The 72,089-nt window shown below is 38.9% G+C and overlaps 1 protein-coding gene and 1 non-coding gene across 2 annotated transcripts; one reads left to right on the forward strand and one right to left on the reverse strand.

Annotated features, from left to right (window-relative positions):
• The first annotated feature begins 13,061 nt into the window (after positions 1 to 13,061).
• LOC145990964 (ADP/ATP translocase 2-like) lies at positions 13,062 to 47,122 on the forward strand. The gene is made up of 5 exons (XM_083126549.1): positions 13,062 to 13,323; positions 37,722 to 37,983; positions 42,130 to 42,207; positions 42,583 to 42,739; positions 45,887 to 47,122. Exons 1-5 carry the CDS (start codon positions 13,158 to 13,160, stop codon positions 46,130 to 46,132), a joined length of 909 nt encoding a protein of 302 aa, XP_082982675.1. The 5' UTR covers positions 13,062 to 13,157; the 3' UTR covers positions 46,133 to 47,122.
• Positions 38,565 to 38,635, reverse strand: TRNAS-GGA (transfer RNA serine (anticodon GGA)). The gene has a single exon. It is a non-coding gene; the product is annotated as a tRNA-Ser (tRNA).
• Positions 47,123 to 72,089: the final 24,967 nt, after the last annotated feature.

A 72,089-nucleotide genomic window follows, 5' to 3' on the forward strand; every position in this document is an offset into this window, starting at 1 on the left:
GGCCATACACCGGTACCAGTGGACCCACGCGATGCCAGCTGAAACAACCCCAGAACATGATGCCGCCACCACCATATTTCACTGTGGGCACTACTCACTCAGGTAACAGACGTTTTCCGGGTAATCGCCATACCCACACTCTCCCATGTGATCGAAACAGTGTGAAGCATGATTAATCGCTCCATAGGACCTTCCGCCATTGCTCCACCGTCCAGTTTCTCCACTCTTTACACCAGCGTAGTCTCTGACGTTTATTGTTTTTTGTTATCAGGGGTTTGTGGGCAGCGGCTCGACCATGATAACCGAGCGCATGGGCCTCCTTGCGAAGTTTCTTGGTCGAAACAGTCAAATTGGTCGCAATTTGAAACTCTTTTGCAATCGAATGCATCGGACGGGTCCTGTTTTTACGAATCTCCCTCTTCAGCACTCTCCTGTCCGGGTCGTCCAATTTTGTGGGTCTTCCACTTCGTGGTGCATTGCTGCATTGCCCTTTTCCTTCCACTTCTTCATGACAAAGGTTACAGTTGATTTAGGGACCTGTCGGGCATCAGCTATGCTACGTATACTCATGCCTCCTATGGAGCAGCCTACTATGATCCCTATTTCAAACATGTTGAGCTCTTTCCTGTCCGTCATTTTATCAGCGAATGATCTGAGAAGCCTCCTGCTGCCGTATATATATCAGTCTGTACTCCCGTTTCCATGAGGAGTTCGTTTCAGGGTTGAAACCGGGGTGTCCAATGACTTTCTTCCATATAGTGTATCAGAGATTTATATAAAGGTGTAAATGAATTTAGAAAGGGGTGGCAACCTAAAGTAAACTTGATAAAAGATAAAGAATGTGATTTTCTAGCTGACCCAAGCGATATTCTAAATAGATGGAAGAACTACTTTAATCATCTTTTAAATGTTCATATGTTCATATAGGAGATAAATCAGAAGTAAATGAAGTGCACACAGCAGAACCTTTAGTTCAAGAACCTAACTTGACTGAAGTTAAAGATGCTATTAAAAGGCTAAAGAATAACAAAGCACCTGGCATTGATTTAATACCAGCTGAGTTAATTAAATATGGTGGAAATTCGTTAATATGTCAAATTCATAAATTAATTTGTTTAATATGGAATAAAGAAGAAATCCCTCAACAATGGAAAAAATCCATAATTGTTCCTGTGTTTAAAAAAGGTGATAAAATGAACTGCAATAATTACCGTGGGATTTCTCTTCTCTCAACAATAAAATATTATCTAACATTATTTTAACAAGACTAACCCCATATGCTAATGAAATTATAGGTGATTATCAATGTGAATTTAAACGTAACAGATCAACTACAGATCAAATTTTTCACATCAGACAGACACTTGAAAAAAAATGGGAATATAATCAAAATGTCCATCAGCTATTCATTGATTTCAAAAAAGCATATGATTCGGTCAAAAGAGATAAATTATATAATATTTTAGTCGAGTTTGGAATACCTAAGAAGCTTGTTAGTATGATAAAAGTATGCACCAGTGAAACAGAAAGTAAAATTCGTGTGGGTATTAATGTGTCTGACAAATTTACAATTCATGATGGGTTAAAAAAAAGGAGATGCATTATCTCCATTGCTCTTTAATTTTGCCTTAGAATATGCTGTTAGGAAGGTAAAATAAACTAACGAAGGACTAAAATTAAATGGTATGACTCAGTTGTTAGGATATGCAGGTGATGTAGACTTATTAGGGGATGATATAAATACAATTAAGAATAATGCTAAAATATTTTTCAAAACTGCTAAAGAGATAGGTTTGGAAGTTAACAAAGAGAAAACTAAATATATGCTTACAGGCCGAAACCAAGTGTTAGGTAATAATCAAAATCTAATTATTGATAACAACTCGTTTGAACCAGTTTCCAAATTCAAATACTTAGGAGTAATATTAACAAATGAAAATTATATTAAAGAGGAAATAAAAAGTAGGCTTAATTCAGGAAATGCATGTTACTTCTCTCTTCATAAACTTTTGTCTTCTTGTTTAATATCTAAGAAACTAAAAGTTAAAATATACAAAACAGTAATATTGCCTGTAGTATTATATGGGTGTGAAACTTGGTCCCTTACATTGAAAGAGGAACACAAATTGAAAGTATTTGAAAATAAGATCTTTAGGAAAATCTTTGGACCTAAAAGGGATGAGGAGACAGGTGAGTGGAGAAGGTTACATAATTTAGAACTACATAATTTGTATTCATGGAGATATTATTAGAATAATTAAATCAAGAAGACTTAGGTGGGCAGACCATGTGGTACGAATGGGAGAGGAAAGAGGAGTTTACAGGATTCTTGTTGGGAAACCTGATGGTAAGATACATATAGGAAGGCCAAGACGAAGATGGAGGGACAACGTTGAGATGGACCTAAAGGAAATCGGTAGGGATGGAAAAGAGTATATAGATCTTGCTCAAGATAGGGACAGATGGAAGGCCTGTGTTGCTGCAGCCATGAACCTTCGGGGTTAAGAAGGCTAGAGAGTTAGTTAGTTAGTTACTAAACAGGAAGCCTTTTAATATTTCTTCCCTAAATTCAATTCCTGCAACCCTATTTGAGCACTACTACTGGCAATAATACGCATAAACATAATGATGACGGACTTTACTACCCTTTTGACATTCAATACATAATTCATTTACATTTTTTTGGCATAAATTTGTTTGATAGGATACCTACTTTTATACAGCTAAATAATGAATACGAGCAGTTACGTATAACCTAGTATACATATGTCTCTATTCTGATATATTGATTGATTGATTTGATGTTTTAAGTACACTTTATGCACAATAAGGCTAATCGGGACTGGACATACAGTTTAAAGTGGAACCACTTGATGCTACGACGCTACCACTGCACCATCGGGGAGGCCTTTATTCTGATATAATATGTTTACCTGTTCATGCAATAATAATGAAAATTTTAGCGCTTTGGTATAAAATTCGTATGATGATCATTATAGGCTGTCATTTTCTGAATCATTTGGAAGTCGCATTGTATCAAGTGGATTTTACTCTGGATTACTCGTTAAGTAGGGTGGCGGTGGGTGTCATAGCCATTCGCCTTCGTTTTACATAGTGGTTCGGATCCCACTTTAAACTGTAGGTCCAGTCCTTTTTGAGGCTATCTGTGCGTGAAGTAAACTTAAAATTATTATTATTTTACCCACTTGCATTAACATATTAATTATTAACTTTATTATTATTATTGTCATGTAATATATATTATTCATATGGGACACTTGTTTCGGCCCCCTTGGGAAATATAGTTAGCTTACAAGCCTGTACGTAACACCAAATTGAACTTACGATTGAAAACAAAACATTAAAACGTGCTCGTACAGTCACAATCAGTTCTTGTAACGATCCAATTGAAAGTCAATGGGATTGTTACAAAGCAGAAGTGGCCATGACTGTACCATGGGTATCGACAGATTTTGTAGGAGGTTAGGCCGTTTTTCCCCAAGTCCTTACTGCTTTAATTTAAAGGACACATTAAGCAGCAAAATCATATTTTACCTGTAAATTTGTTCATAATAAGGTTAGTGTGCATTTAATCAAGGGGTGTCGGGTTCGATACCCGTTGATCTAATATATGAACAGTAGAAACATACAACTAAAGGATGTAAAGGGGTTACTTTCTACTGGAGTTTTAAGTTCACTTTACGCACAGATAGCCTGAAAAAAGGACTGAACCTACAGTTTAAAGTTGGTTCCGAACCTCTATGTGCCTCCAACCGGTATCGAACAGGGACACCTTGATTAAAAGGCGACGATGCCATCGGGAGAGGCCCTAGTGTGACCTTTTCTAAAGTTCAGACGCCAGAGTCTCGTTAGTCTGCAAAATGAAGTTCAGTGTGTACAACGTGGGAGATAGAGGTTTGTTTCCTTGAATGAAACCTCATTTTTCTCACTGTATATACATTATGTATATGGTCTAATGCAGCAACATAGAGGCACCATAATGAATAAATAAATTGTTTCTGAAATGTGCTGTGCGCTCCTTTTACTCCAAACAATAATTGTGTTCATGCATTTAAGACAAAACTACTGAAGTACTTGGTAGTTATAATTTCTCTCTCTCTGATAATTTACAATGCATTACAGAAAGTAATAAGAATTGCTAGCGAAGCGAGCAAGAAAATTTTTAGATCCAAATTTTTGCAAGCTGAAAACAATATTGATTTTTAATATGGTAAAAAAAAATTCATGGGCCACCATCTCATTCTTTTACAAGTTTTTCATTTCGGCGCCCAGGACCAACTCCCGCCGCCCCTAGCAACGGCTCTGAACTTGAGAAGACTGTAAGAAAAGCAGACATTGCGAGCAAAGCGAGCGAGAAAATTTTACGAAATGTATTTTTATTTGTACAAAATTTAATATCAAGGTGCAAGTGCTCTTGGCCGTCTGAAAGAAATAATGCAAGACAGGGGCGGCGCCAGAAATTTTCGACCGGGTGGGCAGATGCTGTAAATTGATAGATTAGGGTGGGCAGGTATAAATGTAAGGATATATATATATATATATATATATATATATATATATATATATATACATACATACATATATATATACACACACACACACACACATATTGTTGATTGATTGTTTTAAGTGCACTTTATGCACAGTAAGGCTAATTGGGACTGGACCTATAACTACGCGTATATATATATATATATATATATATATATATATATGTGTGTGTGTGTGTGTGTGTGTGTGTGTGTATATGCATAAATACATACATACATGCATGCATGTAAAACACACATATGTACGACATACATGCATATGTATCCCCTTCTCTCTTTTCTCTTACACTCCCGATTTTCCTTCACTTCTTTTCCCTTTCCTTTTCATCTTTTCTGTTTTACTCCCTAATCCCTTATAGCTTTCTTTCTCAGCTTGTTACCTCTTTCTCGCTTTCACTTTCTCTCGTTCCATTCTTCAAATGTTTCTCTTAACTGCCATGCACACACACATCACATGTGTGTGTATGTCTGTTTGGAGTATTTTCTCTTCCTTTTCTAATTCTCGCATCTTGTTCCACTTCTCTGTTTCCGATGGACACAATTATTTCAAGGTAAGTGTTTGTGTGTGCGCAGCCATACATTCTAATCACATTCTTTCCTTCATGTCAATGTAGTGAAATAAATGTGAATTGGTTGCATCACATTTTGTCCTTCAAGTGCAAAAATATAAGGCACATAACTCCACTTTATACATATATAAGGCGACAGTGATAGAAATTGTGATGGATAGACAATAGTGAAGAATTAAATTACTTTTCGTAATTTAAATGCATGTTCCTGATCATATTATTTTTATCATATGAGTTTTTGACTGAAACTTGGAGGTTAATGGTCACTTTTCTTGGCTTACAAGGTTATTACAACTGACAAATGGATCTGAATGTTTTCAATAACAGATATCGGGTGCCAAAACGTGGAGGCAAGGACATTTTACTTTTTTTGGTAGAAAAGTCATAGCATTAAAATACCATAGTGCGGGTGCAAGAAGTGGCAAAATGTGGCGGGGAGGGGGGGGCAGAACTCGCTCCTCCTAATCGCCGCCACTGGATATTTGGATTAAAATTAATGTCTTATTGGGAATGTAAATACACACACACGGAAAAACAAATTCGTTGTTCATTCTGCATAAAGTATCCCCAGGATTATGACAGGCTAATTTGACAAAATATCGCCCAAAAGTAATAATCAAGTAACATTGAGAAATTTGTTAGCTAAGTTGTTATTCGTTTTCTGAAGTAAGTCTTCGTTAATCATGCCGGAGAAGTAAGACACGTATGGTTAGATGAACACATGCACTGAGGTAACAAATAGTTTACATTTTGTAGGACACAAGGAATTCATCGAAATTTATCACTATACCTGGTAATTCATCTTTTTTTCACAGACGACTTGAGTTGAATGGCGTGACCATTTCGAAAGCGCCCAAATGTCAACCTCTATCCTGCGCAGTATACCCTGGAAACTTTAATCTTGCAGGCGACCGAGTCTCTGGCGCCTGGAACCACAGTCAAAATAATAATTTCTTGGGGTTGTATTTTCAATGTCTGCGTGTATTTGTTTTCCCCTTTCGTCATTTTCATATAATCACCATTGAACTTCATTGTCGCCATTAGCTAAAATTAGCAGAAAAGTGACTTCACATAGAAGAAATCAGTCGAATCAGCAACAAGTTACTCTTCCAAAAGTGGAGTTTCATTAGTTCATACCACTTCGAAAATTTAGTTGGTAGTTTCAATTTTACAGTGTTTCATTGTTGGATCAAGACAGCTAACTCCGTGAACAATAACGTTGTTTTCCGAAAGTCTCAAATATTTGTCTCTGGCAATATACCCTCTTAAATGAACGCATCTTTCATGGTGATAACATAACACGTTCCCTGTGAGTTCTGTATATATTTTTCTCCAATGGCATAACGTTGTCGCCTTATAGAGGCCCTGGTTTCTAGTGTTCCCTCCCCTGATGGAAACACAATGCACACTGGTTCGGATTCCACTTTAAACTGTAGGTTTAGTCCCGATTAGCCTATCTGAGCATAAAATTCGACTTAAAAACAAATAAACAAAATTTTCTTATGGATACTTCGTGACATACCTATTCTTCTTTAATTCATCTGCATCTACGGATTCTGTTGATCTTTTCGGCTAAACCTCTGATGCTTCTAAAGCATTCTCATCTGATTGATTAGTTCTCTGACGCCCTCAAAAAAAGCTTTCCTTCCAAACCCTTCATCTTTTACGAGTAATTCTACATAAGTTAATCACAAGAAAAATCGCATGATTACGTAACTGATAGGCAAAATTTATGTGTAGAATTAGGATTTCTAAATAGAATTAGCCACCCATTATCAATTCAATAATGCTGTTGCTTTCTCCAAACCCACATAACTGTTACATCAAAATTAATATACATCTGGATTGTAGTGGTTATTTTGATTGCTTATTATTAGTATTTATTAGTACAACGAATAAAAATTGTTATGTTGTATACTATGTAGATATTTGAAAATGACAGGTATGTAAAATATAAATATAAACATTGTAATTAAATAAAGAAAGAGACACTTCTGGTATTTCAATGTAGACCTAATTAAAAAGTCGAAATAATTTATTGTGTTGCTGAAGGAAGTAACGCTGAGGTTTTTATTTGTTTATTTAGAGATTATTTTCATCATACGCAGCCCGGGATTTATATATGTCAATACCCGGAGCTTTCAACACCAAGACCCTCCACACTGTCAGTTATAACTTTTCACCAAGCTACATGAGGTGGTTAGTTATACGTATTTCTACATTTTTTCATCACATCCGAAGTACCTAATTTTTTCTTTACGTGGTACTTTTCAAAGCAGAGTTTTTCAGCAGTGAAGGCCCGGAGCTGCAGCCCTCAAGCTCACCCTAAATCCTGATCTCATTTTGACCATACCATGCATAATTTTGCACCTCCTAAGCCCACTAGCTGCTTCTAATCATAGAAGTATTCAATTGGTCACATATTTATTGTTTCTAGATCTCTAGTAATTCCTTTTGCTAAGTTAAATCAGCTTTTTATGAGATGATGATATGTGAACATTTCTAGTATAGATAATATTCATTATTAGTAAAATGTACATGTAATGAACACCAGAATATACTTATTTATTCCAACATTCACATATCTCTAAGTATATGTACTTAGTGAATTTGATTGGGTGGGCAATCGGGTGGGCACAGGAATTTTTGGGTGGGCGCTTGCCCACCCGTGCCCACCCCTGTCGCCGTCCCTGAAGAAAGACGTAAAAACAAATTCCATCTTGAGTATATATTTGTCCTGCTACTTTTCTTTTATCTCAATGTTTGCCTCCTAGAACCGTCCAAGTTTGGGGAGGATCAATAATAGTATAATATCGTTTAATAACGGCGATAAGATTCCTCTACACTAAATTTCTAGGTGAAAGTATAATAGTGTAGGGACATAGACGTCTGGAAGGGGGATCAAGAATGGCCACACCTCCTCCTTACAAATCGAATGTCAACCTATAGTTATATATATTTCACACATATAATTTGATTTCAGTGATAGTAATTTACATTAATGCGATAATTTCAAATTCAAGTGGTGTTGATGATTAGGGGGCAATTGCCCCCCCCCTTGCCCTTCCCCCCCCCCCGTGCGAACGCCTATGCGCCACGGGTCCCGTATTTCAATCCCGACCTGGGTATAGGTGTTCTTTGGGAGTCTCCCTTCATCAATTTTATCCTGATCGTTGCGATTAGCCAAAAGTGGAAGAAAAGCGACGCTAAAAAAGAAAAATCAAATCAAAGATATGAATTACGATGATCTTGCCAATCCATTGTACAGGGTGTCCCAAAAGTCCCGCACCATAGACTGGATTACAATAATTGGTCAATGTGTTGGCCACCACTGTCAAAACACATGTAGGCGTCCACATAGCAGAATGACTTCAACTCTCTCTTCAGTACTCAACATGCTTCACCTGCAAGAAGATAACGCAAATATTTCACATTTTATCGTCATATGCCACCCTGTACATACCCCTGATATAGAAGCAGGTAAGAGATTTGGATGTCCTTTACGGATTTACTAGAAAATTGAAAAGGAAATAAACAAAAATTCAATAAAACTACAGCATATAATTGGTACGTACAGGTAGGTCAAATACATCTATGGTTCCATCAGGATAAACTACGAAAAGGTTCATAATGCGAATTCGAATATGTTCTTTTTGAATGCCGTTTGTTTGTCAAGGTTAGGAATAACAAGCTTGGATCACATATTCATTGCTTTTGTTTTAATACAACATTCTACCACAACACAGAAAGCGTTTACTGGTCTGTCGAGTTTACGCGCAAGTGAAAAAACAATGGGGAAGGAAGCAACTCGGTTGAGTTGCTGTTGTCCTTGGACCACTGTTGCCACAATCTGAGGGCACAATTTCCCTTTCCAAGGAGCAAAATTTCCTCATTTGGACTACTTTTTCCCTTCACCTAAACAAATATAATAATAATAATAATAATAATAATAATTATTATTATTATTATTATTATTATTAGCAGTGGTGGTAGTAGTAGTATCAGCAGCAGCAGCAGTAGTAAAATTTCCGTTGGTCCATGTTCGTATGAATAAAAAATGTTACACAAATTTTTCACATACAAGTCAGCGCTTTCTGCTCAGATGTCCCAGGTTTCAGTCATAGTGAGGAATCCATTAAATCGTTAATTCTCATCGTAATAATTATCCGAAGATACAGAAAAGCGACGTACAATAAACTTAAGAGAAATATAAATAGATATAGGCTTATATTCAAGGGAGCAGAAATAAGAAGGATCAGAAAAAAATTAAAAATGTGAATATGAAAGTAGAACTTAACATAAACTGTAATAATGTAAAGTCAGAAGTCTTAAAATTTCCCTGAAATTGTGACATTTTTCATCGAAATTCCCTTTTTCCCTTTGGGCTAAAATTTCGGTCCGAATTTCCCTGCAAAAGGGAAATTTCCCTTCATGTGGCAACACTGTCTTGGACATGCAGTCACTCGACTGTCCTGACTTACTGGAGCGAATACTGGCTACTTTCCCACGTTGTTTACACGAAGAGAGTAGCTAGCTCCCTTTACCCTACTCGCTCCAGCTACTCTCCCGTCTATCTCGACCAATGTAAACCAGGCTTTAGAGGCTAAGCGAGAAATAACGGATGGAGATTTCATAAACAAATCCATTTCCCAATATCTCTACCTTCAGTACTTTTTACAATCTGCATATTATATACACTAAAGCTCTGCCAAAAGATGTGAAATAAAAGTCATGAGATACATGGACATCTGCAGGATTATTTTTCAGGGAGAGCAAGCAAGGTATTTTTTTTAAAAAAAATTCCAGAGCGGACACACCAGACATATTTCCCCCCATAATAATATTGCCCCTAAAAACACTCTTTCGGTGTGAAGTTATGATGTTCCTGCAGCACCCTTGTAATAACTGACATAAATTACTGCGATGAAAATTATATGCATAAAATATATACTTTTAGGTTAACATTAATCTTGGCCACCCTTTTTTTTTCTTCCGAACGCCTACCATCCCAGAGGAAAATTGTGTTTCAAATTGTGTACGTTAAATTATTTAATTTTGCTGTAACAAGATAAACATTGATACAGTGTAAAGAAATATGCATTCTTGATATATAAAAAGGTATTGAATATAAACCTATAAATAAATAATAATAAATCCAACATCCATCCCTCCCGCACATCCCGAACCCGGGACCCTTTGATTACAAGGCGACGAGGTTGCCTTGGGGCCTCGCCATTGGGGAGGCCCTCAATTTTTCGAGCTGACTTAGTTTTTACTTAAGTTAATCTGTTAGTACTAACTGAACTTCATTTATGTTATTAACAATAAAAATAACAAGCTTTCTGATTATATTTTTTTGTAACTTGAAATGAACGATATCAATTTCCAGGGTGGTTGACGAATATGCCTCCTCTCCCTCCACCTCCCGACGTCTATGCAGAGGCGTCAATGGCCTCTGGGGGACATCTGAAAGTAACAATAATCGTCTTTTTCTTTAAGAGTTTGGAATTAACGAAATGCTATTTTCAAGTAACTGTAAGCAGTTAGTTTTTTAATATGAGTATATGATTTGGAAAATAAAATACAATTTTAATCTTAATATTTAGTTACTACAGAGCATTCCCTGACATTCGCTACGAGACTCGGCGGCAAGCGGCCCGGCATCAGCGCGTGTCTTTCCCGGTGAATGGGTCCCCTACAGTCGCTTATATTAAACCTCGTAAAAAAGTATAGAGTAACAGGGTCAGTTCTGAATAAACGTGGAAAGAAAAATGGAGAAATAAAGTATACAAAGACAATCCGCACACCATCCGTGAGTTAAATGAGAGTATTGTACGAAAAATCGGGAGAATTATAGTAGACGAACTTGCAAGTGTAAATGCCAATTTCCTTCGGAGGTGCCAGGAATGTGTTGCAGCAGAGGGACATCATTTTCAACACCTTCTGTAGTCAAGGATAGTACACAATATGAAAACTGTAATTTTAATATCCGACTCTAGCGACTGTCGCTGACCCGTTCACCGGGAAAGACAAGCGCTGATGCCGGGCAGCTTGCCGCCGAGTCTCGTAGCGAATGTCAGGGAATGCTCTGTAGTAAATGTGTTGCGTGGCGTAGTCTATTTTTTTCTTACCTCTACATTTTTCATATTTAATGTATATTTAAAAATATGCTGTTCATTATAATTTAATGAAAAATTAATGGAAGCTTTGGGACTTTGAGTGTTCCCAGGAAAGCGGAATGCCTGCAGTCAGCGAGCTGTTTCACGAATTTTTACAAGTAAATTCAATAAACTGAGGGCTTCTTAACAAGACTTGGACTGCAAAGGAGTAATGAAACTATCTTCTGATTTTGTTTTGTGAATTTACCAAAAATGAACATGAATATTTTATCTGCGTACAAGGAGTTGTAAATAATAGCAAGAACTTTATTGTATCAATAACATGACCAAGAATTTTAAAATAAGGTGTTAGGGTGGGTGGATATGCCTTATCATCATCATCTAAAGTGTTTCATCTTTTGACGAATCCGATTACTTTCGTTTTCTCACATGTATATGCAGTGCTTTCTTTCTGTGGGGAATGGTTTCGGTATTCTTCATCTTGCAGAAAGAGTCAAGGAGAAGTGGAATAAGTTGGAATAAGGAAACATTGTGTAACTTTCCCTTCCTCCCTTCCTTTTATTTGTGTCTCTTTTGTCTCTCTCTTTCCATGTATCTTTCTTCTAGCATTCGTTCCATTTCTTAGTTTTAGTATCTATTCGTTCTTGTTTACTTTCTCGCTTCTTGGCCATTTCTTTTTTATGTTTACCCTCCCATTTTCCCTCTGTCCATCTGCTATTTCTTCTTCCTTTCTTTCTGCTTGCTTCTAAACTTCTCTCTCTTTTCTTTCTATCTACCTTTTCTATTTTCTTTCTCATCTGTATTTCTTTTTATCTCGCTCGCTTCTTTATTTATTTATTTCTACTCTCTATCTTCTCTTTTTCTCTATCGCTGACTACTGGACTCTCTCTCTATCTCTCTCTCTCTCTCTGCGTGTGTGTATTGTCTCGCTTCCTTTTTTTACTCCTTCTTCTTGCCTCTCATTTCTCTCTGCTTTTCTCTTTCCCTCTCTCTGTCTGTATTCTCTTACTTTCTCTCATTCTCTACCGCTCCTTCATCCCACTTTTTTCCTACCTCCCTTAAAACACATCTTTCTTATTTGATGACATGTAAACATGAAAGGCAGGGACGGTGTTACAGGGGGCCTAGAGGGCTGAAGTCAATATTTTCACAGAACGACGTGACTTTTCTTTTCAAACCACTGCTCGAAGTGGACATTCCTATCTGAGGAGGATTTGGGGATAGCTGGGAGGATGCTTGTATGGATCAACATGGATACAGTGAAGCAGGGGGGGATGCTTATGCAAATTACCCTAACTGGGGGATGCTTTATGCAGATTATTTTAATTGTGGTGCGGGATATCCCTAGCGTCTCCCCACTTCGAGCACTGTTTCAAACCTTTTTTTAAAGGGGTCCCGGTTTAGATCCCCAGTGGAGGCACATGGTGTTTCGTATTTCACTTTAAACTGTAGGTTCAGTCCCGATTAGCCAATCTGTGCATAAAGTGGGCTTGCGAAAGTGAAACTCTTTCTCTTTCTGCTAAGCGCCCGTGGCGACCACCTGCGGCTCTGACTCATACACACATAATAGATCAATAGGTTTACGTAGTGTAGTTTCGGAGATCGAATATAGTGCCTCCAAGATGAACAGGTTAGGGCAAAGCGCCTGTTTAAATCGCTTTGTCCCCTGCCGAGCAGATACAGAGCGCCACGGTCGGTGGCTCCTTTCGCGCGAAACAGAAAGAGGAAGATCGGCAGCCGGAAACGGAAACCTTGCTGACGTAGCAAGACGACGATTGGCCAGAGCAGTTTGATATCCCACTCCTGCGACCTGAACCGGCCTCCAGTTCGGGCTGTGACGTGAAGTTAAACACTTGGTGTCTCTCTCTCTATAGCTCTTTCCCTATATCGCCATCAAGATGATGCCAGGATTAGCAGACCCCATGTCCTTTCTCAAGGATTTCGTCGCAGGTGGTGTGGCCGCCGCTATTTCCAAAACTGCCGTGGCCCCCATTGAACGAGTGAAATTGCTGCTGCAGGTCCAACATGTGTCCCAGCAGATTACCGAAGCACAACGCTACAAGGGTGAGTACAGAAAAAAAATTCTACCGGTAGATTGTGTAATGGCGACCGGTTTGATAGCGGAAAATTCCCAAGTATATGTGTCTCGATCAATGCAACACGTTAGTGGACGCTCAAATTCTTTATCAGCGTGGACGTTAAATCTTGTAAAAATAGTTAGAAAGTAGGAATTGGATAAATTTAAGAATACCAGAGTTCGATCGATTGGCCTAATTTTTTAAAGTGCTAAAATGTGCAAAATTTTCCCTAGATGTTTTAATGTGCAATTTGTAAACCGACGTAACCTAGCATTCGTTATATCATCGTTCACACCTTCATGTGTTACGTAACTAGTACTGGAGGTATTACTCATGCCAGGCTTTGACGTCAATAAGTGGCCTTGTATCGTAAATGCGAGACCGTGAGCATGTGAACGCCATATTGGATTGGCAGCATGTTCAATTTCTTTATAGCCGGGTTGAAACAAAAAATTCCCGTTAGTCTTGTTTTTTATTTTGTAAAAAAATGCTCAAATTAGTTAATCAGCGTTGAAGTTTGCATTACTCCCCTGCACCTTTTTTAGCTTTTACTCTGAATTCAAATTCTTGGAATCCCCCCACGTTGCAGTTTTCGCTGCTGTGCATTTAAGGGTTGCCAGTGCTGTAACGTCTTTTAGTACCAGATACTTGCGAGACCAATTAAATAAGATGTTAATCTGTTAAGGGGGTTGGATGTAGTATGCGTTCGCATGAATAAACCAGCGCATAGGAATAAAAACCTGTTGTACAGTCGCCGTAAAAAGTAATTGCAGTTCAGTAACGAGGTTTCAATCACACTTTGCACTAAATGAAACTACTTAATGTAGTGTAGTCAAATTTATACTGTATAAAAGGGCACAGAGATTGAGTCTTTTTTTTTTCCCAATAGAATGCACTGCTTTTATTCTTTAGATTGTACAAGAACATTGCCGATAATTATATTTTGCTTATAACTCTTTAAGATTCTCGTAAAATGGATTCAAGGTTATCACATTCCATTTTAATTGGGAAAATGGTCTTTAAATACTCTGTCTAACAGGCTAGTCTTTTCGCCACCGAAAGTTCTGGCTATAGTTCCGGTATGGGTGTTCCTCCCCCCTTTTTACTTTTGCCATCATTAATCATCGTTGCGATTAATCTATATGCTTAAAAACTAAGTGCAATGCGGTGGGAAAAGTGTCCCGGATACCACATTCTCTCCCCTGTGGAACAATGGTATCGTTGTGAATTATATTAGCCTATTTGTTTCATCCCCTCCCCTCTCGCCCACGTAACGGGACAAGCCAACCGAGACGAGAGAGGGCAGGCGTACGGCAGGGCATGGTCAAGTTGGGGAAAGTGTTGGCTTTATAAAAATGAGGATTTCGTAGTGCTATTAATAAGTCAAAACGTGTTAATGCGGGGTTCTCCTTAAGATTCTCTTTTTTTTTATAAGCCCAAGACTAGAGAAAAAAAAAACTTTAAATGCCCTACCTACTTGGCATATGATCAGGTGAACATATTGCATAAAAAAATATCCCAGCATACTTGATGGTCGGCACTTCCAATTATGATGAACGGTTGATTTCGAACCCCGCTGGAGAGGTGCGACAATGTTCGGTATCCACCTAGCTTCAGCTTCATATTGGAACCGCAATCTCGGTGGCAGAGTATGTTGAATGGTACCGAAACTATGATCACGCATCTTCAATGGCAGTATTAACCGGAAATGGAAAAAAAATCTACACAAATCAAGAAAGCAGCATAAAAATGACTATGGGAGTTTACGCTTAGATTGTATTGGCAGATTGTACAGTATTGGCATATAAGGAAAAACTCGCTACATGATAGTTCTGGCGTACGCGAGGGGAGTTTATGGGGCTACAGCCTTCGAAATTTTGAGAAAATAAACTTAAAAGCAGTAAAGAATTTGAAAAAAGAAATAGTAAAGCAAAATCTCATTAAAATGACCCCCGATTATAATTTGTCGTGGAGAAATGTTAATGCTCTCCCACCTTGAATGCGTCTGTGCAGAAAATAATTTAGTATGGTGCTTAAAATTCATGTAGAAATTAATAAAAAAAATCAATCACTGTCTGTAAAGGCGACGATGTAACTTGTTTAAATAAAGGTAAAGTGCTACCCTGTGCTTAGCACGACGCCATGAAGTCTTATAGGCAGTGCTTGAAAAATTTTCTTCAAAGCTAGGCGCCAGCTCTGAAAATCGGGCGCCAGGAAACCACTTACTAGCAATTGTGCATACTGCAGTATGTTTCAAAAGTCGCGCAATCCAAACTTTTGAAATGTATATTATGAAAATCGTAAGATATTTACACCGGGTTTTCTGCACTAAACTAATCATGTAAGCTATCACAGGGTTCGTAAATTTGTTAGCATTTATCTAAATAAAACAATTACATTATTTAAAAAAAAAAGTTCATTTGACATCTGAGAACTGATTTTGAACAATAAATACAAACTCTTAAAAACAGTTGCTTTGTGAGGAACAGCAGAAGCATGGAATTTCTGTTTTTACGATTTTTCACGTAAATATATAGCCAATACACACACATGTTGAGTGCGACTGTTAGCAATATTTCGACCTGCTTGTGTTGCCATATACGGAGATATGTTCCAAGAATGACACTTTTTACTCAACCCATAAAATCGCTAGTCAAAAATTCATCAAATATTGAACATGACCAATATTGGTGAGAAATGACGGACTGGCATGGCATCAGTCTAAGGACTGAAAAATATCTCAATGGATGAGGCTTTATAATGCAGAAAACCAGGTGTAAATATCTTACGGTTTTCATGATATACATTTCCAAGTTTGGGTTGTGCGACTTTTGAAAAACTCTTGTATAAGTTGCTGACCATCACTGTATTCAAAACGTCGATAAATTTGAGAAAGCACGAAAAGTGGGACAAAGGGTAAGAAATTGTTACTGACTATCTGGAATGTTCACAACGTTGATAAAAAAAAAATTGATAACTTACGCTGTACTGCAATTTGAACTTTGAATCATCAAAATTTCGTACATATTACAGCAAGAGACCTGGATTTTTCGAGCCCTGCATATAGGGGTGTGGGGGGTAACGCCCCACACTTTCTTGATTCGGTCGCGAATGGGGGAAATGTGATCAGCATCACACCCCTGACCGCCTTTACAGCCCAGGTACCAATGTCATTCGACGCTGGGTGGTCACCGGGGCCGCTTGCAACGTTAGAAAAGTTCCCGGATTTGAACCGGCCGGGGATCGAACTCTGTACCTTTAGCATGGTATTCAGACGCGTTACCGACTGAGCAAACTTGTTTAAATTTGAAAGCATATTACCTTTTTTTTTAACTTCGATAAGAGAACGATAAGAGAACTGCTGACCTGTTGCTTCCAGGTTCGAGTAGAGATCAGGGCATGGGTGTTGTTTTTTAATCAATAGTGAAAATCTCAAAACAAAATCTCAATTTTGTATGGACTGGCATCACGAGGGACTTGACTTATAATTTAAGAGTAACAGTGTAACCCTTCTCCTACTCCCCCCCGAACAACCATAGTGGACACTGTTAAAAGAAAAGTTGGTAGTCTTGGTTCCTTACTTATGGTTTCAGCCTTTAAAGCTGTTTGTAGTTTTTTGCATTTTCCGTCGCTACTCTTCTGTTAATTGCCAGGATGGAGATTCCACGAAATTGAAGGGCCTCACAAAGGGATACACTGCAGCCCAGCAGAGAGGGCTTGACCTCAGTTTGCTTCCCAGGCTGGGTGACCTTAAGTGGGAATGTTTGACAGTGTGTCTTAATCAATTGGGAAGGGGGGAGGGGGTGAAGGCGGCTGGAACGTGATGCTGATCATATCACCTCCACTCTAAACTTGACACCCCTAGTTTATGCCTTCATGGCATGATGCAATGCACAGGCACTATATTCACATAGTTTTTTTCACGCCAAAAAAAATTGCCTATACTCGAACCAGGAACCTTCAAGATTGAGATTAAATTCAAGACACTTTCTAAAGCTGTAGCCGATGTACGCGTACTTACCATATTGCTTCTGATAGCAATTTATCTTTTTGAAAGCCCAGCTGTACCATACAAGCATTCTTTCCACACAAATGAATTTGCACTTAGAGCACTGAAATAGCCTTTCTCTTTGAGAGAGGCCGGGTTCGTTACCCGGTGCAGGCACATGGTGGATCGGATCCCACTTTAATTAAACTGTAAACCAATGAGCCTTACTGTGCATAAAGTGGACTTAAAATAACACCTCAATCAATCTTTGAGATAGGGAAAGTTAAGTGGTGAGTGAGGGGTTATTACCCCCCCCCCTGGTTACCTTTTCACTACCGGGGTGGGGGGGCTTTGTATGTAAATTTCATAGGATTCTTTCAAATAACACACTGGATCACATCACCAGTGACAGCTTCACAGCATTCTTCCATTCGCCTTCCCAGGGTGGAATGAGAGGGAATCTCCCTATCTGGATCAGACATTTCCCCCATCTTAGTTGCATCCAGTTTCTGGGAATTTCCCCTTATTTTTTTATACCATTTTTTTTCAAAAATACCCCACTGAGCCTCCCTTCGTAGTCTCTACTCTGTAGAGACTGATTCAATTTCAGTATGAGAAAATTGAATGTACATGTCCACTTAGTTATATCGCAGATAACTTTTTTAATATCAGGGTAACGTGCGATAACTTGAAGCAGGCATATTTCATCAGCAAATATGAAAGGATATTCAGCTCTTGCGTAAAACTATCTGCACTCAATGTTATCAGTTAATATGCGAAGTTGACACATGAATGCAGATAACATGGGACACTCAAGTTCTGTGATGAGGTCCAACATTGAGGTTCCACATAAAAGTTGCTCGCCGGAGAAGTGGGGAGACAGAAAAGAGTTCGCCTACTTATCGTCCAATAGTCCCGGAACGGTCACATCGTGACAAGTACACATCGAATCGGAAAACTAAAAAATAAGTGTTTGAATAGCTTTCTTTCACTTATTAATGATATCACACTTGATTAATGATATCACACTTGATTCCCCACCCCCGCCCCCTGGGGATGCTGCGGGGGCAACTGAAATTTTAAATGGAAACCACCATTTTGTATTGTAGAAGCAGAAAGAGGACTTCATTCAGTCCAAAGAGCTATCAACCATCCTCCTTGCTCAATTAGGAACAAATATATGGCGATTTTAAATTTTCGGGGGGGGGGGGGCGTGGAAATTTCATAAAACCCAAAAAATTTCAAAGCGACTTATCTCTGCCCCTAATTGAGCTAGAGTGAAATTTATTGCAGATTCGGAATCTGCACGTCAAGACCTTTCAATAGAGTATATAGAAGGGTGGGGTCCCTTTTTAAAAATTTTCGGGTGTTATGAAATTTTCACCTTTTTTTTCTCAATACAAAATGGAGGTTTTCATTTAAAATTTCAGTTGGCCCCCGCCCCACCCCCAGGGGGCGGGGAATAAAGTGTGATATCATTGAAAAGCTTTTTTCACTTATTAAAACTTATTTTTTCGTTTTCCTATTCGATGTGAATTTCTCACGATATGTGACCGTTCCGGGCATTTTGACCCACCCGGTATGTAAAATGCGTATTTTTGTAACCCACCGCTACTCCCTCTGACATCGTGAATGCCAGTGAAATAAATTTCCAACTAATTGTTATCCTAGGAAACTGATATTAAATTACAACATGTAATGTTTTTGTGAAATTTCGTTTGAAGTGTGATTTCGCCGGTAATGCTTATTTTTTCTTTTTTGTGGAGGGATGTGGAGGAAGGAAAGTGGTAATAGGGTAATCTTTAACTCAAGTTATGGTGTTCATTGCTCGCATTTGAATTTAGGTATAGAATAGAACTTGACAAGAGCCGAGGTGGTCTATTCGGTAGGGTGTCTGGGTCTGACTGCCACCCGGGTTGGATTTCCATGGTGAGTGAACTAAGGTCGGATTTTTTTCGGCCTGGTCTCCGCATAAAGCGGCTCTGGGGTTCACCCAACCTAAAATAAATGGGTACCTGGAGGGAAAGGTGGCCGGAGCGTGGTGCTGATCACATCACTTCCAAAATTGAGAATGTATGGCGCCCTACCCCCACGTCCCCCCAAATGTGCCTTCATGGCACGGTGAACTTAATCTTAATGGAACTTTACGTAATGCAGTGGCTGCATAATCAAAATGTGATCAAATTTTGCCATCCCTCATTGTATAGCACAATTTTGGGGCGTAATATTGCTGGCAAAGAAAATAACTATGAACAGCAGTGGTTAATGCAGTCGCTTTGTAATCGGTTTCCCGGTGCACGCGCGTGCTGGTTCGGATTCCACTTCAAACTGTAGGCCCAGTCCCAATTAACTTTATCTGTGCATAAAGTGGAGTTGGAACAAACACTTGCTAGAAAGATTAAACTTTACAAAATGTTCTAATTTTGTAAATGAAACTCATTTCTTTCCGGCCCGTACTGTGTGCACTGACGTACGAAAGATTTTTTTTTCGGGGCTGCCTGGAATTGTCAAGGTGGATAGTGCATAACTGCTTTCTAGGAGGGCGGCATATGCAATAAAATAATATATATATATATTAAAAACTTTCCAGTCTAAAAAATGACAATCCGGGTTCATTTTAAAGCAAATTTAAATTTACCACTGATATTTGCAGAGTTAATTGATTTTATTTAAAAATGTTGATTTTCTCAATTTCGGAGGGAGCTGGAGCCCCTTCAGCCTCCCCTCGGCGTACGCCAGTGACTTGTGTGATAGATCAATATCTGGAACTGGGTTATGCGTGGGTGAGTCAACTGCAGGTGGATATCTTGTTCTGCTCGGCAACACTTTTGAGTAGTGACAAAGTTGGTGACAAATGAATTATTCGGGATAATTATACGATAATATATTGAATAAGTTATGAATCAAGGTCGCAGGGATCGGCAAAAGACAATCGACCAAATTTTATAATCTCGCAGATAGTGTTAACAACGATTCCAAAGTTCAAGATAAAATGTTCCTCGTGTTTTTACGTAGAAGTGTATTTTAAATTATCTGTCGTGGTGTTTCATTATCTTCCATTAAACTAGTTTTTCCCCGTAGTAAAATACATGATCAGAAGGTAAAGGGAATTTAGCTCGCGTGCACTTTTCTAAGTACCTTCTTAAATGTGTACGGCTGTTAAATTTTAAACTTCCCTCCCCCCCCCCCCCCCCCCCTTCGACATTTACTGCTCGCAGTTTGCTTGTACTGGCCTTGAGTATGATATTGGCAAAGTTGCAGTTCAGTCTCGTAGACAAACACGAAAAACTTGGACGAATTGTTTTTGTAAGAAAAATCTTTGGTTTTGACAGTTTTGTTGAACATTATGGGACAATACTGCTTCTTATAATTCATATACTGAACATAAAGTATAAATTTGTGAAAGGAAAATTTACGTTAACCAAATAGAACCAAAGTTGCTATTAAGAAGTATCGCGTACTTTAATGAACAAGGAATTTGAACGTCATAAAGGTAGTAAATTAATTTGGTTTTGTAATGGATTTTTATAGATTCTGTATCATATTTCAAAGATTGATAGAGCATATATATCTGGTGTAACTAATACATCAATTTTCTTTGCAAAAGTTAAATTTTTTGTTCTTTTAATAGGAAAATTCCTGAAAAAATAATGGGTTGCATCGTTCTTCGCAATATTTTCGAAATCTTCTTTCAGAGTATCACGTTGGTGTTCTAGATCACTCTAATGTTGTTTAGAATAAAATGTCTTACTTAACTATGAATGGTCTGCACAAATATTCACTGAACCTGTATAGGCACTATATAAATTTTCAGTATTTGAAATGTCTGATTCTGTCCGAAACATTCGGGAAAGCAGTCGTCAGATACATGGGAAACATATCAGTCTTGAGATATGCTATTTCAAGTTAAATTTTGGTTTCTTCATATGTTCAGGCTTTCATTTGTATAGATAGTTTAAAAGCGCTATTTTGTAATGGCGACTGCCGCGAAATGGTCGATATAACCGAATGTAGGTCACACACTGCTCGCAGAACTGGATCGATCTTGGCAAGTGTTGCCAAACCTGAGCTAGAAGCGCAAGAACGTGCCTGTGCGTTATGGAACTCGTGACGTGTCCCCAAATTAAGGAACCAACGCACGAACGCCACTGTTTTACACTGTAAGAGGGCTACAAATTTATCTGCTATCACGTATATGAAAATCAATTAAACTATTTACACGAGATAGAACTAGGTGTCCCCCACATACTAGTCAGACAAAAATCGTTATTTTCTCTCGTTCGATACCACTATGTGAGCGTGGATGATTATTACTTATTTGATATGCTCGCTTGTAAAACGCTGTCTCTTTAACTACTGATAGATTTGGAAGTTAGATGATGAATGTACCTGAACTTCCAAATGCTTTATTGAAGTAGAAATTTACCGCGGCTGTTAATTTCAGTCGTTGAGCTAAGATGCTCCTTTCCACCTTTCGCGATTTCAGGATCAGTGGAAATGGGCCAAAACTAGCTCTAACAGTGCTAGGATGGCAACATTGATCTGGCAGCTTTCCAGGCGAGAGCGCAGAAAATAACACGAGGAAAGGCGCGCTTGAAATGCGGGGAAGGTGAAGACCTAGATTTCCGTCAGACGTCACTGGGTACGCTTTAGCAATCGCAGCTGTAATATTAGCGACCCCGTCTGCGCTGCTTTAACCATGCTTGGTGCAAATATCATACAACTTTCATTTTTTTCTCTAGCAAGACCTGTCTAACGGCTATTCATTTTAAATAATCTGTATGAAAGTCACCTTAAGACACTGGCGTACGCAGGTGGGGCTACATTCCTTCTCGGAATTGAGAAAATTAAAATCTGTTACGAACAAACAATAATCGAAAGGTGTAAATGTACCCCCCTCCCCCCCAAAAAAAGAAGACCTTCCTTAACCATTTTGTCTTCGAATAGTTTTAATAGAAGCTCCAAATATACGAAGAATTTTGTATCCCGTCCTCTAGACCGAACCCCTCCCGATAAAAAAAATCCTTAGTACTCCAGTACCTTCAGGTATTCACGCTCTTAACAGGGTGCCCAGACTTTCCAGGTTTCAAACAAAAAAAATTCGAGATCAATTCATTAGAACAATTAGTGCACTTGAACAGGTCTTGAAGCTCACTATATTTTAGCTGAACTCGCACTTAGAATCCAAATCCAATTGAAACAGGTTTTAGAAAATTTGCTTCACATGTAAATGTAATGTGAAGAGAAACTGAAGACTAAACTGACTTGGGTAGAGGGAGAGGTGTGTGTGTGTGTGTAATACTTGAAATGTATTGGTCAATGATTAACAAAGTATTCTTTCAATGAATTCTTAATTGTAGTAAAATTTAGTAATACTACTGCAGACAACTTGCCCTCTTTCCTAGATTATTTATAAGCAATTTGTACTGTAACATGTGGAAGTACAAAGTATATGAAACTGAAATTTAGTTTATTCACAACGAACTTAATAATCTTTGCCCAATTTTTAGTTTTGAAAAAGTTTACTTCAGTACTATGAAAGCGTTGATATTTCAGATAATACATTTCCAGTACTTTTCAGATCTATAGAGAAAATTTCATTTGATGCAGCTGCGGTTGTAGAGGGTATGAGTTCCAGCGTGTTGTGGTATTTTGGACAGTGTTATAGACACTTAGTGGACATTCTGAGTCCCAGCAATATAGTGTTTCAGTAAAAAATTGACTTCATTTATGAATATATGCACGTCCTGTCGCCTTCAATTTTTGTTATTGACTGGCAGAAGTCAAGAAACACCTCCACTTTAAGGCCCATGCGTATGTACTCTTTCAGATCAGGGGTGAACACCAATATTCGGCGGAAAATAAGCGAGATCAGTTCGCTTGGTAGCAGTAAAGATTTTTTCGGAGACATAGATGGCAAAGATTGGATAATTGGCTTTTCAATATGACTAAACTGCATAACAAACATTGAGCAGATTTTTAAAAAGGCAGATTCTGCATATAACACAAGTTTGAACGAGAATATTTCTTATAGTTAGGAGTTTCTTCAAAGAAAAAAAATCGTGATATTGAAGCAAATTTAGTATTTAATATTCTGAGTTTTAGAAATCAGGATTTTTAGTGAATTAACTTTAACCTAAAAGATTTAAGTGCTTGTAGGAATACATTAACGATAAATAACGTACGTTTTTTATACATAGCTGTATAAACAGGGTTACTTCCGCTCTAGAAGAGACCATGTAGCGCTCAATTTCTAAAATATTTACGTAACTTAAAGAAAGCAATATGCATAATCTTGAATTTTAAAATAATTTCATGGCAATTTTCAAGATAGTTTTAAAATTTATAGAACAGAACTTAAGGAACAGAAGTTCTAGGCTCTGTTCCATAGTTTTGCACTGATTTTAAACAGTTTTTACGTAGTCTTCCACACCTCCCAAAAGTTTGAGAGGGTTTGCTGTGTTCCTGTAGAACTATACCCTCGGTTCCTGCCAGTGGGGAAAAAAACTTTTTCCCATTTGGGGGAGTACAAAATTCCAGCTCCATGCGCACATAGCTAGCTAGCTAGCTATATACGAGGGTCACTATTTATATTTTGAGCCTAACAATGAAAAAACAGGAATTTGGCATTGAAAACTGCTTTATTGTTTTTCGAAGTATTCTCCTTTATGGTCAATACACTTTTGCATTCGTTCGAACCATTTGTCAAAGCAGTTTTTCCAATCTTCTTGAGACACCTCCATAATATGGTTTTTGAACGCATCAACGGCGTCTTCCGCCGACGAAAATCGTTGTCCACGCAATTTATTCTTGACATTCGGGAACAAGAAGTCATTGGGTGCCAAATCAGGACTGTACGGCGGATGACCCATCAATTCGATTTTTTGACTGTTCATAAAGTCGGTTGTTAGACGAGATGTGTGACAGCTGGCATTGTCTTGATGAAGAATGATCTGATCCGACGGCGTTTGTTTGTTTTCCGTATTTGACCGAAGACCTCTGGCAAACAAATTGTTGTGTACCATTCAGAGTTGACCGTTCTACGTTCCTCTAAAGGCACAGTTGCCACATGACCAGTTTTCCCGAAAAAACAGGCGACCATTTGTTTCGATGTGCTTCGAGCGCGAACAACTTTTGTTGGATTGGGTTCATCTTGAAACACCCATACAGTCGACTGCTGTTTACGTTCCGGCTCATATGCATATATCCATGATTCGTCACCTGTTACAATCTTATATACGTCTTTTGAAGCACCACGATTGTATTTGTTTGCACCAATTGACGAGAGCGTCTTTTTTGAGTTTTTGTCAAATTGTGTGGGATCCAACGAGAACATACCTTTCTCACAGCGAAATGATCATGTAATATTGTATATATACTGGTGGAACTAATGCCTATGGTTGACTGAATCTCACAGTATGTCACATGACGATCTTGCAGTATTAGGTTTTGCACAGCATCAATGTTTTCTTGAACAACGACTGATTTTGGACGACCTTCGCGAATCTCGTCGGTGAGCGAATGGCGGCCACGATTAAATTCGTTATACCAGCGTTTCACAGTGGCAAAGGATGGGGCTTCATCGCCAAATGTGGAAGTAAGTTGATCGATGCACTCTTGTCCTGATAATCCACGTCGAAAATCGTAAAAAATCATCGCACGAAAATGTTCACGAGTTAATTCCATTTTATTGTCGCGCAATCTCCAAGGCAACATAACACAAATGAAGCTATTGACAAAACATTTGAAGTACGTTATGGTCAATAATGCCAGACGATTCCGTGCAAACGTCAAATCGCGCCTAACTTCAATCAGTGTTGCCAAGGCTCAAAATATAAATAGTGGCCCTCGTGTGTGTGTGTATATATATATATATATATATAAATAGAATGTGTGTACACGTATGTATGTAGTATAGGGGAACATCTGAAATACCATTTTAGAACAGCAAACATGGGTTTCTTGTTTTATAATGCAAAATTTGCATAAATAGTTTTTTTAGGCTAGACATTTACGTATTTAGAAAGTTATGATTAATTATTTGAAAGATATGTTTTTAAAGCCTGTTGTAAATGTTTGTTCTCAATCTCGACTTGAAAGTTTGTCAAAGTTTATTTCAGGTGCAGTTTATGTTCAGATAGACTAGGCTAATCAGAACAAGATCTAAGTTTAAAATTGAACCACTGTGCATGTGCCTCTTCCGGGATCGATTTAAAGACCGCTTAAAGGACGAAGAGGCTCTTTATCTCGTCTCAAGTCATGAAATAAGCAATGTATACATTGGCTCAACGTATAGAGGTCATTAAAGCAAACATTTTTTCTGCTTGATGCCTCATTTCGATGCTGTGAAATCTCGAAAAACTGAATTTTATCCTGAATATATGATATATCCGTGAAGATCTCGCATAGTTATGTAAAATAGAGGCGAAATTGAGAATCCGAAACTTGTATTGCAACCTTATTTATTTTAAACACAATATCTGTAGATAGGTTTAACTACTTTTCCGAACATACCCTGCCAAATTAGGCACACACAGGAGATGTACTACGTTGATTTTTCAGCGAGAAATGTGTGTGCCTAATTAAATTAATTGAAATCTCTACGCTGGGAGGAACCAGGCAGCGTCGACGTCTACGGTATTTCGAAGGCAACAGATCCCGTTGCGGTAACACTTGCAGAGATGATTCCACACTGGTAAAACAGCGCCAGCGAAAAATCAGGCGAAGCCAGGCCGGCTCGGTAGCTCAGTGGTTAGAGCAATGGCACGGACTGCCAGATAGCAGTGTTCGTGTCCTGGTCGAACCTGCATTTTTCGCTGGAAAATCGACGTATCCCCTAACAGTTAAGAAATCAGCTATATCAGGAAAACTGAAGAAATGAGCTGCTGAATACTAAATGACATACGTCGATGGGAGTAGCAGTTTGTAGTTTCATTATATTGCCTTTCATTATTCCACATTGGCAGTGCCTTATTCATGCGCAAAATGAGTAAAATATGAATTTGCTTATAGTGACTGAATATGAAAAGCTTTAATGTTCGGAAGTAGTAAAAATCCACAATTAGATCTTGTGACAATCTCATCAAAGAGATAAAAAGAAAGAAAATTTTCACCAAGAGTGACTTGAAAAGTGAACTTTCGTTATTAATAGTTATTTCTTACTGTTTTATGGAAGAAAGCAATATTTCATGGTCTCTCTACGGTCCTTGGTATCTGTGATGCGTCAGTCTCATTTGATTGTCCATTATTGGTATGTGCAGAAAATCGGCAAAGCCTAAAAACTTTCTGGCATCAGGGAATTGCATTAAATTGCAAGCTCAGTCACTTATTTCTTCAACATTTCACTGTAATTGTGACAAGAACGCCAAATGACCACATCCCTAACTTGTCAGAACTAGGCAGTGGTATATTTAATTGTTTAGTTTTGAACGTTGAATACTTCCACGAATTGATAACAAATTTTGCCCTGATTTCCTAATCTTTTCCATTAAAAATGAGCTCGGAACAAACTTTCTCATTTACTCATTCAGATATAAAATTTATTTCCTGAAACTTTCGTACAAAAATTTAATTTTCAAACTTTACCGTATAGTTTCGATAAAATGTAACTAATATTCTATAGTGGAAGTACATAGTTTCTGAAAACTCTATTTTGAAAATTCAAAGTGAAGTTCAGCGCTACTCTTCAGAAACATATTTATATCTTATCTTTCAATCCATTATCTCTTTGGAATTGTGTTCTCCCCCCCCCCCCCTTACACAGAGAAGCTGAAGATTAATTTCCTAAAATCAAACTTTATCACATGCCCTTAGAAATTTTAAACAAAATAACTTTGTGTTTAGCTACTAAAAATAGTTTATTTGAACAGGTAATAAAAACAGTTTCTTTGAAAAGCACCACCTTCCATTTGCCAGATTACATAAGGGGGTACAGCTTGAATCTGGGATTGAGGTGGTTACTGTACCCCCTCCAAAAATTTAGGGGAACCCCCTTCCCGTTCGTGCGTCAGTCTATTTTCGTATGTAGTTTTTACTAAAAGCATTTTTAAAAACTTATCTTGCGGTGCTCTTAAGTAGAATTTAAGAGGGGGTTACCCTTCATCCCCCTCCACTTTGACCACTGGTGAAGTCATCAGACACTTTGCAGTTCCCACATTTGAAAATATGTGACGTGCTATCCAAGTTGGACTGAAACTTACTTTCTGGTCTTGGTTCATAAAAGTTTTATAACAGAAGGGCAATTTAAAAACTTGGACCGGTTTAAACTTATGTTTGCAAGATTTTAAGTTTAGAATTTTTTTTAGAAGTTCAATTTCTTTTGTTAGGTCTTTCGCTATTTTGAGATATCGACATGTCGATGGTTGATTCCTTGAGGTACTGTTTGATAGGTCTCGAATGCGAAAATTTAGCTTTTAGCTGTACTAGTTATTGACGCGGATATGACCGGCGAATAAGGGTCCTTGTGTATTTTTACTGACCGTATTAATTTTTTAAAAGTTTGCGAGCGGTTGTCAGTGTCAAGATTTACGTAGTTGCGCGAGACCAAGAATAATTCTAGTATATTGGAGGACCGTAGCTATTCTTTTCGAAATATTGATGGGACTGTCCATTGCCAAGACAATGACTAAACTAACTAGGAATAACGTATATTCTAGGGCATAGCACTTTCTAGGGCCGAAATTCAGCACCAGAGCAACCGCCAAGACCCAGGTTGCCAGCATACAGCCAAGACGTTGCAAAAGTTTCCCCCCTCGAGATAGCTGCCAGCAGCTGTAGTGTTGCAATCTCTCGCGGAAGGCAGGTTTTAATTCATATTTGACGCTTTGACGCATGTAAGAACAATTTTCTCAGCCACTAAGAACTTATCGGTGCGAATTCCAAATACATAACAGGAAGCAAGATTGCTTTCATGATAATTCCACGGGATTAGATATACTCCAGAAGCGTAGTTCACTTTGGTGTCACTTATGCTGCCAGCGTACTGAAACGGGAAGTGTCCAATTTTTGCGATCTGTCATCTCGGAGAATAGTTTACTCTATTCAGCGTTACGCAGCAAATGGACCTTGATATTTGTTTTATCTGTTCTTTCCACTTATTCAAAGAAGTGTTGACTTGCTGACATCTGCAGTTACCGCTTGGCGCTATCTTCTAGCCTTATCTATTACTCTTTCAGACTTCCAGTATTCCCCCCGCTTACAACATTACCCATGTATGTCACTGCTGCTTGCGTAACGATGGATCAAAGAATGTTGCAATGATAAACCTTGGATCTTGACGTATTTATGCACACGTGGACTTGGCCAAAAGTATTTTGTAATTTAGTAAAAGCTCTTTACAAGTACTGAATGAATTTTGGATTTCACTTTTAATATTTTGCAGTGTTCGAACCACGTTGAGGTGAAAATTGCTATTAAGCTACGTAAAGAATGGGGCCGCGCTTATCTAATAGGTAGGACGGACGTCTTGGCTGCCACGCGAAATCCGGCCTTGTCCCAGCATAAAGCGGCACTGGGGCTCGCACAGCCGCTATTATTAAATATTAGTGTCATGATTTCATGTATTTGTTATGGGGAATGAGAACTCATAACTAGCTCCTCAACATAGTATTTACCAGAGTAATGTTTGGTAATTTTTGTAACAGCCACACCTTCCTCAGCCATTCTTTCGATCCATCTGCTTTGTTCTGTCATATTGAGTGATAAGTTTAGAGTACTTGAACACGTCCCACTGCTGTATCGTCGAGCCAATAGCTCTTGCCATGTAGAAATCGTAGAAACCTAAAAAAATGAAGACTTTACTGGCTTTACCAAACTGTCGTTGCCACATAAGTACGAAAAATGGAAACAGTGTCAAAAAGCGTAACCAGGGACAAGGACGTATTTAGGGGGGGTCCAGGGGGTCTGGACCCCTCCCGCCGAAAGATTTATCAAGTACTAAAATTAAATAATGAAAAAAAAAATAGTTTATGCGTTGTTATATAATTTCCTCTGAACTTATTTTAAGACTAGGATTATATTGGGATCATACGGCTATGAAGGACACGAAGGACGTATTTCGGGAGTCCGGACCCCCCTCCTCCCACCCGAAATACTTATTTAGGTACGAAAATGAAATAATGCAAATATACTTGTTTAGTATTTGTTGTATAATTTGCTCTGAACTTATTGGAAGACAAGGATTTATATTGGGAACATGCGGCTTTGAAGGACAGGAAGGACTTATTTAGGGACCCCCCCTCCCCACACACACACATCCGAAAGACTTATTAAATACTAAAATTAAATAATGAAAATATACTCGTTTAGCATTTGTTGTATAATTTCCTCTGAACGTATTGGAAGACAGGGATTATATTGGGATCATACGGCTTTGAAGGACGTATTTAGAGGGGGGGGGTCCAGGTGTCCGGACTACCCGAAAGACTTGCCAAGTATTAAAATTAAATAATGAAAATTTAGCATTTGTTGCATAATCAATGGTTATTAATTTCCTCTGAACTTTTTATAAGGCAAGGAATATATTGGGATCATATGGCTCTGAATGACACTACAAAGAAATTTATGTACACTACTAAAAATATGCATAAAATTTTAATCACAAACTTACTTTTCTCCAACTACATGTAACATTTTTGTTATTCGATAAATATTAAATTTTTCATCTATTTGACAATTTAATTGCCAGGGCACCAGGCCCGTAGCCAGAGCCCCCCCCCCCCCCCGGGCACTGCAGCCAGCCCCCTTGACATTAGGTAAAACTATTTTGTAAAATTTGTTTGCAGTGAAGAGTGAAAATGTAGACGGCAGATATTATTTTGTAGTATTTAGAAGATTGCTCTTCTCTAGACTTTAGAAAGTTTCTTTGTAGGGGAGCTTCTTTAGCTGTACCTTCGCTGCCTCTCTTGCGACCTCCAGTTTAGACAGAAATCTGCGACTCTGACATCCTCATGAAAATTCCCTCCATATCTGCGTCAAAGTTCAACAGTTTCAAAGTTTTTGGGAACGAAGGGGAATTTTATTTCTTCAACATGGTTTGGAATGTACGCTAGGCACTATGATTGACTATTGTCAATTTTTGTCCGATATAAATACCTATCTATCATCAATAGTAGTATGGAGTGTAGTAAGGGACGATTTCAGTACCATTTAATTAACACTTCAAGTGATATTTTAAAAGATATAGAAAAATGTAGTATTTGTTCATTTAATACTGTTAAACTTTGGAAAAATTTACCTGATTTACAAAGCGCCCCCCCCCCCCCTCCGATAACCCGTGAGCTTCCCCTGGAGATAATTCTAGCTACGGGCCTGCAGGCCACTTGTTTTTATGTAAGTTATCCCGATCTTAACTACAGGTAAGCTACGTAATGAATATGCGCTGTTATATCTCTATTCTTCAAAATGCAGTATGGTACTTGTTATTAGGAATGTATTAGAAGTCCATGTGGTAGTAATTAACGTTCCATAAGAATGTAACAAGACTGAACGGAACCTGTAACACAACGGAAGAAAATGGAATATGGTATATGCTATTGGCGTACAGAATACAAAAGTAGTGAGTGACATATGGTATTAACTAGATTCAGCTCTGAACAACTGAATATTTGAATAGTTATTTTGGTCTATTTATACACTATTCCAACATCACAATAATATATGTATATAACTTGTTAGTTCATACAGGAACGTCTGTATGCTATCAGTAGCGTTATTGCTTTGAAGGAAGAATAGTAACGTTTTTCAAGTCGTGACCTGAATCAAGTTACTGGTTAATTGTAACGTTACTATAAGTTTCCAATCACAATACAGTTTCGTCTACAGGTGACGAATAGTTTTACTGTGTAACGTTACTGGTTCTCGGCAAGGGTGCAACGTTAAGTCACGTAACGATGAGTTCTTTGAACGATTAATTATGGTTCGGTACAGTTACTCAACCGTAACGTAATGTTTGATACACCTTTTGTAACGTTTCTGTTCACGAAAAAGTTAGTTTCTGGTGGTAATGTAACGGAAATCGTAATTGCAATACCGCTTGATTTCGAGCGAACGTAAGTAATGTTTGAGCCCCACACATTTCAGTGCCGAGCTCGCAAAGGTCTAGCCACGGATCGCCCTTTCCCAGACACAACACCAGGAAATGATAAACGAGCATAAAAATGTCAAACACCCAATAACAAAATTACAATAACTGCGTTTAGCTGCCAAATACTGACAGTAAATTATTTTATATGAAGTAACAAAAATAAATGCAGTAGAGGCAGGTTGTCAAACCTCAGTTTAATTAGAATCTTATCTAAGAGCATAATTATCTCTCATTCCTATCTGATTTAAAACTGCTTCAATTCAAAACCGGTTGTGGGAAGGGTGGTAGAAAACTAAGTTACTGTGTTCCGATGAATCACAGCCCCACTTGTAGTTGTAGCACGTGGCGAAAGATGTGGGCAAACGCAACAACTTATGATACAGTTGACATGCCTACTTAAATTGATTGACTTCCCTTCCTGAACGTCCTGAAAAGTGGTTCGAATTGTAAAATGGTATATCATTGTTTGTGACAATCATGGCCACGATTAAAAAGAGGAAAAGCAATGTAAAATATCCGAAATAGTGGATTTTTTAAAACAATAATAAACCTACATAACTCGAAATGTATCTTGCATACTTTTTGGGCTGTCTTTAAGTTTTTTCCTCTGCGTTATTCTAGGCGAAACTACCCTTCAACTTAATTAGAATCACTCGCTGATACGGAACGAGGGGTGACTCACTTTTCGAATTTTTAACGGTGGTTTTAAAAGTTGAATGATACAGACATCAAATGACAGGAAATTTCTTACCTTTTGTATCAGCCCAAAGATTTTTCATCAATATGCAATTTTTGTAAAGTAATTTATTCAAAGTTTTTCAGCATCACTGAAAGATGTGACAGTGTAGACCGCAAAGAAAAATAAGTGACAGTCGGACTGGTCAGACAAGTCGGTTGATATGCAAATGTAATGTTATTTTATTGTTAAATGACTGCCACTTATTTCTTCTGGCAAATATGTAGCTAAATCTTACTCAGATTTTAAGCATTTTTAAGTTAGAAAATTGAGTACAGGTGTTGTGCCTTCCGTGAGCATGCTTGTGATCAAATGCAATGGTCAGTGACCTCACTCGGTGGGTAATTGACCCCGAACGGTCGTGCACGAGAGAGTAGGAGGAAGGGATTACGTATTCTCCTTCTGGGCAATTTTCGATGCAGTTTGAAATTATAAACAGGCGTCATATGCTAATCGCGGTCTTCGTATTGTCGCTGAATTGTTGCATTCTACTTTGTTACGTCCTCTTCCAAACCCCTTCTTAGGTTCATTGCAACTATATAATAATGAACATTGTGACATAAGGATGTGTGTGTTGAAAGGGGCGCTACGACGCCAGTCCCGGTTCGAATCTCTGCCTGGGCATGATGTTCTTTGAGTGTCCCCTCATAAATTTCATCATATCACTCATTTTCATCGTCGCGATTAGCCAGAGATGGTAGAAGCAGGACGCTAAATAACAAATCAAATCAGTCTTGACAGGGTCTGCGCAGGTTGTTTTGCTCGTGGTTCCACTTATAACATCTTATTAGTGGAATTGGAACACATTTTGTATGGAATGCAGCCATTCGAACTCTGAATCATTCACCTGGGAAATGTACCGGTAGGCTATATTCATAAGATATGTTCAAAGGTTCAGTATCACGTGGTCATATTCAATTAGTTTCATATTCTACTCAATCTCGATTAGCATATCTACAAAAGTGGACCTGTAACAAATTTTGCCACCCCTCCAGCTGACAACATAATTGATAGGCTTTCCCTTTGTGTTGAGGCCCCCTCGCTTCTCCCCTTCCAGGCTTTTGTGTAAGGTAAAACTGATGTTACCTGCATGTTAACTTTTAGTTTGTTTTTTTATCCATTTTTAGCGCTGCTAAATTTTGTCGCCATGTCTTTCCCCAACGCAAAGGACGCACGGGAGGGAGGAGAGTGTGCTGATTCTCCTTGCCCAAAATCATGAGCAAAAAAAACAACTTGTGACGTTGCATGTAACGTTATCAGTGGCTGCGATTATAAGGCGTGGTGGTACTTCCGTACTATGGCCTCTTAATGCTAAGCCTTGTCTACAATGAGGGCCCGCTCCCCGATTGCGTAGTGGTAACATCACCTTGCAATCAAGCAGTGGTTCAGGAACGTTTTTCATTTTGGGGGTACAAAATTCAGCCTCCCACACATCACATGTATACACACACACCTATTACTACTATAGTTAGCAGGCACGTATGTAGAGTAGAAATACATTTCGGGGGTCCAACAAAGTGTTGCAATAATAATACATAATAATTAGAATAATTATATTTAATTAAATTAAAATATTAATTAAATATGTAAATTAATTAATGTTGCATTGTTATTATTACATGAATATGTAAAAGATAGTAAAAGAATAGATATACAGAACAGCACGTACTCATTACCTAGCGTTTGTGTAGTTAAGGTCGCCAAGATTTGCATAAAAACTACTTTTCTGCATTGTTATTATTACATGAATATGTAAAAGATAGTAAAAGAATAGATATACAGAACAGCACGTACTCATTACCTAGCGTTTGTGTAGTTAAGGTCGCCAAGATTTGCATAAAAACTACTTTTCCTGGCAAGGATTTAATGTCAAATAGAAAAAATAATTGAATATTTATTGAATAACAAAAAAGGAGTTAGATCCAATTAACGAAAAGTAAAGTTGCTGATCAATATTTTATGGATATTATCATTAGTAACCTACTATGCATAAATATTTGGAACCCTTCAAAGCCGTATGAGCCAATTTCCTTGCCTTCCAATAAGTTCAACGGAAATAATCATCGATTATATATCTAATTCTAAACAATTATATTTTGAATATTTACTTTTACTACTTGGTAGGTCTTTCGGGGGGTGGGTCCAGACCCCTTGGACACCCCCAAATGCATCCTTGATACCTAGGTATAATGTGAAGCCATGGGAAACAATCTATTTTAGAACAACACACACGAATGTCCTGTTATTTATTGCAAAATTTGCATAAATATATTATTTCGGTTTTCTTAGAATTTTTTTTTTAATACATTTTAAAACCTGATAACAATTCTGAAACATATAAAGCTCTGGACCTCGTTCTGGGCTTATTTGGATTTAACGGAACGGAAAATCAGGAGTTTGAAATGTGAAAATTGCGACAAAAAAAATATATATATATTCATTTTAATGCAGGTTGAGATTAAAGGGGGTGAGGAGGATCTTTAGCCACCCCAACCAGGAATAATCTTCTCCCACCCACTGGATATAGAAACCACATTATTGAATATATCATATTTATAGAGTTCCACTTCAGTTCAGTTCATTCTAATATTAAAGTCCCATAGCTACGCATAAAAATATCTTTAAACAATTTATGGCAGATGTGTACCACATCCAATGCCCTTTATAAGCCGTGTATTTCGTATTTTCTCAAACATCTATAGGGCGTTGTATTAAAAAAGAAAAAAACTGAGTTGAGATGGTTCCCGATCAACTCGTAAGAAGTCTAACTTTGAAATATTTGAAAAATTTGCCAAAGCATTTATTTGTTATATAATTAGCTGTACCTAATGACACACTTCAAGCACTGAAAGTACTATCATTACATGTACAAAACCTAAATCCTTCAGATCTCTGAGAAAGCAAGGAAAGCCATACGCTCAAAAGTTGTTTTTTTCAATCAATCTATCTTTGGTGGACAATATGAGGAGCCTGCCAAAGCTTCTTTTCGTATGTAATGGTATTAAATGCAGATACATGTGTGTGTTTTAGGGTGACATGTCAATTTCTAGTTTATGTGAAAAGGTAAACTTTAATGTAAACAAAAGCATGCACGTCACAGTTAAAGATTTTTGAATCTACAATGAAAATCCAAAACACATTCCCGCCTCGCCGGTCTCCGTGGCGGAAGGGTTTGCGTAGCGCGCTATGACGCCAGGGGTCCCGGGTTCGAATCCCAGCCTGGACATGGATGTTATTTGTGAGTGTCAATCATATCACTCATCCTCATCTTCGCGATTAGCTAAAAATGGCAGAAATGCGAAGTAAAGTAAACCAAATATAATCAATCAAAACAGTCCCATCTCACTAAATGACCTTGAGAATCCAATCCAAAATCTACCAATAGTGTGTCATTTATCTCGTGCATTCATCTGACTAATGAAATTTTCTTGCAGTTTGACTTTAGGGTTTAACTTAAAATGGCATTGTTTGTGTTCGATACCAAAATCAGGTTTTAAGCAATTATATTATTAGTATACCTAATACATAGGTAAAAATAAAAATCTGATAAAATCGCAGATTGCATTCTGTTTAAATGTCTAGGAAAAAATTCATTTCACCTAGGAATGATATCCCGATGCGATGAGTCTAGAATTGTCACAGCTTCATCTAGTCTCATGTGTGGTGAGGTCCTTCTCGTTCTTGTTTGTGTTTATTCTTGTTTCGGTTTCCACTCTGAAGTTATTAAAACACATTCTAGATCAATTTCATGCTCGGTTTGCCTAGGGACTCTATTTTATAAAAAATATCTTAATACAGTATATAGTTTTAGGTATAGCTAGTTTTCCGAACACCCTCTTACGAAGTTATGAAAAATATGGGTGAGGTACAGTAGTAGCACATTGTACCCCCTAAGTTGGTGTCGTGTCGTGTCTAGTCTCGTTCGGGTAAGTATTTCGTTTCGGAAAATTCCATTTTAAATATTCAAAAGAAAATGGGGCCAGTCATAATCTTCAGATGAAGATTTGTATCTTATCTTCGAATCGATCCGACCACCTCTTTAGAAAAGTGTACCCCCCTTACGCAAAGAAGCATTCGTCTGCAGCGTGATTTTCTGAGAGCAAATCTGATTCCATCGTTCCACACACATTTTAAACAATTGTCATCTCCTTAAAGATGTTTTCAAGAACATAGGTCAATGAACTAACTAGTAGCAAGCACAATGTAGTAGAATCAGTTTACAATGGTTTGAATTTCTGTAGTAAGGAAGATAATGCTTATAACTTATAAAAAATATTCACTATTTTATTGGGCGAATTTAAAATAGGTTCCTTTAACAGTAGCACCTTGCGTCAAATTACCAAAGGGGGGGTACAACTCCATATACGGATTTAGGGGGTACAGTACCCCCTTCAAAAAATTGAGGGGGTACAGTACCCCCTTCAAAAAATTGAGGGGGTACAATGTACCCCTGTACCCTCCCCCCCGTTCCTGCGCCACTGCAATCAAGGAGTCCCGGGTTCAATACCCAGTGGAGGCACAAGGCGCGGCGATTCGGATCCCACTTTAAAACTGACCCGATTAGTCGTTCTGTGCATGAAGTGGGCTTAAAACAATTGTTTTCTGCTTTCTACCATGAGAAAGTACACTGACCCCCCCCCCCCCTCCATCGTTTTGGCATCCAAAATCTCCATAAATTCGATTTCGCAATACTTTACAAAATGAATTACTCAACACTATAAATTTTACTTTAAGTGCCATCACGCAATTCTTAGCTTGTTAACCCCTATCCCCCACCCCACCCGCTCCTTGCCCGTGAATAATCACCTACTGTCAAGCACGTAGCCGGGGGGGGGGGGGGCTAAGGGGTCTGAAGTCCCTCAGAAATCCTACAAATATCTAATTTAAATAGTGTATAGTAGAAATTAATTTTACTTCAGAAAGATTAAACATTAGATCGGAAAAAGTTTAGTGTATAGCCTAATAGAGCAACCGGTTTATATTTATATTCTACAATCTAATCCAAAGAATAAATAGATCCAAAGCTCCCAAAATTTATAGTTTTCTTTGTGAGAGGTCACACAATATAATTTTATGAGTAAAATTTGCCCGACTTTTAAAGTATTTTTTTTTTGAACGGATTGTGTAAAAGTTAATAACAAAATACAATAACTATGAATTTCAGTACATTAACTGTACAAAATGTAAGAAAAATGTCTCATACGGTTGATCGAGTAGCAAAATCCCTCAATTTGTATAATAATAAATTTGGATTAGAATTGGTTTATTTTTAATAACTTATAATAGTTGTTATTGTAAAATAAGAAATATAACCGTGGTGGTAATTATTATTTGTACTAAGTTTTATCAATGGCCTGCCCCCTCTACAAATGAGCCCCTCCCCAAAATAAAATCCTGGCTACGGGCCTGCCTACTGTGCGACCAGCCAGTGGTGTCGCTCAGCTTAAGAAACCCTACTTTACTCCCTCCCAAGAATAAAGTTAGGATATCTTAGATTTAGCTTTTCTCTGTAATATTAAGTTTCACAGTTGTAAATAACTTCAATGTTTTTCAGTGGCATCCCCCTCATTTTTGCAGGTATGGTGGACTGCTTTGTCCGCATCCCAAGGGAACAAGGTTTCTTGAGCTTCTGGCGTGGTAACATGGCCAACGTCATCCGATACTTTCCAACTCAGGCCCTGAACTTCGCCTTCAAGGACAAGTACAAGCAGGTGTTCCTTGGAGGTGTCGACAAGAGGACCCAGTTCTGGCGCTACTTCATGGGCAACTTGGCCTCCGGTGGTGCCGCTGGTGCAACATCCCTCTGCTTTGTGTATCCTCTGGATTTCGCCAGAACCAGGTAAGTTTATTTTTTTCTATTGTGTTCCAACCGCAGAAGGTTTACGCGCAAAAAAAAAAAAAAAAAAAAAAAAATAGGTCTTTGAAACGGGGTTCGTTGAGCAGAAGGTATGCTATGCTGTAAGTCTACAAACGGAAGCGAGTTGATAAAAGAACAAACGCTCCAGTTCATTACTCAAGACAAGACCGAATCTTGATTGTCTTGAGTGGCGTAATCATGGAGAGGGGGCTGAATTTTCTACACGCACAAAATTATACTTCTCTAATGTGCAAGAAATAACAATATGCACTCACGGTGAGAAAATGTGCACTAACATTTTAATTTTTTTCTCCAAAATACTTCTGAAGTAATGGATACATACAATCTTATGTAATGAAACCGTAGCAAAATGAACAGGCAAGTCATGAAATAGTACTGAGTGCGGATATTATTAATGCAAAATGTTTCGAGCATATATTCCATTATTAATGCAAAATGTTTCGTGCGCATATTCGTTCATTTAGGAATTTATCAGAGCTCCTTATTTGAGAATGGAGAAAATCCAAACAGCTAGTTCCATGTAGATTTTCAGCGAAAAATGCAGGCTCGACCAGGACTCGAACCCGGGTCTCTGGCAATCCGTGCCATTGCTCTACCACTGAGCTACCGAGCCGGCCTGGCTTCCCTTGCATTTTCGCTGGCGCTGTTTTACCTCGTTCCATTGTTCTACGTAAGTGATCCCAGATAAAAATTCCTACATTTTTCAAACTTGAATTCTTTCCATAATATCGTGAAATTATACCATCATCGGACTGGCCTTTTGTTCGCAAATCGTAGAAAGCGTGGCACCAGTCACAAAACTTCGAATCATGATCCTGATTTAAATACTTTTCAAAATTGGCATTCTGAGGGAGGGGAAAGGAATTGAGCGAACTCTAATTTCAAGAATTCTCTTATGGTGTAAAGTGACTCAGAAACACTAGTGTCAATCAATATCTGTTATGTTGCAAGCAATCAGTTAGGTTGGAGATAGTACTTTGAAACAGCAATCTATTCTCTGTAGGAAATGTTTGAATGGCACATTTTTAAAATTGAGACAACATCGTACTGTATAAAAATTGGGCAATTCTCGGAATGTATAATTTTTGAGTTTCGTTCATCAAATCGAGGTGAAAATAAAATAATGCATTATTTGTTCTGAAGTTCAAATTAAAAACTGTTATGACACATTCGAACTTTGATGGATTTTTTTTTAAATACAAAACTTATGCCCATAGAGGTTTCACTCAACTAGTGTCCAAAATCAGTAGTTTTTTTAATGCAGACAAAATAGTTAATTGAAAGATAGTATAAAAGTTACTTCCAATACGTGCAATTATATGCACAAATTCTCAACTGTACAGTTATGTTAACTATAAAACTTCTCCTCTGAAGCAGTCGAAAATAGTGGTTTTGTATGAATGATAGGGATTTTCGTCAAAATACGTAGTAACCTGTATATTTGAAAAATATCTGCATCAATCATAACTTTTAAATATAAAGTTTTTTTCCCTAAACAGTCTTTTTCCGCCTATGTTCAATTCTAACACTGTCAATGCAGTTATAAGTGGCATATGCGATATTATCCCATAGTGGAGTAACAATTCGTTGTGATCACTTTTGAGTAGGGCAATGCTTCCAAAGTGTGCGTCCAGGGCGCCGCGAAATGTTCAAATATTTTCAGTGAAATAATATGATTGTTCCAAATATGTGCTTATTTAGTACTTTTTACACAAAATGTTTCTGAATTTGAAATATGTTTATTTTTTAACTTCATCCAAGCAACCTAAAAATCACTAACTGAGCGTTCCAAGTGTTAGATAGGTCTACATTCTGACTTTGGTGCCGCCGCGGTTTTTTCTTTTGGGGCTCTCGTGTCAATGAGTTCAGTTCCTCTTATCATATTTCCTCGAAATATCCTGCTGCGTCGTGGAGCATTCTCAAAGTTTCAACGCGAGCAAAGAATGTCGCAATTCTGCTCCCACCAAGGTGCACGCACTTTGGCCGAACACGTCCTTGAACGGTGATTGCAAGGGAATTGATTACATAACTCCCATGGAGAAACTACACCGTCGGGTGGGTGCTCATGCCGTGGGGTATCTCGTGTTACATAGGAATCAGTGTTGCCAAGCGTAGGGTTTTAAGACCCAGCCAGTGGAAAAAGCACATGATTGACGCCACAAAATCGCCGTATGTTCAGTAAAGATCTCACAGGAAGACACTGCCAAGCGGACCTCCCCCACCCCATTCCACCTGTGGAATTCTCGGTATGCCATAACAAGCAGTTCTGCTTTGTCTTTTTTTGGGGGGGGGGGGGGGGGCAAACTTTACAGCTATAGATTGTCTACGAAATGTTGGAACGAGAGAGTAGAGAGTATAGTTCGACATTCACCACCTGGGAACAAAGGGTCTAATTATGTACCCTGCTGTACAACATATACCTACACTACTATATTATGCGAGGTCTGTAAAGGGAAATTATTCGCGTTCTCAAGGAACTCCCCCCCCCCGAGATATCTGGAAAAAGTTCGTGTAATTCGAATGGCGAAATTGTGGAATATTTTATTACAAAGGTTTTCTGCAATTTTCAGGCTGTCTGTTACAGTAATTAACTGCCATGTCCAACAAAATGCAGCGGTGGTCTTGGCGGTCGTGTCTTTGACTGCCATGTGGGAGACCCTGGTTCGATTCCCAGGATTGGGTGATCCAAGGTCGGAATGTCTGGCTTTGTGGCTCAACCAGCCTCAAATCAATGGCTACCTGGAGGGGCGGGGGTAAAGGCGACCAGAGTATGATGCTGATCACGGTCACCTCACAAAATCGAGAATGTGAGGCGGCCCTACCCCCACATCCCCTAAAATATGCCTTATGGCATGGTGCTATATGCACGGGGAACTTTATCTTACCCTATGTCCAACAAAATAACGAGAAAGCCTTCACAGGAGGCATTAGAATCATGTTTACTGCCATAACTAAGGGTGGGTGTGTGGTACAGAAAATTTTTAGTCTGAACGGAATTGGGAACAAAATATTAAGAATCCAGACATTCGGGACAAAAAATTCTCCCAATTTCCAAGTCACGTCAGGAAATTTTCGATAAATCTCGAATTGTACACACTATTTCCCTTTCAAATGTTTATTTCTGCACTTCTTGATTAAAAACTTAATTTCACGAAAATGACACTTCTAGTGCACAAATTAACCTCTTTTAAGTGAGATCCATTGGAATTTCTCATCTTTTCCAGATTGCGAAACGTCTGGAATTTTTTTTTCCAAAGTCTAAATGTGACCTTAATTCACACCCTGCTATTTTGATTTTTTTTTTTATTACGAAGAACAGTAGATGAATTGGTCTGTTTGATATCTGTGCTTTGAAAAATACAAAAAGACTGAGAACTCTCTATGAACAAAGTGATTATATATATATATATATATATATATATATGCCATAGTGCTGAGCATTTCATAAGGAGTCTGAACTTATCACCAGTACACTGACAGCAATGCCCACATCTGCCAGTCTGTCACTTTCAGAATGTTTTTATACTCATGGAAAACCATATTTCCACAGAAGCTTCAGCATTCATGGCATATACCTCTATAAAACCAATAAAAGGAAATTTCTCGTAAGTCTGATCTCAAAATAAATCAAACGCACAGTGAAAACTTTTCTGTTCGCAGATAGTTTCTTGGAAACATTTTTTTTATCAGCTGACAAGTTTTTCACTTCATTTTGGATAACTAGACTTCAGTCTTTTAGACCATTGTCTACTGTCTTCGCATGAAACCTGATAAGTTCCAAAAATTTTTGATCTTTACATGATTTGGATCTTAGTGGGCCACAATCATGGACATTTTGAAAGGGCAGGTTGTGTTGAACACAGACATATCAATGAACGATAAACATTTATTAAATCAGGCTCAATATTTAATTAAAAATTTTTGCACACGTTGAGTGGTCATTTGATTGAGAAAAATTGTGATAATACTCTATTCTCCCTCTATGCTTAGGTGTAAAGTATGAAATTGATGCTTTGGAATGCATTTGTGTAATCACATTTTGTGACTTAAATTTGAACTCTGCAATCTCAACAGTGCATTACTTATAACAAAAATCTTTTCATCCAGGTTGGCAGCTGATGTTGGCAAAGCTGGTGCGCAGAGAGAATTTTCAGGCCTTGCAAATTGCCTCACCAAGATCTTCAAGTGAGTACATTATGTTGCTTTATATATTTAAAAAAATAAAATAAATAAGATAGCACTAATAGATTGAAATTAAATTGTACAGCTGTTGATTTCATGTATTGAGTTATCCCAATAATATGATGAACAAATTTAATACTATGTAATTGCTAATCAATAAAACCACTATTTAAAAAAAATATATCATTTTGTGCCCCTGATTTGTTTTGTTACACTTTTCCATTTATTTTAGGTCTTTCTCCCTCCCTTCTCAGTCAGGTTTTTCTTTTACATGAAGTGTATTAATAAATTAAAGTGCTTAACCCAAATAAACATACTGCACAGATTGTCATATGCAATTACAATTACTATACAGCACCTATGTCATTATTTTTACAGGTCTGATGGATTGACTGGTTTGTACAGAGGATTTGGTGTGTCAGTACAGGGTATCATCATCTACAGAGCTGCCTACTTTGGTTGCTTCGACACAGCCAAGGGAATGTTGCCAGATCCCAAGAATACACCTTTCCTCATCTCATGGGCCATTGCTCAGGTAAATCAGTACCACGTGTGATTAAAGTAATCACTTTACATGGTAATGTGTTTTTTTTGGGATTTATGTGGGTATAAAGGGTGAGTCACGGGAAACTGACTGTTTTCAAACGCTGAATTTGAAGCAGGGAGAGGGGGTAACAGATGAAAGTAGGATGGCAATGTAAGAAGTGAGTTAAAGTGCCTATAGTATCGGAAATTCAGTAGACTACATGGTTAGAGGAATGTGAATTTATTCTACTTGAAGCTCCCTGGTACCCCCCCCCCAAAAAAAAAGTTGCAAAACAAGCACTTAAGAAAATTTCTAAAGAAAATTTCTGTAACAGGGAAAGTCAAAGGCCTCGAGTCTTGTGGCTGGTTTTCAGTATTGCTCATGAATGACTGATTCATTTCTGTGAAATACCACATTGTCTTAAGAATGTGTTACTACGGGTATATTTGAGCACCTTCATTTTTAAGTAAAGGTAAAATTCCCCATGCATATACCACCATGCCATGAAGGTACAATTAGGGGTTTTGGGGTAGGGCCTCACAAATTCTTGATCTCTGCCATTTTGGAGATGATGCAATTATCACCATGCTCCAGCCACCTTAATCTCCCTTCCTCCAGGTACCTATTTATTTGAGGCTCTGTTAGGCTTGGAGTCTCATTATGCAGGGACAAGGCTGGAAAAATTCAGACCACCACCCACCCTGGGAATCTGAACCTGGGTCTCCTGTGTGGAGTCAGATCACTGCAAACTATTTTGCCATCAATGTCGAACAGCACACAGCATAATTTTATATGAAAGTACATGACCAGCAGACACTTTTAAAACTACAAGAAAAGCTGAAAGTACGATAGTTGCTCCTTGTCATCTTGGATTCTGAGTAAGTTTCTGTTCTGGAACTGGCTCTTCCCTGTTACTCCAACTGTTACACAATGCTTTGTGTGAACTGTGACGTGCTTATTTGAATTTGTTAGCAGTTGCATACCAAACAGCTGATTACCTTGTATGTGAGGCACGAAAAGGAAAAGTTGCATGTTACTGTTAACCTCCTAAAGCAAACAGAATGATCAGTTGTAAGTTGACACAACTGTTCTTGTTAATGAGTTGTAAGCAGCTAGGTGGAACTTCCTGCTTTATAAAGAAGGTTAAGGCCCTGCTCAACCTCTGATGCCAGGGCAGCTGTTTTAGATTTTTCCTCTAATCTAAAAACTGCTACGATATTCCAAAATCTGAAAAATTACATTTTAGAATTCCTTCTAGAATATTTGTGTAAATCTTTGTGGCTTTCTTTCGCTGTTGTCTAGATAAAAATAGTTTCGTGTCTACGCCAGTCTTATTAAACTATTGATAATATCTAAACAGTGAAAGAGAACCATACGAATATTCATGTGAATGCTCTAGAATGAATTCTAATCATGTAATTTTTCAGGTTTTGGAGTATCATAAGGTTTCTTGAAAGTAGGAAAAATCTAAAACATGTGTCCTGGTGTCTATCAAAAGTGCAGCAGAGCCTTAAGGAAAATAAATGGCTCAACTACTGGACTCAATTTTTAAAAAAAAGAAAAATATTGTCATAACATAATATTGAGTGTTAATGATAAATTAGAAACTCGCAGTCAAATTTCTTTGTGAAATATAAATTGACAAATTCTTTCAGCAGGCATTGTTCTGAATTGTTTCCCAAGCATTAGGAGGGACAAGTATGCAAAACTGGGTAGCAATTCAGATACATAATAGCCACCTTTTATATCTTAGCAAACCCAAATAACCTGAATGATAAAAAGAAAAACTACACAGGATATTAGTCGGTGATTTTGATTACAGTAAAATTACAACATAGCAGTAGTGTTGTAGAGACTCTCCTCAAGCCAACCCCTGTCCCTCACAAATCTCTGGCAATAGTACTGGTGTTAGTGAGTACTGGTTTCCATTTTACAAACCAAAATACTCCCCAAATTATTGTGCTTATAGTTTGAAAAAATAATTCACTTGGATACATTCCAAATGGTACATCATACGACAAGAATAATAAAATAGCTTTAACACTAACTTTTATAGTAGTTTGTACTTTTAACCTGAAAGAACAGCTGTGTACCTTACCAGAGTAAATATTATACGATATTTCTGCTTTTGAAACAGAGGGACTTGCGTTACTTGTACTATGCTCTTCTAATATTCCAGGAGTGTAGGGGAAAAGTTGCGTAAATACGATAAGTCATTTACATGTCTGTTGGTGAATGGTGGAAACAAGTTTTACAAGGGCTGTCGTGACAATTATTGCAATTGCTGTGTTCATAATATGGAACTGTTGTCATGTTTTAAAGATGCTTTTCTGGGAAAATACTGTTTCCCATGAAAATTCAGGATTAGACAAAACTTGTCCCTTTTGTACAAAAGTTGTAAGTAGATAGGGGCTGATGTTTCTCTTAAGGAACACTGAATCAACACATCACATGCCATTTGAAGACTCTACAAATGGAATGCAGGCTTGTACAGCATGTCATGGTACTACAGTGTAGAGGTTGCTATGCATCTATAACCTGGAAGAGGGAATTGTCAAGGAATTTTGCAGATCATCTGGAATTTACGTGCATTTAGGAGCTTGCAAGAGTAAAAGTTGCAAATTTCCACTTCCAGATTCGGGTCTTTTTATTCCACTCCCCAAAGAGATTTAGCTCAAACTTGTTCCTCTTGTCTGGATAAAATTTTTAGACTAAAAGCTGGTAATGTCAGGGAATTTCATAACAAAAATCATAGCAACACTGAGTGTGAAATGCTGCTTTTAAGTGACATATTGCTTATTCAGGTGAAATTTGTCTTAATTGAAGGTATTCACAATACACATCTTATGTTGAAAGCAATTTTTTCACCAGAATGCATGGAGGGGCTTTATGTAGATCTTTGAACAATGAGCTTTGCCAAAGTTGAAGGAAAAGGCAAGGGCGGATGTGTTGACCAATAATCTAAACATATATTTATGAGTATACATCACCTAGGTGTACTGTCCATCCCTCACTTAGTTTCTACAGTCCATTGCTATACTTCATCTGTAGTAATATTTCAATTTCGTGGTACACAATTTATTTCATTTAGCCTGTCAACATTGTATAAAAGTTCATTTGGAATCATGTACGTGAATACTGTCCTTTTAATTTCAGACCGTGACCGTGTGTGCCGGCATCGTCTCCTACCCATTCGACACTGTCAGACGACGTCTTATGATGCAGTCCGGCAGATCAAAGGGTGACATCACTTACACTGGCACCCTTGATTGCTGGAGAAAGATCTACAGGACAGAGGGAGGTCCTGCTTTCTTCAAGGGAGCTATGTCCAACATCCTCAGGGGCACAGGAGGTGCTCTGGTACTTGTACTGTACGACGAAATTAAGGCGTTCCTCTTCTAAGGTGGCAACTTGAGTTTTTGGAGGCGCGTGTAAACACCACGTTTTGAAGCTTCGAGTGATTCTTTCTTCCCATCAGGAAATGTAACCCGCCGAATTTTAACTGGATCGAATTTATTTTTTAAAAGGCAGTAATGTATTTAGGGGGGAGGAATATGTAGTGTTCTGCTTTGAGTCCTATTAACTTGATCATTAAAGTCATCAGAAAAAAAACAATTCAGCATTCCTCTATGGCATACATCAAAGTGGTGACGATAATGATTGGATATGTTCAAAGCAGAAGACTGCCAGCTCAATGCACATGGGGTAATGTTGCATGAAATCCTTAGAACAAAAAATAAAGCAATAAAGGCAGTTTGGTAGTAATGAGATGCTGCTTGTGGTTTTTCTGCAAAATTAAGCCTAGTGCACATTTGCTGTGTGGTAACACATATATGTAAGAGCAGAAGAAAATTCGATCAGAAAACATTTGGCGAGTGATTTTTCCCTTAACTGGGAATCCTCCCACCTTAACAAGGAAGTCAGAATCATCCAATGCTGAAAGGCAAAAAACACAAGGACTTCGTTCTACCACTTTGTGGTTGAAACAATCGAAGTCTTGTTAGTGCAAGCAGACTTTAATTTAAAGACCCAAGTGTGTGTTCATCGGTAGAGAGAGAGAGATCAAGTTTTTCCTGGGGGGAAAAAGACAAATTTTGTTGTGGAGCCAGGCCACAGTATTAGTCCTCTTCCCGGTGCAAGCGGGGAGTGATTCAGTAGTGTGTAAGTGAGAAATTTCAGCGTCCTCAGAAACCTAGATTCTGCTTCCTTCTTTCCGTTCTGCAAGGTGATCCAAACAAATCCTTTATCCTGATCACTCGTGGAGACCAGCTGTTCTTTCAGCGTTCCAAAATATACCCAACTGCAGGATGTTGTCGACACTGTAGCGTTAATCATGTACATGTATATATATATATGGATGTTACAGGTAAAATAAACTTGTTTCTATAAGAAGTATGTTTCTTTTTAAGTAAAATAACCCTTGTCAAAAATGAGAATTGTCTAGGTTTTTCAAGGTGAGATATGTCTTCATTTCAAACCTGAATTCTATCCTAAGTTTTTAATTCATGTTTGGAGAATAGACTCTGTTGATGATAATTAAATGTGAGCAAGTTACTAAATTTTCCTCGAAAGTTACTTGTAGAAGTGAAGCAACGAGTTCCCAAGCAGCTGGTGGCAGAAGCCACCAAAATTAATAGAACTTCTGCGAAAGTTCACAAGTCAGTATCCTGCCCTGGTTAGATTTGTCTCATTGAAGATCAGAGCTAAAGCTAGTCCCAGAAATTTTCAAGGTCACCATGGCTGCCATCATGGATTGGGAAGAAAGTGAGACAAGCAGGCCTCTAGGAAGTAAACTGTTCACAATGACTGAGGATGCCTACTTCCAAGGGAAGCACTTTTAGCAGGTGCAAGTTGGTGTTTGTAAGGTCACTGACCACTTGAAATGTAATGACCAATCTTAGTCTGGAATGGATTTGAAGATATGTCTTCTTGAATGACTTGTTCAAAGGGATTTTTCACATGATTTAATGCAGTCCTACAGGAGGGGGGGTGGAAGGAATGTCAGGTTATTTGATGTATTTCAGAATTGGACAAGAGGTAAGTTAATCAGTTTTGTGACAATATTTATAACTTTGAAAGCTTCGTGATGGAGCGTAAATTAACTGATGAAATTTATAGGTAGCCACAAAGAATCTTTCAGCCTAGATATCAATAGAATACTGTCTGAAGTGAAATGCACTAGCAGGTTTGATCCGTAATAACCAGAAAGTTTACTTAAGGGAGATTTCACATGAAAGCAACATGTGACACACACTGCTTGGAAACTAGCCAATCAACCACACATTTCGCACACTGGCATAAGCTGCACAAGCCGGAGTTAGATTGGTGAAATCCTCGCGCGCACACACATGTCATTTGTTGCTTTCGTTTGAAATCTTCCAGAGATGTTTCAATATAAGATGAAGGATTGATTGTATTAATTTCATTCCTTGTATGGTCCTAAAAATAGAAATTTAAGAATTCCATGTATGCAATTTCTGTCATCCAGATTAGCGATTTTCACAATTCATATTATGGCAATTTTGGAGATCACAAAATTTTGTGAAGATTAATGATGTAAGAACATAAAATTCACCCAAAAACAAGTGTATAAAATGTGATTATTTGGTGCACAAGGTGCTATGGAGTACACAATTTTACAAAGGATTATATTGGCTCTAGGTGCAGGTGTCGGAGCATTGTTACCATCAAAAAATGTAGTTTCCAGTGTACGAGAGAGGTGGCAACAAGGCCCCTGCAGTTGAAATGGCTACAATCTTGAGGTATGAAGTTCTTGCAAGATGATTAGCTAGGTGCAGATTTTGAACTTTTTAATTGAAACCAAAAGAAAAAACTACTAGAAAAATGTGATTAACATTGCTTATATTTGCACACCTTCCAAATGCAAAGTATCATTCATTTTATATATTGTACCCTTTCCCCAGGCGTGGCTGCTGACTTTTCACATTCTGCATAAGCACAATACATGGAACAGAAATACCACGAGTTAAGTGATATTCAGTGTGCAATTTAAAGAAATAGTTCCACAAGTAAAAGTGCACGGTTAGATTATGAATTTCGAGCACAGTTTGGTAGGGCAGATTCAGACAATTATGAGCTGCGATTTGATAAGATTTCTTCTGTGCGCCCACCTAGAAATAGCATTGAAAGCTGTGCCAAGCCAAGAGCTGTTGTCCAAGTTTAGCTTGGCCTCTGCTTAGAGATCCACACAACGAACAGCCGCTGAAAATAGCTGGTCCCATCTCCATAACTCGGCTACTTACATAATACAGTCACGGGATACTCCTTACGTCATCCCAACTAGGCTTCGACAAAACAGAGTGTAACTGGTAGCCTAATGCCAATCTGTTACGAAGGTTCGTTGTGCGATCAATTCGCACTTTTCCGATGAAAGCCAAAGCTCTCGCAATATGATCAGCTGAGATTGTGAACCAGATTTCCAGAGCAATTACTTCACCCATTATTTATTAACCATTGCTAGATCTTATCTGTGGACATAATTTATCCAGTCATATTTATTTGCTTGTTTTCGTCAGTGTTGCCAGGAGTTTTTACGAAAATTCTGATCGTGAGGCTAACCAACAGAGGTTCAAATGTAGGTGATGTCTATATTCATCCGTGATTTTACGCAAGGTACACCCAACGGCAAAAGAAACAGTAGGCGAATTGTCCACCATTTTCATTAGGTTTGAATTACACAATGTGATAATGAATCGAAATAAAAGACGTCAATTAGCAGAGAACAATGTCTGCTTCGAACAAACATATTTTAATTCCTTAAAACAACACAGGATGTAGAATATAAAAGTAGTGAAAATAGTGGACAATTTGCCTACCATTATCTTTGCCGTTGACTGTACATGCCAAAAGTTGAAGTATCTTGCGGAATCACCTCTCAAGAATTGACCATTCTAAATTAACTTAATACAGTGATGGTCCCCAGTGGCCGTGGCCGAATTGGAAATAAATTGCTGCCAGTATGCTCGTATTCACAGACCATGTCTTTTGATACAATCTTTTTTTTTAAAAAAAAAATCTTAAACACTCATTCTCTCTGATCGCCACAAATTATAATAACTAATAATGTGTTGGACATTAAACCACTCGCTAGCTACTGCAGATGTTCCTAAAATAAGCTACGTAATAAGAGTGACTGACGTATCATGTATTAATAAATAGGTGGTAGTAAATAAATACATTAGTAAGTTTAAATTTTAAAAAAATTACTGCAGTATGCTTTTTGGCATCTTAATTTACTACCGGCCCAATTCGATCACTGACGTTTCCAGAAAAAAAAATCTGGGCAGGAATATTTTGTGGGTGGTCATTCGCTTATATCATGTATCTATGTAGTTTCCCTTGTTTTACTGGACTTGGGGGGAGGACTGGTTTTCCGGGACGGGAGGGCGTCTGCTAGCCCTGGCTTTGTCTACTACTTTGAATAGGGGCAGAGGCGCAACCACGAATTTTTGTTGTGGGAGGAGTAAAAGGATAAACGTACAAATATTATTATTAACAAGTCATTAGTATTATTATTATTATTATTAGTAGTAGTATCAAAGACGTTATCATCCTCGTACATTATACCAACAGAGAGTAGAAGTCTGTGCTAAAGCATTTGTGTTGGAACAAACTATTTGAAATATTTTTTTCAGAACGTTCAATTTCACAGTAACTAATAATGAAAACAAGTACACAAACTGTATTTTTGAAATTCAGAAAATGCATAATAAATACATTCCGAATATAATTATTTTTGTACATGTTATACACACATGTAAGTAACATGTAGAGACGTAAAATAATAAAATATACATGCAACATGTGCAACACTAAATTAAATAAATTTATTTCGCAGTGGCGTATGCTGAGACCAAGACCAGGGCTATCTCCAAATATAGTAGTGTTTCAATTTTAAATGAAAATGTATCCGGCAAAAAAGAGGGGGGGGCTCTTCCCAGTGGCGTGCCCAAGGGGGGGTTGGTGGGGGTTATAACCCCCCCCCATTTGGTCCAGTATTCCTAAAAAAAGAACGTCAAAGTTAGGAAAATATGACAAATTGAAGGCTAACTATCAAGAAAAAGTATACATAACCCCTCCCTTTTGAAAATCCTGGGCACGCCACTGGCTCTTCCTCATTCATTTTGGATTTTTTTTGTTTACATCGATATCTTGCCATTAAAAACAACAATAGTAGGCAATGGACATAAACTATTTCATGCTTATTTATAAAGAGGAGCGGTCTATAACATGCAATATGTAGGACCTACATGCGAGTATGAAATAATAATTAACTTCTTACCTTACTTGAAGATAAACTCCATTCTTCCCTCCTTTTCCGTGAATTTTTTTTGTCACTTTATCGAAGAATGTGTCCTCACATGAATTTCCGATGTTGATTAGAACCCCTATCTCAATAGACATTATAGCTAAATTGCTAAGCCGCACTTGTCCCTGTGTTGCTCATTGTGGCCCCTAAATGCACATTCTTGCTTCCCCAGAAATGCTATTGCATCAATTAATCTTCTTATAATAATTCTGTTTTCCTTCACTTTTTCATTATGCAAACTGTCAGCAATCTTCTTTTGCAAATTCAAGGAATGATCAATTCTTTGAGAACCGAATGTCTGTAAGTTACTGAACGCACGTATATGACTAAGGGATTTTTGGTGTTTATGGCAAGCAGTTACCAAATAGTTTAAATTACTAAATCCTGTTGTATTCTAAGGACTTTTGTCGGTAGAAAAAAGCAAACATGCCCAGCAATACAATTTATTAAGTGCACTCGACTCAGTCAACCAAAGATATTTTTGGCAGCTGGTCTCGTGAAAACGCCTAATATATACCTTATTTTTGTCTTTCTGCACGACTGTAAGGTCCGGAAGAGGTGGAAGAGGCCTACCTGTCTATTATTTGCATCCTATCCTCGTAAGGAAGCCGTGAGAATGGCGTCTTTGAGACAAGTTCGGTGATTAAATCCATTTTCACACGCCCACGGAACAAAAACACAGAACAACACAACACATGTCAAAAACACAGCACAACAAAAGGGCCTCGATCACTGATTTTTTTTTAAAAAAAGGATTCCCATCCATGAACACGATACGCGGGCGACACAAAGAACTCGGATCTCGGACACAACAAGTTTGACCATATATCCCTTCCTTTTGCGGAAACTACCACCGACCCGCGTGGTTGAAAACACGTGCGTGAATGGTTGCTATGACAACATGGATTGTTTATGTTGCCAAACGTATTTCATTGGGATGACTCGGGCCGAAACTCCCACCGCGAGGGCGAAGGTTTTGACATTTTGACAGCGGGGGGAGGTGGGAGGGGGGTTGCTTGAAACAGAAGTAAACAGGATGGCAACATGGCTGACGTCATCAGAATGTCCCATATAGCTGCGATCGGCTGCGACCACAGTCGAATTTCATGGAGAAGCAGAGTGCCACCTTCAGGGGAAAATCACTAAATTTGGCGGATTTATAATGCTTGTATGTGACGAAATTCATGGAACTGGAAGAGAGACGGGCAATGCTCGAAGGGATGGAGGGGGGGGGAGGTGATGTAATTTTCATGAGGCATCCCCTAGCTTGAATAATTTGCATTGACACCCCCGCCTATAATTTCTTTTCCAGCGATCTAGCGAATTTCGTATTTCCATTGTTGGCAACACTACAATATCGCCAGGATGCAGCGAAGTCTTCACTCTCCAGCGCTTGGGTTTGGAAGCCAGCACCAGGGACCACCAAGGTCGTCCCTGCCAGCACAAATACGTCATAGGTTGAAAGGACCGCCTGCTGGTTCAAAGACTTTATCCTCAGACGAAGAAGCCTGGCGATAAATAAAGACGACCTTACACTAGCGCTTTCCCCCTTGGTCGTAACTTGAGAGTGAAGCATCGGTTAAATTTGCTAGTCGATTATTTCCTGTATTTTAATATGGGCTTCGGCGATAGCCTAGGTAGCCTAGAATATACGCGCCTGTTATTTCGAATATACACGCTCCCTTTCCTCCAAACAATTGTTCATGCATTCGAGACAAAATTAATTAAGATAACTCTAATTCTCTCTCTGGTAATTTACAATGCATTACATAAAAGAATTGTATTAGCGAGCAAGCAAATTTTTAGATCCAATTTTTTGCAAACTGAAAACATTATTGATTTAGTAGGGCGCAAATAATTCCATGCGCCGCCATGACATTCTCCCGTTTATAACTTTCTTCATTTAGATTGTTCAGCGTTCAGGGCAGACTTCCGCCGCCCCCTGTGATTGCGCCAGTAGATTGGGGATTACACACCTCAACCTACTCCGTATGCAGAGTTTAGAAATTTACAATTTTTGCAATTAAAGGAAGTGAACAAATTTCTCCCCCGAAATAATGCATAAAATACAAGAATTTCCCAAAATTTATTTGATTTGAGCCTTCGTCACGTCTTTGGTGGGAAGATTGGAACAGCTTAATTATGTATAAAAGTTGGTTTCAGATAATTGTAAGCAGTGCTGGTTAATAACATATTGGAAAACCAGATGTTCTGAATTTATGCGTACTTTTTTTAATCAATGAAAACAGACCTTCTTATCAGGACTCTACATGTAAATATGGAACTGTCGAAATGAGCGCACAGTTTGATAGTGCCAAGGCCAAATTCATGGTTGGCAGTAATGGATTTTTATCGGAGAGGACGACCTCTTTGTCAACTAAACCTGTATTTGTAATTCGGGCACGAAACTGCAGCCCAGATTTTCAGTAAAAACTAGATACGCGGAGAGTCCCACATGGACTCAAGAGACCGGGTGGACTTCAAAATTTCGGTCAGCATCGTGATTACAATTGGGGGACTCCGACATAAGGCCAGTTTTAGACGAAAGCATTTTTCTTAACATTTATGCCATGACCAAAAAGCTACCGTGTAAAGTGAGAAATGTTATGGAATTTCAGATGTCATGGCATTTCTCAAGGATAGGATCCGTCCTATTTCCGTAGCATTTTTCGTAGCATAATCAATCGGAAGCAACCTCTAGGTCACGAGCGCAGTTGTAATGGCGGCCACTTGAGATGTAACAACGTATCACTTCACATTTTTAAAACACTATAATTATTCAACCGAGAGGAATTACGCTTCGTATTAAATGGTTTTAGGGAGAGAAGCATGGCTCTGATTTAATATATACTTTACAGCGTTTATTCTACACGTATGGAACAATATTTTAGATTTTTCAATTGTAAACACCGTGCACTCTATCGTGCTGTATGTATCATACAATGTAATCTCAACAGCTAACCGAAATGTTCCATGAAATGGTTTCGTGTAAAGTGCTATCTGCTATAAGATTTTTGAAAGCATTTACATAGCATTTATGCTTGCAAAAATGTTAAAGGAAATGCTTTCGTCTAAAGCCGGCTTAAAACAGCAACGATGGGACTAAATGCGCTGATCACGCGTCACCCAATGAGAGTCCCTGTTACGCCATGGAGCTTAATTTTTAATTGTCCGTCTTCCATTTATTTCTCTCATTTATTTGTATCCCATTTTTTATTCCCTTTACTGTAAATACTGTATTAACCCATTATTTCTCTATATACGTATGTATGATCATACTTCACCGACTTTACATCTTTCTCTACCTCTGTCTCTCGTTCTTGCCGCCCCCCGTGGCGGAGTGGTTAGCACATCGCGCTACGACGCCAGGGGTCCCGGTTTCGAATCCTGGCCTGGGCATGGATGTTTGTGAGTGTCCATTAATCAATTTCATCATGTCATCACTCATCCCCATCTTCGCAAATTAGCCAAAAGTGGCACAAAAAGCGAAGTAAAATAAAGCAAATCAATCAATCGATCATGGTACACTGGAGCAGTTTCTCTTAGTCTCTTAGCACGCTCTCTCTGTGGTTCTAGTTATGCTATGAATGATTTCTCGTATATACTATTTGAGGAGAGACCGGGGGCTAAAGCAGTGACGGGGGCAGAGGGGCGAATACCTTTCCGGCAGACCAGTACCCCGCCACCAGCAAAGAAGAAAAATTAAATACATAAATGCTCTTGTTAACCCAATTGTGTATTTTTTGTATTTAAGTGTATAATAAATGTAACCCCTGCCCCGCTTATTATTCCTAGCGCCATCACTGGTCTAAAGCCCAGTCTCACCCATATGGCGACGGCGCCTTTGCGTGATGACTCGTAAATTTGTGGATTTCAATAAATATCAATTCAGGATACATCATTAATTTTGATCCAGCCTTTTAAATTCTATGGACGCGCATGCACGTAACCGCGTAAAATTTGTCTCGTCTATCTTTTAAAATCTGTACTGAGCGTAAGATAGGCACTTCCCTCTTGTCACTGGCAGTTCACATATCGATCCTTGGACCCATCCGATAAATATTATCAGTGCCAATTTTCCTGTGAATTTCAATTTACGTAAAGTTCCTCTGCGTGATTGTGAGTTTCAATTGTGTATTTGATACAATGTGATAACTCCATTCAGCAAGATAACATTATTTTTCCTTCACGCTAAGATTTAAGACGAGATAACAGATGAGAAGTAGGACTTTGAATTTAAAACGAGACAATGGTTATATCATGAACGATGATGAAAAGAAAAAACCAAGACGTCGACTATACACATTATGAAGTTGTAGCCAATGTTCTATAGGAAATATTTCCAGTAACCTCTTCCGACACATCAATATGTTAGCCTATATACATTATATACAATATCCCCACCTTTCAATATCACCTTGGTTCTGACAGTATAAAATATTGCGATTTTCCTTAAATATTTTCTCAACCTGTGTTCTTTTCAGTAGTTAATTTTTTACACAAAGAGAGCCAGATTTTGGCTAAATTGTCCCATTGTAATACGATTCGGGAGCTTCCTTTGACGTATTGTATTTTCATTTCAATTTTTTATTTTATTTTTCACTTATCACAGGTCTGGTAAAGGCATATACAAAGTTATGCGGTCTGTTGAATTGTCGCACAAACTGAGACCGCCACGTATACTTTCGAACGAACAATGCCGACAATGCGAATAGATTACAAGGTCTGAGTTACAGTTACTTGCTTCAAAAAGTAACTCAGTTACAGTCAACTGGTTACAGTTCTATTTTTTCTTGCAAACAAATTGCACACAATCCATCAATGATCATTAATTGTATTACAAGAAATATGTGAGGACTTGTATGCGTTTCACGTATGTTTCTGCCAGACCTATATCTATAATATAAGTCTTACTCTTGTTAACAATTACAAAAATATTCTACTCAATGTTAGGCATAAATGTATGAAATATTCTCTTGACTAATTGAAAAATGTAGACTACTTTTGTCTCGCGTTTGCCACGTGCTTGTTTTCTACATTTGACCATTTCCCAACAGTCGATGCTGTTGTCAGTGGCCAAGCGTGACATTTTTACGTAGTCATCGCAAGATTTGCCAAACAGGGTCGATCTTTCAACGGAGAGGGGGAGACAATATTTCTCTGCGACAAACGCCAAGGTCATTGCCAACTCAATGTAAAAGCTCATACCACAGATCTTACGACTAACAAAGAGACATAAGTCTATCCCATACGACGAGAATTATTGAATATGATGGAAACTGAAATGCAAACACCTCAATTGTCGCTTTAAAGGTAAGAAGAACCTTTATGGTTCGCTGCCAATTGTTGTTTTGATAATGAAATAGAGATTCATATCGTTCAATGTGTGCTTTTCCTCTTAACAAGTGGAAAAAGCAGACATTCGAGTGGTGTGCCCAGGATTTTCGAAGAGGGGTAGGGGGTTACGTGTACTTTCTAGTAGTCATTCCTGAAGTCCTCAGTTTGCCATCTTTTCCTGCCTTTTCTTTCTTCTTTTTTTCAAAGAATATTGAGCCTAAGCAGAATTATGATCGTCGCCTTGAGCACGCCACTGGACACTCGGAAGAATCTTGATGACTCCAGACAAACCCTGCCGTGTTGTAAATGTAAACATGGGGATGGGGGCTGAAAAAAAGGGGCAGTTATGACCCAGACCATCAAGAGTGGGGGAAAGTACAGGTCGTTGGACCTGTCTACCTGTTCGGAATCGTTCGGCTGCACCGGCAGAGACCAGAGAGATTCGCACCATTCTGCGATGAGCTGGGCCGACGAACACCATTGCCTTCAATAGGAAACTTGGCGGGAGGGTTCGGCGCGAGGGGTAGTACTGGAGCCTCATTTCGATGCGCTAGGATTAGCGAATCTCTTGTGTATTTCGTTCTGCTTGAAACATGCGAGTATTCTGACTTATTATTTGTACTGCTTCTCTAAAATATATAAAATGCAATATTTTTATTATTTTGCTTGGTCATCGCTGCATCTCCCGATGACCGGAACAGCCTCTGGCTGTTGTATATAGGATTGTTTTCATTAGATATGAACCAGCACGATTGAAAAATTGCACTTCCTTCCAAGACAGTGTCATAAATTAATTATTAGCGTAGTTTACATTGCGTAGACTATGTAATCTGCACGTAGATAGGGCTCGGAAGTAGATGACCTAAAAAATCCCCAAATACCTATAGAATGACCTTAAAAATATTTTAAGAATGACATAAATTTTATTTGAAAATGACCTAAACATAATTTTCGCTCTTAAAATGAAAGCTTGAATTTTTTTCATAAATTACAAGAGAGTATAGTAGAATAATTCGATAAAACCCATTGCTTGGTGGTTTAAACCACTGAAGCAAAAGGGTAAAAATGCAATTAAGTGCTAGCGAAGTAGTTTCTTTATTTTTACTTCAAGATTACATAAAATACACCGCAAGGTTTTCCTGTATAAGTCATTCGCCTACTTTCAATGCTCCTTGCACGATGCAGTAGGCGGTCAGCATGTGGAAATACAGTTGTGTTTCGCGTACATAAAATTGTATTTTTTTATGTAGTGACTAATGTTACTAATAGTGGCCATCAAGAGAACCTCAAAGTAGGCTTCACCCAAAGTACCTATATTAAAGCCTGAATCACACGGAACTGGATTTCCAGTAGGAATGCCCTAGTTGGCGCTGGACTGGCTACCCATTTGCTAGTCTTCGCCTCACACGATACTTGTTACCGCGTACTTGTCGATAGACTTTTGTTCCCATAAGACATTGCTCAGAGCAGACAATCTGTACTGTAAAGATGGACAAGCAATTTGAAGAATGTTGTAGGAGAATTAATGCTTTGTGCTTTTATTAAAAACTGAAAAAGAAAAGTATGGACTAGATATTGGCTCGAAAAAATATAGTAATCAATACGTACCGAACAAGCTTTTTAATTAACTTTTTAAAAACTCCTCTTTGCAAACTCACAGATTATCTTCACATGCCCAAACTTTGCTCTGATTGGCTGTTCCACAGAATCCAGTCGAGGAAAGCCAGTAGCAATTAGAACATCCTATTCCTCCAAACCAGTCAAGCAGCCAGCCCGGCAGCCATCACAGCCTGAAGGCAGGTAGCCAGTTCAGCGCCAACTATAGTGCAGGAGGCCTTATAAAGATCGCTTCGCGGTCTTCCAGCAGACAACAATATCGGGGTGTGTCTGCGAGAACCAATCAGGTCCACGAATGAGCGAGCCCGGTTGCCACAGCTAGCTCGCTGCACCCTTCTGGAAGGGTGAGTGACCTTTGCCTCTTGCTACCTCGGCCTGTTTGTTCGGCTGAGGAGTAGACGACGCGAGAGTATCGGCAATAGTGTGCGAGCGACGTCTGCTGTTAGCCCGCGAAACGCTCTTTCTAAGGCCTCCTGCACTATAACTGGATATCCAGTTCCGTGTGATTCGGCCTTAGGTTTACTGGAGGAAAAATAAATAATTAGATTTCAGACAAAATTATTTTGTGCTTTTAAATTGACAATATTCTCAATTAATGGCGTAGTTATAACCCGTGGCGCAACATCGCGTAAGGGCCAGGGCCCACCTACCGACTGCCGGCCTCACCTCGGCAGGTGGGAGATCATCCAACCGGTTACGGGGGTGACGTGTGGTCAGCACGACGAACCCTCAGTCGTTGTTGTATGTTTCCATGACCGGGTTACGCTACTCGTTCGTAGCTGCCCAATTTCCTCACGATGGTGGGTGGCCACCGGTCCCAGACATAGGCCGAAATCTCAAGAGAAAAGTTGTTACGCTTCCCCGGGATACTCGAACCTGCGCGCGCCCCGTAGTCGGAGCCCAAAGCATGGCCGCACGGCCACGGTATGAACGGGACTAATGGCGTAGTTAGGAAATTTAAATACGTAAGAAGTTATGGTAGTATGAATTTAATTCATGAAACAACAGGGAAGGTGCGAGAAGAAACTTAAAAAATGATAAAAATGCAACAAAAACAACCAAAAATACTGCAAAATTATTTAAAAACCAAAAAGGCCGGAAAATGCAAAATAATGTTTTGTGGTTCTAATTTAAGGGTAACAGACTACTATCAGGTTTAGCATTGTCTTCAAAGCCCAGAAAAAAATATGATTTTTCATCAACTTCCTAGCCTCACTCATAAACAACGCATGTAGACATAGACTATAACTCTACGCCACATCACAGGTCTGGAGGGTACGAATTAGGGCGGGGGACCTTGCGAAACGAAAGATACGCTATGCTGGCTTCTGCTACAGTATTACATGTTCTTATTTCCCGGATACTAGCGAAGTTGACAAGCGCGATTACAACTTCTTAACAAGGTTACGCAACTAACTGTACCTTGGCCTCACTGGTGTTTCAGTTGTTGCAGATAACATATTACTTCTCATACGCGGACAGGGGACAATTATGGTCAAGTTTGTCCAATACACACTACGCACTGTTTCGCATTAAAGACAACAACAAGATAAAACGAAATTTCAGACACTAAAATTGCTTTGCAGATGAATTACGATTTAAAATATTTTTGCTCATTTTATTATCTTTATGATTATATCCAGAAAATTGGCATAATTTCTCAGAGTGACACAAGAAAAAGCGTCAGTTTAACAAGCTACTGAAGATATCGAACTGACTACTTATTTCAAGCTTAAGTACTCTGAATGAAAGCAGAGTTCCCATCACCGTTATCAACCATTCTTCGCACTTCTCGTGACTGTATGTTATCTATCTAGCTTATAGCCTCCCCGATAGCGTAGTGACAACGTCGTCGCCTTGTAATCAAGAAGCCCGGGTTCCATACCCGGCAAATAAAAATGTCACCCACCTTCAAATCAATGGGTACCTGGGGGCAACCCTGGGGAAAAGGCGGCCAGAGCATGATGCTGATCACATCACCTCCAAAATGGCCGAGATCGAGAATGTGTGGGCCCTACCCCCACATCTCCTAAATGTGTCTTCATGGTACAGAGTTATATGAACGAGGAACTTGAACTTTACCTGGTCCAGCCCCGATTAGCCTTTCTGTGCATAAAGTGGACAAAATTAAACTCAAAGAAACAAACAATTAGCCATGCTTGTGTAACCAGAAATAAGGTTTTGGCACTAATCAAGGAAGACGACCTGGTTTTGCGCCTTCAGAGGGCGGTGCCCCGGGCAGTTAAGCCGCCCCTGCTTCTTTCATTCGTTTCCCTAAAGAAACTAGACACGAGGGGACCGAGGAAAATCGAAGAAAGATGCCGCAGGTAGAAGAGACCCAACAGTGTGTCACGAGTCAAGTCAGCTGCTTTCCCAGCTGGTAGACCATCTTCCGTGTTATTTCCGCTCCAGAATATTACAAGTCGTTGGAGTCTGTATTATGTAAGGCCGGGCACCGATTCAGGGGCATCGTGCCAGGAGGGGTGTTTCACACCATCCAGTCGTTCCAATTCCCGCATTCCAATTCTTGAGCAAGGCATCCTAAATTCACATTCCGGATAAACAAGACACTTCGAAGGCGTCTGCAAAATAGGATGATTCTTAATTCGTTTTCATACACTGCATACGAAGTAAAACGATTTATCCCTACTAAACATGTCACATAAAAGAGAATGCTGACTTAGTGTCGTAGTTATGCGTTTCCTGTACCGAAAGAAATATGCCATTTTCTTTTTACTAACACATGCAGCCAGAGAGAGAACCACGGAAGTTCGGGAGTGCAGATTTCGTCATACAGAATGGTCGTATTTAAAGGGGGGGGGGGGTATGGCTCAATCCACCCATGTTGGATTAATGCACGCACGTTCAGAAACCAAAATCGGCAACTCATTTTCAGAATTCCAAGTTTTACAAAAAATACAACGGGGAGAGACAGTGCTGAAAAAATCCTTTCTTGGGACAATCCAACCTGAATTTTCAAACGTTTGCAAACCCTGAAACTTATGCGCAACAGGCTTTGTTCATGAAATCATGCCACACCCACTTTCACTTCTGGCCGATCTCTTTCCGGGGTTGTTCCTGATTCAAACAGAAAATTTTATTTTGATTGCCCCCAAAATTCCCTTGCTTTTGAACAAGGCATATCAGTCCCCCCTTCTCTTCTTGACAGAGTTCGAACCTTGAGTTGTTGTTTTAAGTCCACTTTATGCATTGATAGACTAATCGGGACTGGACCTACAGTTTAAAGTGGGATCCGAACCACCATGTATCTCCACCGGATATCGAATCCCGGGGCCCCTGATTACAAGGCGACGAAGACATTACCGCTTTGCCATCGAGAATGCCCAGGAGTTCGAACCTTAGACGTCGTAGCGTGTTTCGCTCACGCATTCCCCACAGCGGTCAGTGTAATATACACTAAAAGTTTTGTATTATTCATATGTAAGATCAAAACTCGAATATGCATCTGTTATATGGAATACAGACACAGCAAAGTACAGTGTAGCAATTGAAAGAGTCCAATCGAGATTTCTTAGATTTTTAAAATACAAATTTCAGAAAGTTTACCCCACATTTGAACACTACGACAACCTAATATATGAATGTCGGTTTACAAAGCTGTGTCACAGAAGAACGTTACATGAAATAGTATTCTTGTGGAAATTGTTAAATCACGAAATAGATGCTGAACATCTACTCTGCCAGATTAATTTTCGAATCCCGTCGTCGAAAACTAGACTAAAGAATGAAGTTTTTCTTATAAAGAAGGCTAGATCCGAAATTAAAAAGAAATCTCCATTGTGGAGAATGTGCACCAGTTACAATAACTTGCCAATCAAATAACACGATTGACATCTTTTCTATGAACCTAAGGAACTTCAGTAAAGCCACTATTAACACAATGGCCTAAGCTTAAACACATAAGTTCGTATTGAAATTGTGTGATAAGGTGTATATATATATAAAATAAATATTTTTAATATATTTATATATATATATGTCTATATATATATATAATTTAGAAATTATATATATATATATATATATATATATATATATATATATATATAATTTCTATCTCTATATTACAGAAATGTATGTAATTGTAATGACTATGTATCCTTCATATGGGCTCTGTAATTAGGTATGAACGAGTACCTGTTGAGTTCAATAAATAAATAAATAAATAAATATGTAGGGGTTGTACAAAAATATGGAAACACCATGTCGTGCAATGGGTTAAATTGGCACACATTTGCCTCCTGAATCCGGTCGCGGTGCGACAAGCGTTGGTTTTCCCTGTGAGGAACCCTGTCGAACCGGTAGGAGGAGGCCACAGTTGCTCCGTAGTCATCGTGCTTGGAGTTGATAGTGAATTGGATCCGAGATTACAGAGTTTTAAAATGGGCAAATTGTTCTTACCAGTTTATTTGAAGTATCGATATGTCCTGTTACTAATGTCGTCATGACAGCACATGCTGTTTCTGGATAAAACATCGGAGAAACACAAGCGGGGAAGAATGTGTAAACACATAAATTTATTTTGTTACAATTAATGATCATTGATTTTGTGTAATTTGTTTGCAAGAAAATTTACAGCAAAAAATAACTAAATGTAGGGTTACAGTTACTTTTCAAGAAGCAGTAAATGTTGAGTTACTTTTTACAATGAGTAGGTAACTTTAACTCAGTTATTTTTAAAAGTAACTTTCCGAACAAAGGTGAATATTCTATCTGTCCTTCCCAAACCGCTTGACGCTCGCACTCCTCTCGAACAAAAAACAAAGGCAAACGCAACCATCTTTCCAAACAAGATGCCAACAGAGTGACAAGGAACTCAGGTATGAGTGTCGACCTTTCCTCATACGAAAAGGCCTGATGTGCCAAGTGGGGCACACTAAATATACCTAGATAATTTCTCGAAGATGGCCTCGGGACCTTCAAGTGAAGCATTCATCCTGCGCATTTTAACATTCTTTTTAATGAATGCAAAGGGTAGTATTTGTAATTACCATGTCACGATCAAGGTATGGTTGGTCCTAAATGCATTTAGTTAGAAGTAATAGAGTTTTTACAAGCCACATTAAGTAGTGTCATATGCAGTATATTATGGACGGATTCGTCAAATTCGTTGTGTCCATTTGAAATCCCCCGTTCATACAAAAACGAGCCTACAATCTGCTGTTGATATCCCCTACATAATTTCAGACTTCTTTACATGGACGTTCCTAAGATTTTTTTAAAGATTGATTGAATTTAAAACTTTGGGTGCGTCAGCACCAGTCACATGATACGGGAACCAGCACCTTAGCTTATATAAAATATAACTAATAAGTAGGGACACAAATTTATGGTAAATAAAAACTGAGGAGAGCGGTAAATAAAATGTTAGATCAGCGGTATATACCAGCGGTGGAAAAAAAAATTGTCATACACTTTTTCATCATGAGAGGAAACAACATACAAAAGAGCTATAAATTGATAAACTACTTCATTTTTATATACTGTACACATGCACAAGTACTTAGCTGTCCAACCAAAAAGAAAACATCAACACAAAATCACTTCATTTCTAAATTGCATATTTCATATGTGATTTATGCATTGTATGTATTTAAAGGATATCCTTGCTGTCCAACAAATAAAATAATCACTACTGCACATACACAAACACATGTTAAAAATCACATGATGATAAACAAAATTCATTCATGACTGAACAAAAAATGACCCCATTGTTTCCCTTGATGTGCGGGAACAGACTAATCTTATCGCTGCTACAGCTAGCAAGTTCAATGAAACTGGAAGTTGAGTAGACATTCAGGGGAAGAAAGGAATGCAGCTTGACAGGGAACGAAGTTTTCGAACTGAGATTATGTGCATGGGAAATCCAAATTTGCAGCGTCTTCCTGATGTGATCGAAGATAAAACGTTCTTCAGCTGCAAACTTTAGGCAAACGTTTCGTTACAAGTCGACAGTTTGCGCGCGCAACCTCGATTGCCGGTTTTTGCGTGTTTTCTACTTAATTTGATGATATTTCACGGTTATTTCGCGAAAAAGCGTTCATTTCGTGGAAAAGCACACATTTCGCATTACTTCGCGAATAAAACTCATGCATATTTCATCATTGGGGGTTTAGTTTCGTGCAGAATGTTCAAAATTGAATATTTTTTTCACATTTCGCGATTTCGCGCATCGCGAAAATTCAATGTCCCTACTAATAAGACAACTGTAATGTCGGCGACTAAAATATTCTGACTTGAGCTAAAAGCTGAAGCTGTAAAATGGCACTCAGCACAAACAAGGACAAAAAACAGGACAACACACAAACGGTCCTATGAAGATTATACTGGCCGTAGCTCCAGACGCCAGAGCCTCGTTAGTCTGTAAAATGCAGGCCCGGGTGTACTACGTGGAAGTGAGGTTGGTAATTGGGTGTACTACGGGTACTACCCCTTATTCCCCGATATTTTTAAAGGAGCGGGGATGAAATTATGAATAAGAAAATTGAGCGAATTAATCATATTGTCCCATTTTCTTCAGGAAAGTGAAATCCAAATGAATGTCTTGACTCCTATAAACCCTGTTCGGTGTGCCCTGTAATCTGTGTGGGTTACCATGGACACGATTATGTTATATATGGATGAATGAACATGGAGTGAATGTATAAATGAGGTGTTTATATTGTGCTAGATTATGAGTTAATTTTGATACAATTAAACCGGTGTCATCATCGTTTGGAGTTGTGCATAAGGACTTTTATTCAACTTGAACTAAGTCTAAACAACGGGAAACGAGATGTCATCAATCTTTTATGTCAGTCATGCCCCTGCTCTCTTAGGCGTCTCAAACTAATGAGTCAGGCTCCTCTACAAATAATTCAGCACCAGACAGGTGGTAATAGCCTGGATGACACAAAAGGGTTTGCATTGAATTGGTGCCCAATCATGAAGAATTTGAATCGATTTTATGTATGGTATAGTATATTTTGATTATTGTCGATTTATCAGTTAGAGATTTAAACGGTTCCAAGCACTGGCATACGCCGAGGGGAGCTGATGGGGCTGCACCCCCTTCCGATATTTTAAGAAAATCCAAATTTTCAAGTAAAAGCAGTAAGGAACTCAGGAAAAATCAAAGTGATAAATGCAAGCCGTTTCTCCTCGCCTTTAAAATGATTTCCGATTACCATTTTTGTCTTCCAAATACTTTTGAAACGAAAGTTAAGATGGTTTTTGAGGACCCCTTGATTAAAAGAAGACGACGTTGCCGATATGCGATCGGGGAGGCCCGAAGATTATAATTGTAATTACGAAATATTTTATCGTGCATACCTCGCTCGTGAACATTAAAATTACCAAAAAATAAACAATAATTTTAGAACCCTGCAACTATTTTGGAAATAACCCCCGTACATAAGCCATTAATTGACGGAGACAACAATTCATAAATCTTCAAATGACAATATGAACTTTAACCCCAGCCGGCCCTGGCGGAGTAGTTATCACACTGCGATACGAGGCCAGAGGTGCCGGGTTCGAATTCCTGCCTGGACATGGGTGTTCTGTCTTTTCCCCATTTTCATCACATCGTCCCTCCTAACCGTCTCGATTAGCCAAAGGTGCAAGAAATGCGAAGTAAAATAAACCAAATCGGTGAACAATGAACTTTAACCTCACATTTCAGTTTCGAAACAATTGCAAAATCCCTGCTTGCAACTAGTGTTGCTGAAACCGGTTCTCGGTTCTCGTGTCAACAATTTCAACAGCGCAACTTGTAACTCTGAAATACGTTTCAGGTTAGAAGAAACAATGATATTAGCTTCGCTACGCAGGAGATACGGAAGAGCTTAGGTTTGCAAACCCAAGGTCATCGTTCTAAGAAATGTGAATCCGTTGCACCTTATCGCTAATAGCTGCTATACATGACAAGGAATGAGATGCTCTTGATGAGTAGGCAGATATTGACGTCCGGCTTAGCGCTATAACTGAATGCTATGGAAGTGTATCCACGCCAAGGTGATTTCGAAACAGCAGGGCAGCCAGATGTTACGCTGTTAGGGCTCACAGAAAGGTTGCCAAATATCGGTGTTTGAGAATGGCACGCCCCCCCCCCCCTAAAAGTGGATTCAATGTTTATTTTCGTAGAAGCCAGGAACAATTATGCAAGCTAATTTTCGAAATTAGGGGGCACAAAGTTGCAAAATGCTACTATAATTCTTGCTTTGGTGACTCACGGAATCTATTCTGATCCATGATGGAAATTTTAGGTATTAGCACGATTTTTTTTTTAAATGAGGAAGCATGGAATATTTTCAGTTTTTATTTTGCTTTACATTTCTTTGGCATCGAGCAGTTCACTAGCTCGATGATAATAACTACGAGTGTAGTGTACGGTAAATTAATCAGTCTTTAGGAGTAACGCGCGTTACATGATAATGCAGTAACTAGCTAGTAACGAAATTAACGGTTACTTTTGTTAATGTTTTCGCATGAAAGACAATTTTACCTGAATTAATTATTACAATTCGTCACCGTGTCCCAAGTATACATTGGATTGGATTGATTTGGTGTTTTAAGTCCACTTTATGCACAGTAAGGCTAATCGGGACTGGACCTACAGTTTAAAGTGGGATCCGAACCACTATGTGCCTCCACCGGGTATCGAACCCGGGACCCCTTGATTACAAGGCGAGGACGCTACCACTGCGCCATCGGAGAGGCCCCCCCCCAAGTATACAGTCACGGACAATAAAAATGGGACACCTAGATCCTGAAATACCCGCTTCCCTGTAAGATGTTGTGTGTGTTGCCTAACTCTACGGCGATAAGTGGATTCAAATAGCAAATTTTCAATGGCATCTTTTACCACCGAGGTAGAAGTTGCCGGCGCGTTGTGCTGATCATATCACCGCCACAACGGCCGAGATCGAGAATGTGTTGGGCCCTACCCTCCACATCCTTTAAATGTGCCTTCATGGCACGGTGTCAGGGTGCGAAATCCTTGGGGGGAAAGGGGGGGATTTTCCCTCACCAACAATATTGGCTTCAAAAATCCCCCACCAAAAAATTCCGAGGGGAGAGTTTTTGTTATAAAAACAAAAGGCCAGCAATTATTTTTTACTTCAAATATTCTTTACTAAGGATAGTATCGAAAACACACAAAGTAATGTGTTTGTGAGTGTTGCATACTTTCTCTCTCTCTCTCATTCAAGAGACCATTTGCAGATCTTACACCAATAACACATGTTATATTGATATAATATATTCATAATAAAGGTAAAATAACAATGCAATACAAAAATAACTATGAAATCTGATTGATTTATACTAATAGAGAGCAAATACTAAACAAAAACTTAAAACATAAAAATATTTCAACTATTTTGTCATTTATTGATATCGTTAACCAGTCAGTAAAGGAATTAGTTTGCTACTTTTTAAATATCTGATAGATATAAAAGTATATGTATAGACTTAATAATTATTATTATAAATATGTATTATATGTATAAATATTTATATATTTGTATATATATATGTGTGTGTGTGTGTGTGTGTGTGTAGATTAAGATCTTTCTTCCCCCACCAATCTTCAATGATTTCGCACCCTGCACGGTGTTATATGCATAAAATAATAATAATAATTTAAAAAAGTAAAAGTTGAATTTTTTAAAATGAAATCTTACTCGAAAAAATTGGTAGCTGAAGGGGCGTTAGAGTGCTTTGCCCAGTTTGGGGAAAGGTGGATGGATGCTTGTATGGCACATGAAGAAAATGCACGAGGTGGAAGATGCATATGCAAATTATCCAAGTGAGAATTTTCTTAACTGGGGGGGGGGGGCAGTATCCCCCACTCCACGTTCGCCTTACTTTGAGCACTGATGATGCTCCCTGAGAAAAAAAATGATAATTTCCTAACCACTCCGCCACGGTGACAGAGGCCAAAAAGTATGAGAATGGAAAAAAGGAGGTAAAAGGAGAAAAGAGGCGATAATTAGATTTTCTTCTTGCTTCTTTTCCCTTCCCCTTTCTTGTTTTTAGTTTTCCTCTTCCTTTTCCTCTCTTTGCGAAGAATGAAGAAGACGCCTCCTACAAGCCTCACTTTACTTTAACCACTCATCGTGAGGCAGACCATTCACCCTTCCTTTAAGGAGAAAGAAGAGACAGAAGGAGGAATGTTCAAGAGATTTTCGTTTCTTTCTTTCTTGTGATTGCTTTCTTCCATTGAGTGGGATAGCAGCCTCAGGCCTTATTCCTAATCGGAGGGGGAAACAGGGGTCAGATCGTGGGTCATTCTTGCCCCTCCCTGGAAAGAATGGGGGAATGAGAAGGAACAGGTAGAAACGAAAGGAAGGGGCTGGGGGGGAAACTCTGTTAGGGGCCCTCTTTTTCTTTCTTCTGTTGGTTGAACGAAGAGAGAGAGAGAGAGAGAGAGAATATAATGGGCATTGGAGCAGAGTGAGAAATCTGATCATCATTCATCCTCCACGATTCGAATGCAGAAAGAAAAAATGTAAAAAAATACGGGGGCCCCAATCATTGCTTTTCTCTCCCTGAAATATCCAGAAAAAGGAAAACAGAGAAGAGGAAGAGGAAGGGATTATCAAAGCAAGAGAAAGGGAAGGAAAGGGAGAGAATATCCCTTTCCTCTCTCTTTTCGAGTCAACCTCCCCTCACCCTCACCCTTAGTTTCTGTATCTCTTTCTCTCTCTTCTCTCTAGTTGCGAAGGGGGATCTCCCATCTTCTCGTCTCTCTTCTTTGCTCCAGCTTGCCCCCCCCTGCCCCCACCTCTTTTTTTTTTAGCCACAGATTGGGGGAAAGAAAGGAAACAATATTTTCATTTCACTCAGTTTTTTCGATCTTCGTCAGCTTCTCTCTCTCCTTCTTACATCGACTAACCCGTTGAGAGTAGAGAAACAAATGAGTGTCCTCCCCCCTCCCCCCGTAACTCTTTTTCTCTCTCTCTCTCTCTATCATTCGTGTTTCTCACTCTTTACTTCACTACCTCACTTTCCCTACTGTTTCTTGGGGGGGGGCTATGACCGTTGCCCCCCCCCCCCCGGTTTTGGGACCGATATGGTAACAAGCAGGTTTAGGGTTCGAGTCACGGGAAATGGTACACCCAACGGCAAAGATAATAGTCGGCAAATGCTTTTCCCTGGCGTTGGGTGGGAGGGGGGTATCGAATCTCTTTTTGCAACTTTTTCTCTTCCTTCCTTTTTTACGTTCTTCGATTTTACATCACTCGCTTCTTTACTTCTCTTCCCAGAAACAAGAAAAGAGATGGGACACGAATATTCTAACTTTTCTTCTTTCTTGCATAAAGGAGGGAGGGGGCGTGGGAGCTGCATTGATCTTTTTCTCTCCGACAATCTTGGAGAGAAAGAAGAATGAAGGAGAGAGAGAGAGAGGAAGTTGGGTCAAATAGAAAAGGGGGTCGAAACTTTCCTTTCCGTTTTTCTTTTTTTGGCCCCCTCTTCCCTCTTGTTACCTCGCGTAGCCAACCCCCCCCCCCCCACACACACACACTAATAAAAAGGAAAGAAAAAGGCGAGAAAGGTAAGATGTGCCATCCACCAGCATCCAGGCATCGCAAAGCGGGCAGCATTCCCCCTCGCAGGTGGTTGTAAACATCTCCCCCCTCTCCCCCTATCCAACTAGCTTCTTCATTTCTCCTCTCTTTATCGCTCGCTCTCCTCTCTCTCTCTCTCTCTCTCTCTCTCTTTGATGGTAAAAGGAATGGAAATGGTAATAAAAAAAAAGAAGAGCCAAGATAGTGTGGAGGGACAGATGGCCCCGAATGTCAAGAATAAATTGCAAATCCTCCTGTGATGTTGGGGGAGAAGAGGAGGCACGCTTTCCCTTCTTCCCTCCGCAATGGGCCAGGTACACTTGACCTTCTGTTATCTTCCAGGGACCTTCCTCTGTCACATACTTTATTTCCCCATTTTTCTTTCCACTTTTTCTCTACCCTCCCCCTTTCTCCACACACACACATACACACACAATAAGGCATGGAAAACAGAAAAGCTGAGGGAGGGGGGAGTGGAGAACCTTACGGCGGCCAGGTAAACTCCTCTTTCCTCCCCCAATTAAACTCCCCTTCCTTCCCTTTTAAGTGAAGGGGAAGGGAGGGGGAATGAAGATTGGGGGGAAAAGAAAAGAAACCACCCATGTTCGTGGTGGAGATGAGACACGTATAGGGGGTGTGGGGGTAACGCCCCGCATGTGGGATGGAGTTTGTAGAGGAGACCATTGTAAACTCCTCTTTTCGCTTCCATTCGTGCTCAAAAAAAAAAAAAAAGATTGCTGACTTTTGTCACTTTTGCCCCCCCCCCCTTCCCCAGGTCCCAAAACCGGGGGGGGGGGCTAAGGGGGCTTAGACCGGCCCTAGACCCTTCTTTTCTACCATCCATGCCAGCCCTGCCCCCCTTTTTTTGGCTAAACCATTTGCCCGACCCTGTGGTCGAGTGAACTTCCACCTGCGAGAATAAGTACGGCACAAGGGGGCAAAGAAGAAGCGAATCCGCATCTGGCCTCCGATGTCCATGTCTCTCTTCACTCTCTTTCTATTTTGTATCTTCTGATCCCATTGCAGTCCCACCTCTACTCGAACCCCTCCCCCCCTCTCTCGTGAAGGGCGGATCGTAAAAAGGAAAAGAAAAGAGAATGCAAACATGACACTTTTTTGCCTTACCATATTCACATATATACCTTGCTTGTCCCTCCGTGGCAGGCGCCTCAAAAACTTCTTTCTTGCCACCCCTTTCTAAATCAAGGGGTCCCAGGTTCGAATCCCGGTCGGGCAATTTCTTTCCAAGGGGGGAAAAGGAGGCATAGCTCTCTCTTTTCTCTCTCGGTGACGTGTCCCCCTGGCCCAATGAAGTAAAGCCTTACTTTTTACAGGAGAAAGTACTGGTAGTACCCCTTAACCAACTTCTCTAGTTCTCTCTTTCTCTCTCTCTAGGGGCCTCCCCGATGGCTATGCCTAACAAGAGAGAGAAAAAGATATCCATCTTAGAGGAAAGAAAGAACAAGCGCGATAGAGAAAGGTAGAAAGAAAGAGACACAGTGGAAAGGAGGCCCTTAGTGGTCGCAAGAAAAGGAAAACAGAGAAGAGTAAGAGGAAGGGGTTATTTGGATAAAAGAGGGAGCGAGAGAGACAGGTGTTCCTCAAAAAGGAAAGTCCCTAAGCTGATGTTCCCATTCCTGTAGAACATCCCTTTCCTCTCTCCTTTCCAAGAGCCCCTGTCCAGTAAAATGTTTCTGACGCCGCCCCTGAACAGATGGGGTTAATATAAGCCAGAAATAACAATTTAGATAGTGGTTTCGTCACCTGGTGCGCTACCATGCTCGAACGTGACTAAAGTTCAAATCACCAACCCCGAGACCTTCTGTAAACAAAACCACGTGCATGCAGCAAGCATTGCAAACTCATAGAAGTAAAATAATCCACATGAAAATCCAGCGTTGTTACAGGATTCATTACGTAAGGTAAAACAATGGCCAATTTGTAGTATGGGATACGCTGCCGCAAATGACGTCTCACTTTAAACCCAATGCTCTTTCTTTTATACTTATTGCTTCACCTTTATGGTTAACTCTTTGCACCAGTAATCATTTCCCATAAATTTGGCTTCTTTCTTGCATGCGAATTGAATATATTTTACTTGCATTTTTTTTTAGATAAAATGATGTAACATGGTAATGTATATTTCTAAGGTTCGATATAGATAGGAGTGTATTTGAAATTTGTTTGTTGATTTTATGTAAATAAAATATATAATGGGCATAAACAGCCATATGCAATGCTGTAAGTCCAATAAATATATTGATGATGATGATCAAAACAAGACAAAGAAAGTTCGTAAATTTATTGCGGTTGGAAACTTTGACAAGCATCCTAATAACGATTTTTGTTCTGCCAAATATGGTGCACTTCGTAAAATAACTTATGACATGGCAAGGCAACATTTTGTAGGAATATGCATTGTAACTTTCAATGAGCTTAGAGATTTGTGTACATAATGATATTTATAACATTGGTTATTTTCTAGAAATATCATGTGAAC

This window comes from Lepisma saccharinum, chromosome 8, assembly GCF_977018435.1.
Source record: "Lepisma saccharinum chromosome 8, izLepSacc3.1, whole genome shotgun sequence".
In the NCBI taxonomy this organism is placed as follows: domain Eukaryota; kingdom Metazoa; phylum Arthropoda; class Insecta; order Zygentoma; family Lepismatidae; genus Lepisma; species Lepisma saccharinum.

Excerpts from the sequence above, each read along its gene's own strand:
- LOC145990964 (XM_083126549.1), top strand. The coding sequence starts at position 13,158 with ATGATGCCAGGATTAGCAGACCCCATGTCCTTTCTCAAGGATTTCGTC. Across the intron at positions 13,324-37,721 it reads CGAAGCACAACGCTACAAGG|GTATGGTGGACTGCTTTGTC; the intron begins GTGAGTACAGAA and ends TCATTTTTGCAG. Across the intron at positions 42,740-45,886 it reads TCTCATGGGCCATTGCTCAG|ACCGTGACCGTGTGTGCCGG; the intron begins GTAAATCAGTAC and ends TTTTAATTTCAG.